We start from the raw sequence: 62,442 nt of genomic DNA, 5'->3' as shown, positions 1-62,442 counted from the left end.
CATATTAAAGACCGGCTTTCGTCGACTGTGCAATTACGAATACTGAAGGTCTTTGGTCACATCTCCAGGAATGAGAACTCAATGGAGAGATTGGTGGTTCAGGGGCAGGTGGAAGGCAAGAGGGCACGCGGCCGATCACCAACTCGCTGGACTGACTTGATTAAAAAAGCTACTGAGTCCACCATGGTCCAGTGTACTCGCAACTCCTCTACCGGCAGAAATGGAAGCACATTGCTAAGAGGGCTGTCCTCGAAAAAGTCTGCGACCCACCGAACATCTCTCCGTGTACCTACCTCGTCTGCGCAACCACGACCACTCTGACAAGAGTGTCCGACTAAGAAGAAGATCTACAAATACAAAGTTTTATATAGGTACCCTGTCAACTTGCCAAGTTACCATTCAAAATTTACGTAATGGCAAATATACAAAACAAAATAGGTAGGCAAGTATAGTTTCCAATCCGAATTTATGTTTCGCGCAAGGTGATTTTGATAACACTTAATGTAACGAATAACCAGGTTAAACATTGACCACGGTATTCGACAAAAGCTGGTTATGCGATGCACCAAAAAGCAAAATTGGTAAAAACTATGAGCTATCAAAACAACAAGGTCGCTTATGAACGCGCAAGAGCTAGGTAGGTACTTCCAGTGAAACTATGAGCTGCATATTTTATATGATCCAATGTTACAACGCTTAACTGTTTCCACTAGACCTGTGCTGTGCCTGGATACTAAAAGAAGCGATTTTATTCATTCATGGCAACCAAATTCCTCGCAACACATCTCGCACATCTTTGCCGAAGTTTTCCGGAGCGCTGCGCAGTGGTTGGGTTGGTTAGGTATTATGTACCTAGCTAAAATTATCATAGATAATCTATAGGATGCTATAGGTAGGAAAGTAGCCTGCACATTACAATATTATTTTCAACATCATCATGATCCTGTTAAATTCTACTGCTAGGGTGTAGAACTAGTAGCCTAGTTGCGGCAAAATCGTATTTTACTCACTTTTTTAATAGCAAAACCTGCCTCTTTGAGATGCTGAGGAGAAAAAGCGTATCTACTAGGTATGTGGATATAGTCACTCAAAAATTAGGTGTAAATATTTAGGGGCAATTATTTATGGGTATTTAAAAGATGGGAACTTCACACGCACCATTGAATTGCTTCGCAGGTTTGTGCAGGTTTCCTCACGATGTTTTCCTTCACCGCAAAGCTCGTGGTAAATTTCAAATGTGATTCCGCACATGAATTTCGAAAAACTCAGAGGTGCGAGCCGGGGTTTGAACCCACAACCCTCTGTTTGAGAGGCGATAGGTCAAACCACTAGGCCACCACGGCTCGCACTGGGCCCGCGTGGGAACTATGGCCCAAGCCCTCTTGTTCTGAGAGGAGGCCTGTGCCCAGCAGTGGGACGTATATAGGCTGGGATGATGATGATGATTTAAAAGATATGATTGTAAACGGTGCATTATCGATTACCGAGGATGAAGAGTAGGGTTAGCCCTGGTTACGTCTTCCGAATCTCCCAATATATTTACCTAGCATAGTTAATAAAAGTAGGAAAGCACAGTAGAATAAAAACGTGAATGAGCTAAGCAAATTGTCTTATTTACCTAAAACAAAAAATTGGCGCTAAACATGGCAGGCGCGAGCGTCACGCGAGCGTTACGGTTTCAGCGTTCGTTCGTTTCTGTGTTTGACATTGACAGTCGTGTGTCGAACGGCGCAAGGAGTAGTCTATCATAGTTCGTGCGCGCTGTCGCTGTCGTTCGTTAGCAGCGAAGTGAACGAAACGCTGCTAAAACCTCATCTTCATCTGTTCTGTCATAATCGTCCGCGTAATATAATAAACATTTGTATTTTAGATCAGTTTTACATTTGAACATTACTATAAGTCTAATGTGAATAACATATTTAAAATTTCATTTCAATTTTGACAGCAATCATGGGGTCGTGCAATTATCCCTGGGGTTGTCAAAATTAAAATTGTTTCGAGCTCCAAATATCTTCGACTTGAACTTGATCGGGTTTTGGTGCGGTTAATAGCGTTCAGTGCCAACAGTGTGGTGTGTAAGATTCTATTTTTTGTTGCGATCGTAAGCAGACTGAGTATACGAAATGTCTAAGGTGTCCCTACAGAATATACCATCTAATCCAAGAATCAGCCGCCTGCGAACGTATTCTAGGGTAAGCATTCGTTTTCAATAATTACTGTTTGCTATTTAAAGAATATCACATAAAGGTTTGGCTAAAAATAGGTGATTTTGAGGTTACTTCTTTGTTAGCTATGTTTGTTTTGATCTGTACTTATGTAGCCCTGTAGCCTTGGTTGGGCACGAATCATAATAAAACCGACCACGATTTAAAACAGCTGGCGCTTATAACCCAGTTGTACATGGGAATTGATTCTTGTCTGTGATATTGGAATGAAGCTACCTTTTGTTCAATGTTACACAAACCGTATATTATGTTTCAAATTATCCTGTAATGAATAATACTTAACAAAATGCACTCATCAGTTAAAAGTATTTAATTTTTAAACAGGATTAAAATATTCAATCAGGATTTGTGTAATTCAAGAAAGTTTTTAATACTTTCAGTTTTAACAATGGAGAACCATATCTTTGAAAACTGACATATTTGTAAATTGGCAAAGCCATTTTGACACTGATGACAGTGAATGTTAGTGCATTTACTCATGAAATAATATTAAATCTGAAGGAACAGTGCCTATGTAATTAGGATTTTGTTATGTATGCTGTCCCAACAGGCTTAAATATAGAAAAGGTCCCTTTAGGCCAAAGTGTATCTGAAAAGACCCCTATTAATAAGATGAAATTTGAAAAGAAAAAAGAGATCTCGGATTGAATTGTACTGAAGTAGTATCCAAGGGATCTACATACATGCAATCTCAGGAATGGTTTCCCTAATTACTTTTGTTTTTAGGGTTCTGTACCTCAAAAGGAAAAAACGGAATGGAAGAAACGGAAAAGCCCAGTTTGCAATTTAATAATTTATTTACTTAATTTGCATCTCACCTTATAACTACCTTTGTAATGGAGATTATTAATTAATACAGAATGATTAAAACTATTGGAATCCAGTGCAGTGACGATGCATTATAATAAACATGTAGGTATATGATCCATCCTATACTGTTGTTGCTACTTCAATACCGCGTAACTGGCTTTTTCCATAAGGTACAATTTTCATTGTCAGAACAGTACAATGTTATGCCAAGAAAAAAGACAATAGAAAAACTACTTAAGAGTGTTTATACCTGCTGAGCTGGCAACGTTGTTTTTTGTTAGTTTTCCTCAATTATTTCATAAAAATTGGTCAAGTGCAAGTACGAGCGACTCGCGCATGAAAGGTTCCGCACCTCGGTACAATGTCTTAAAACAAATGGTTCAGTAATATTTTTTGTAAATAAAACTAATACAAGCTTTTTTGCTCACGGTACTTTTTGCCCCTGGTTACCAAAGTAGGTAGTCGTCAAGACAAATCAAATGAGACTAAAACCGATGCGGTCGTGTCGTTTTATTACAGTTCCTATGGCCAATATCTAACTTTATCATCAGATCAGCACTACGTCATAATAATATTGCACTATCATCGGATTTATACATGCATGCAAAATTTCAGCTCAATCGGCTGAAGATATCCACTTCAAATTTAAGTTGAAATATTAATTCCACCCGAACAAACAACTACGAGTAGTTAGTTACATTATATTACAAGTTAATAAAAACATATCACCAAAATGTAAGCACTAGGTGCAAGTATTTTGAATAAACAACAATTTTAAATTCTCATCCTCTTTGGCTGTCGCCCTGTCGGAGGCTGAATAGCGCTTTAGACTCTTGCCATACGCCGCGGCAGAAGGAAAGAAAGAAGAAATTATTAAGAAAAAAAGAAAAAAAAAATGAAAGTGGCCGAATGGCGCGTACTTATTATGAATTAGTGAATTAATCTTAACCCGATTTTAAATTTTGACCTTGTAAATAAATAGTGTTACTTAGTATGAATTATAACGGACATTTTTTAATATAAAAAACATTACATACAGCGGCTGTGAGTGCTTAATTGAAGTTCGCTTTTGTGAAGTGTGTGTAGTGTGTGTTGGAGGTTTGTGGATCATAAATTGTTATTTAGTCTTAATGCTGCACAAAAAAATAAACCACGGTCTTAGAGACAATTATTATAATTATCGAAGGTTTTATAAAATAGCACTAATAAAATCGCAAATTAATAAGTAGTTAAACATTTAACAACATTGGGTCACGGGCGTTGCCCCTAGCAACTGACGGCCGTCATCTTGGCAGCGTAGCAACCAGAAACCGCGGAATGAAACACGTTTCTTGTATGACAACCCCCTTAAATGTGTAACTTTATTTTATTTTTAGTATTTGTTGTTGTAGCGGCCACTGTAATACATAATCTGTGAAAATTTCAAGTGCCTAGCTATTACGACTCAAGAGATAGAGCCCTGTGACAGACGGACAGACAGACTGACAGACAGACAATAGAATAGAAAAATATTCTTTATTGCGCACCACAAATCAGTACAATAATTATAAACAGACAAAGTGCAGGGTAGACAACACTTTTGAAATTACCTTTATTCGAAATATCCATAACTTAAAATATCTGTGATCTTATAATATGGCACCCATTAAGTATATATTAAGCTAGCTGTTTCCTATGACATTGTTTGTGAAAAATTTGGAAACTGAAGTTTTCTGGGATAATATTATTGTGCTAGCCGTTACCCGCGACTCCGTCAGCGTAGAATTTGTTTATCAATTTTCTGGAATAAAAACTATCCTATGTCCTTCTCCGAGACTCAAACTATCTGTAGGTATACTGAATTTCATCTAAATTGGTTCAATGGTTTAGATTTGATGAAGTAACAAACAAACAAATAAATAGACTTACAACTTTCGCATTTATAATATTAGGGTGTGCCCGCAGCTTCGGACATGTAAATCATTAGATCCAGCAGCTGAATTGAAATATCAGGATTTTTAAGTTCCCGTGGGAATTCCCGAAAATTAAATCGGTGTTTTCATTGATGTTACATTAAAAACAATCATGTAAAATTTTATGACTCTAAGCCAGCGGTTGTTGTTTCGAGATTTTATTCCTATCCCGTGGGAATATCGAAATAAAAAGTAGCCTATATTTTATTCCAGATGTCCAGCTACCTACATACCAAATTTCATCCAAATCCGTCCAGCCGTTTCAGCGTGAAGGAGTAACAAACATACTCACTCACTCAATCACACTCATAAACTTTCGACTTATAATATTAGTAGGAAGGGCTAGAGGGATGTCCTTTCGCTGACACATGTACTATCCTTTCCAAATTTCATCCAAACTATTTCGACTAGTAGTAGTTGGGCCAATCAACTATTTTACCGACACTTTTGGCGTCTCCTGCGTTACCAAAATTGTCTCTGGCGTTACCAAAAAATCGTAACTTCCAACAAGATATTTCACGGTTTAATAGCTTAAACTTACGTAGGATGATGCCATTCATGTACACCAACTATTAAATTACAGAAAAAACATGTTTACTTACAAAAATCTGCAATTGTTTGAAAAATGTCGCGGACAGATTAGTGTTGGTAAAAAAGTTGATTGGCCCAGTTGCGTGATTGACTGACTAACTTTCTCATTTATAATATTAGTAGGTAGAATGAATTGACAGCATGTTTTGAAATATCTACCTACTTTCTGGATATTTGGGGCACAGCTGTGCCCCTGCCAAAATCAAGCAAAGTAAAGGCACGGACATACCACCATACTTTTCTTGATACAATAATAAATAATAATTATAATAAAATTTATTGAATTAATTTCGGTACGAAATAACATAAAATGCAATATTTCACTTTAAATCCATGTAACACATGTGCCTGAACTAGGATAATTCCTGTATCTCAGGCTAAACGAGCTAACATTTACATGCTAAAATACCTAATCACCAAGGAAAAACAATGTATGGTGTATAAATATGTAGTATCTACGTAGGAGTTATACTAAATTGAAATAACAAATTTATAATATATTTACTTAAAAGATATTATCAGGTCAAACATAAATATTGCATGTCAGTGGATTTTTACAATATACTTGATTAATTACGTTCAGTTTTTCCTGATGCCATATTCCATATTATTCATACTAATTTAATTTCCTTATCTGCTATGTAACATCTTTAAATGTGGATTCTAAATTATGTTAAATTGTTTGCCTGGTGATTATTGGATATTGGGATAGCAAAAAAAACGTGTGTATTTTCCTGCAAAATGAGTCAAAATTAACACTTGAGTTGAGAGTTGAGTGACTAATCTGTTGTTACTGCCAAATCACATGTTGGGTTGATGCTACAGCTATTGTATGCTACTTTATTTAGTGTTCATGCATTATTGTGGTTGATAAAGTGGTTTAAACTCAGTACTTTAAATAAATTAGATATAAATACATAATTATGACGACATCGTGAGAATTGCGGGCAATTGGTGGATGGCGACTTTCGGGGAGCTGGCGCTGCTAAGAGCGCAATCAGCGGTAAGTAGCGGCAATTTTTGAAAAAATATTTGTTTTTCTTTTACAAATATACAATTTTACTCGCAAATGTGATGAAAAACATTGTATGTCGCACGGGCGGTACTAGAATTACGAACATCGACTCATTAAAGCCCTCAGTCTTCGACTTCGGGCTTCTAATAGACTCGTTCGTAATTCCTTATTTACCGCCTTTAAGACACAATGTACTATTCTGTCGTATTTTGTCGGATAAGTTCGTATTCATCTTGCTTTTTTAATAAGCTTCAGTAAACTTCAGTAGGCTACTTGAGAAAGCAGGATAAATAGAAAGTTTTCCGACAAAATACGATTGCGAAACATTCGCTAAGTCTGATTTTCGGTTTACCAACTTTTCCACTTGTAATATTTCAGACACCCTTTTGAGCCTCATATTGTTAAATTGGTCATAAGCATACCATGTCAATGTCGATTTAATAGACTGGGTGACACTGTAACCTAACACCATTGCCGAAATCATTTGTTTCACAAGCATTCAGTAGCCAGACAAAGGTATGTGCATTTTTGTCATTTAACTAATGACTCATTAAATATTGATCACCTAAATGCTGTTTATGCATTGGGGCAATAAATGCAGATATTATCGTTAGAGTTCTTCCTGAGACCAAGGTCCACATGCATTTTAAGATGTGTATTTTCAATTAGAATTATTGCAAATACGGTTAAATATTTGAATATCGAAAGTTAAAATACCTACGGGTAAAATGTCGATGTTCAAAATATCGAAAATTAAAATATCGACTGTATCGAAATATCGAAAATTAAAATAACGAAAGTTTATATTGTCGAATGGTTAGGTAACCTACGTCCAATATATCGAAATTATATTTATCTACAAAAGTGACATCGAAAGATATAAATATCGAGGACCAAAATATCGAAGTACAGAGTATCGAATATCCTATGTATGAACTATCACGTGACAGGGTCGACGGAGCTCCTATTCCGCTCAGTTGAGGCGCTTCGCGCCTTGATGCAATACTAACCTAACCTAACCTATTAAACATGAATTACCATACATATTTGGTTTGGTTAGAACTGTAACCACAACTACGCACAAATGCTAAACAATGCTAAAAATGACTAGTTTATGTAAAATAAATGCTATTATAATATTAAGAGAAAGGAGCAATAAATAAAGCAGATTTGTATGTAAGATATTTTAATTTTCGACATTCAAATATGTTGACATTTACAACTTAAGATATATTGGATATCGATATTTTTACTCATTCGATATTTTAATCAATCGACATTTCAATCTTTATTTTGACCATAGGTCAACTTTCGATGTTGTGATACAATCGACAATCGATATTTTGAACATCGACATTTTAACCGTAGGTATTTTAATTTTCGATATTCAAATATGTAACCTGCTGTAAATACACTCTTAATTGTTAGTTCCAGACTAAATTGCGAAGCGAGCTAATTTTTCAGTTGCTTCGGTTGGAAGCGGCCTGCATCCACCGTGAACCCAGGGCTTTAACCCGGTCATCCGTCCATCTCGTGGTGGACGTCCATCCTACGCTGCGCTTACCGATCCGCGGTCTCCATTCAAGAACTTTTCGGCCTCAACGGCCGGCTCGGACGGACAGGCGGCTCAGTTCATTGTTTTTTTTTTTTCATATCTGATATTACTTCGGATTACTAATGTATGGGCAAAACACTTTTACCAAAGTATCACATCCCAAAATATTTTACTGCGCAGTTCTATTCTAACCTAACCTACTTTTCTGATAGCAGTTCGTTTTTGCGGAGGACGCAGTTTTAACCTAACCTAATCTGCTTTTCTGGTAGCAGTTCGTTTCTGTGGGGGACGCAGTCTAACCTCGTCTACTTTTCTGATAGCAGTTCGTTTCTGTGGAAGACGCAATTCTAACTTAATCTTTCCTACTTTTCTGGTAGCAGTTGGTTTATGTGGTTGGTTTGTGTGAAATGTCATTTTGTACAAACATTTTTTTGGATACAATATTAGCCAAAAGAAAACGTTACTTAATAAATGTTTGTCGTAATAAAACTTGATAAAGTAAAATTATGCCAAATGATAATTTGACCAAATGAATAAAATGCGAAATGTAAATATGCTAAAGATTCGTTTGGGAAATGAAACTACTGCGATAAGTTTTTGGAAGTGAAATTTGGCGAAAAATATTTGGCCGAAACGGCAGTTACCTACACTATTACTTCACAGTCATCGTGGCGTAGGTACCTAATGGAGAGTCCCATAAGACATTCCTTGTAGTGGAACATTGGATGTTAGTTTATATTATTATCTAACTCTGCTGTCCAATCCACTGTTACTCATTTTTTCCCATATTAGTCTTTTCACAGTTACTCATTCTCATTTCAATTATCTTCATGTCCAGTTGACCTCACCACGTCGCATTGTCATGCGTAATGAATGCGTGCTCTATAGTTAGACACATTAATTTGTTTCGCGCAGATCCATGGACAGTTAATGTACAGTGTCGCAATTGGTCAGAGGAAGCGCGTAGGCGCTCCACTGGACACTATTAGGGTTTGAAAATTAATAGATGCAAGCGTGTGTTTCATGTGAAAATCATCATCATCATCTCAGCCGTAGGACGTCCACTGTTAGACATAGGCCTCCCCCATAAGTGTGAAAATATGAACCATCTTTTCCATTTCCTAGTAAGGTATTACTTAGCTATAGGCAGTGCCACCAGATGTTAAGTGAATGATTACACTGAACTACAAAATGACAGCAGGATTTTGAAATTTAGGTACTCATTCATTTCATTCATTCTGCTTTTGTGCAATAAGTTCTTTTTGTACCTTACCTAAGCAGTCATGAAGGGATCTCATCAGTATTGGCATTTATCTAATCCAAATCCATACTAATATATAGGTAAGCGAAAAGAGCTCTAGTTTCACGTCTAACCCGCCTGGTGACGTATTTAATTTTTTTCCCGAAAATTGCATAGTTCCCGTGGGATAGCAATAAATGAATACCTATTTGCAGACAGAGTCGCGGGGAAAGCTAGTAAGTATTAAATATAATCCAGGATGTTAAAGATTTAATTTCAAAAATTCTGAAACAACACTCCACGCAACAAACGATTCATCATCATATTCATCATTGGTTGAATCAATTATTTCTCTTTCAAGTAATTTCTTTACAGAGGTCTTTTACCTTACCTATTCCGCAACCACACGTGCAAAACAACTTCGTCTGTCCCGTTCGTCCTCTTCCACTTCCGCATAAATCATTTTACACAGACTTAACATATTATTATCAAAACCGCAAAATATATTATGACCATATGTGCCGCACAGACATAGCTTTTTGTATATGTCGTTACAAAACAGCGAGGTCAAAGGTTGTACTTTATTCACCATCAAGAAAAATATCATGACTTCTCATCAGGGAACCATAATATTAAAAATGTCATTGGCAGTGGCCGTTCAGCCTTACAATGACAAGGTTATTCAGGAACCTTAATCGAGGACAGACATGTTCAAGGTTCTTTTCGAAACTTCATTCAATGCCTGATACAGGAATCTGTTGGCTATTGATACTTTAATAACCACTACTGGTGTTACTGTGGTGTCCTGAATTATTGAACGATAATCGATGGGCCGTTCGCCCTATGCCATTGACTGGCCAAGCAAACGAAGGTTGTTAAATGACTTCCGTGCTCCGTATAGACCAGAAGTAGTAAACCACGCATTCTCAAGAAGTTCCATTATTAACTTCGCAGAGTTATAAATCAGTACGCGTATAATCACAAAAGAAACACTGCTTCATAGTTAAACAGATGATAAAGATAAATAGGATATCGTACCTACGTACCTGTTTGCCCGCCCGCACAGGTTTTGTGTTGTAATACTACTCTGAGTGTAAAGATTAGACTAAGTGTGAGAGTAAACTACTCTGAGGCACTTGTCCCACCGCCGACGATGAGCGAGAAGCGAGTAGAGCGAGTAACTAGAAACGAGTGGGCGAGCAGCGAGAAGCGAGTGTAGTTTCGCTCGGCTGTAAGCGAGTGTTCGCGTGCGACGGGCTATTACTCGCTCCACTCGACTCGCTCGTGCGGGGCGGCCGCCAAGCTGACATCGCTGAGCGAGTATCTATAGCTCAGCGAGTTTTATAGCTCTTGTCGCTGCGACAAAAGATGTAAGAGCGAGTTCTCGCCGACAGTGTGAATAGCCAGCGATCAACTATTAATATATGTGCCTCTTTTACTCTTACAGGATCTTATATCTTTTATTCGTTTCTTGAGCGGGAAAATAGTCGATAGCCAATCGTTTCCTCGCTGGCGGTGAGACAAGTGCCTTAGTGAGAAGTAAAGATCACCGTATTAATCAGCATTGGATCGTGTCAAAAAAGTTCAATGCACTGAAAGAAAAAAAACTTTTAACATTCTAGCTCAATCATAATTAATAGCTCAATCATTCATTTTAAGTGTATTATACTTTCTTTATCAGCTAAGTTTAGTACTTTAATTTCTGAATAGTGAAATTACCTTGCTCATCATATCGATGCAAAAAGAGACGTTTCACATACCTTTTTTGGTGTTGGCCGTACGCCATCGCTCTGTGTTTTAGACCAATATGAAATTTGATTGGCGCATGGCGTTCCATTTTAAAAATCTTATCATTAATTCGCATCGTGTCCAGTCCAAGGAAATTACCGAGCATTTTTCAAAGAGAAAACTTCACTGACACAAGAAAAATAGCATAAAACTACTAAGTCAAGACAAGGATGTTTGCTGATCACTACAGGCAGTACGGTAGTACTATTAGTTAGATATTCTGTGCTACATTGTGGCTACAGGTAAGTAATCTTAATATCTGGGAGCACGGCAGTGCGTCAAGTCGAGCGCAAGGCAACTGAACCATCTTTTCTCGATTATTTTTGACGTTTTTTCACGCCTCTGTCTCTGGGATATAGTAGAAGGCTAAAATTCTGCTCATTTTATATGCTTAAACTATGTCATATAGAATCCCACAACAAGCCAAATCTTAGTCGTATTTACTATTTTTACAAACACTGCTCCTAGGCGTGGCTGTTAATGAGATTTCACTACTTTTTATAATGAAAGAAAAAAAACTTATTCGAGACTTGGCAGTTTTTACAACATGTTTTGGTTTAGATATGATTATTCTTTAAGCTTTTCCCAGACACACAATAAAACTTGTCCCACATGCAACTTACTTTCTTTATTTTTATCTTATTTTTACCATACCTGTTGTTGGGTTGCTAGGTATTTAGATAGGTCACGTTTTGAACACGGGTAGGACACGTGGCTGGCTAGTACCTACACAATCTCGTATTTAATGCAGTATTGACGACTAGGATGAACAAAGGCATCAATATTATATTTCGCTTCCTTGTGCCGTGGGTGTATGTATACAAAATGTAAACTGCTAACTTGTTTTACCTACTAACAGATAAGAATAAGCAGTAAACTAAAGAAACATAGTACTAAAGTAATGTAAAATCATTAAAATTAAATGTATGTAAAATCCTGTCGCGTAAAGCAAACACTTTTAATTCAACATTATAAAAAAGTTCATGTTGAAGCGACCACCTCTTGCTATGTTATTAATTTACACAGCAACTGTTGAATAGAAATTGGTCTTTATTACTTTAAATGCCTTAATTTGAGGGGACTCCGATGTACACTTATGTTATGAAGTAAGGCTCGGTAGACTCTTCAATTTTACCTCTATACTATACGATAAAACCTATAGATACCTATGTGGCGTTATTTTATCATAAGTATTAAAATTATACTTAAATCCCCATGCATTATACAAGTACTAGGCTTAGCTGATACGACACAGACATGTTATTATCTGATAGAAAAACCCTATAAGGCTGACAAACACATTCCTTGCAACGCATGCTCGCACATCTCTGATGGAAACGCAGTCTAAATATTGTGTACAAGTACTTATATTGGTCCACAGCACAAGTTCTGCAGGGCTACTACGAAACTCGAAACTCGAAGTTCGTGTCGTGCGGTCCCTCTGACACTTATACTATTTAATACGAGAGCGAGAGGGATGGTACGATACGAACTTCGGGTTTCGAGCTTCGTAGTAGCCCTGCTGTTGTGACCGTGACGGACGACCTAGGTTCTAGGCCCGCCAAGATTCTACGTGTAACTGGTACAAAATTATATTGATTTTCAACAAGGGCCTTTGTGATATGATAATGATGTTTAATTTGTATATAATCACTCTAGTACTTAACTGTTTACACATTACTGTTTATTAAGGGTGGTAAAATAAAGTAAATGCTACGTGGTTTCCTCAAAAAGAGTTCCTAAACGTGTACAAATATTTGCTCGATCTGTAACCCACCGATTGAATGGTTAAAAGTACTTGTTTATTGTACATTGTTATAATTTTAGGTAAACGAGAATTTAAAAAAAACCACCACGATTGGTGTAACAACTTTTAAGATTGGTTTTTTGGAAACTTTTTGTATTTTTTTTATTTCAATTCCAAATTTTTACTTTTACGGTCATCCCGTAAAACCTAAATTGAAAATACAAACTGAAATATAGACGCACAGAAAAACTAAAAAAATAAGACCAGCACTGGGAATCGAACCCCGGTCCTCGGCATTCCGTGCCACGTGCAGCACACGTCGTGCTATACCGCTTGTCCAGCAGTGGTGTAGCGGTTATAGCACGTGGCACGGAATGCCGAGGGCCTGGGTTCGATTCGCAGTGCTGGTCTTATTTTTCTGGTTTTTCTGTGCATCTATTTTTCAGTTTGTATTTTCAATGTAACAACTTTTAACGAAATGATGATAAAGATGTTATAATGATCGCAGTAAACGAGCCATTTATTTATTTTTCAATGACAATACATTCGAATAATTAGTTCAGTGATAAGACAAGTACGATCTGTGTTGATTTTCGATTATGATAAGAAAATGTCGAATACGCTTGACAATAACTTTATCACTGGTGATTGACATTTCAATCCGAGTGCTTGTGCGGTGGCAGTACGTTTAGATTTAATTTCTTACATTTAATAATGGTGAGTTGATATTGATTAAAAACTTGCAATATATTTAATGTGCCAAGCATGTTGACAAAAGTTTATGTAGCAGAAAAGAGCAATTAATTGTGACTAAAATTAGGTGTAATAATTATTATTGTTGATGATAAACGTGATTTGATACTAGACACGTGAAATGTAGCACTTAGTAAACATAAGGAAAATTAACGCGACGAAACAGCGCTCAAGTCATACTTGGTACAAGACAACTCCTATAATAAACGCTACTAATCAAATGTTCTTAAACACTAGATGTTCTGAAGTTGGCTTAGCCAAAGTGAAACCGATTTTTCCGTTGAAACCGTATTTTTCACAAATACGTATAGGGCATGGACTTCTAAATTCACAAAACCACAAATAGACAGAGTTATGACATACTCGTATGTATGGCTTCGTGATCAAAGACAATTAAAGTTTCAAAAGTACTCTCCTGTCATAAGCCCTATCGAAAATCGTAAAAAATCATCAGCATAAATAGTCACGCCTTAATTTATTATAATAGCGACATAGTTACTCGTACAATATTCAAAACGACGTTAAAAGAAGAAAACAAATGATAGTCACAAATTAAATAAAAGCACTCCCACAGTGAATTCCTCCTTTTTCACATATTTCGTAGTTGCTTTTTTTTCTTTTAAGTGCCAAGTTCCAGAAACTATCAGTGTCCCTTAAATATAAAAGTCTAGCTATACATTTTCAGAGCGATATGTCTATCTTATTCGAATTTCGGTTTCGAACTAACCTAAATAAAGTGTTCAATATTACGTAAATTCGGATTCATCCATGTTGGGTTAGAAAATAAAAGTCGAATTGAGAAATGTACATATCCATTTTTCTTTCAGGGTATATCTTAAATTTTATAGCGCTTAATACCCTAAACTCTACCTTCTCAACTTTGAAATTATCCACATTTGTGACATTTTGATTGTTTATGTTTTATGCACCTAAGGCATTAAGTTCAAAGTATGCAACACAATGATCACCACGATTATGATGTAGGTAGCACGTTAAATATTACAAAAGTTTAAAAAAACTTACTTTATCTACACCCATATAGTAAATTTAGTAAATTCAATTATGCGTTCAAAAACCATAGGTAATGACCAGCAGTACGACATTGGATTCTATTATGAACACGGCTGTATCGTAATGGTCATTACGATACAGAAACCTGTATCGTAATGAGATTTCATACATCATTACAGCACGGGGGGGAGGGGGGCGTCGCGACCACGTGCAGCAGCAGGTCGTCGCGAGCGCAGCGGGCGCAGCTCGTGGGGCAGACATACCCTAGTTCTCGTCAATGCAGGTCATTCTCAATGGTTCTTGAACACATGATGGAGGATTTAATATAAGGATATAGATAAAATATTGTATGCAACTGTACGTAATTAGGCCTTAAAACACTCATGTTACCCTATTCTGAAACTCGGCGAGTTTCATAAACCCACACTCGTGTTTTAAGGATCCCTATTACGATACAGTTGCATAAAATACTATTATTCCATTTCTTTTAAGATGTGGCGCCCTGAAGTCCGATATCTCAGTGTAAGTTTTAGACAGGCGTAAAACGCCGTGTTTCGATTTGCAATAAAATCTGTGCACGAAACTTTTGGACGGGCGGGACAGCTATCGCGTCGCGACACAGTTACGAACTTTGACCGACCAGTTAATCTAGGGCTGTGTGGTCGCGCTGTGTGATTTGATGTCAGTGGTTGCTAAGTACGGGTCGTAAACGCAAACAAATCTTAAGAATTATTTTGGAGTTAGATTGTGTTTTGTTTTTATATTAAATAGTGAGATTTTATTATTATTATTGAAATGCGTGTACATCTATGCACTTGTGTTTTTAGTCTTTCTTTTTTAAGTGTGTTTGTGTATGAACGAAGTATATATCTAACAACGGACGTCCTACATTGCTGCTGCTGCTGCTGACGATTAGTAATATTACTAAGTAGGAAATACAACGATGTATTTCTATTCAATTTGGTGTAGCCGGCCTGAGCTCGGCATGTGGCGCTAATCAATTAACGGCGATCAGTCACGTGTAAGGCGACACAATGGAGCACGTTACTCTTTAGCTGCTGTCCATCATCAATTATTACCACATAGCTGTTTGTGGAGCCTCAAGTGTGACTTATATTGGTTAGCTAATAAATATTTGGCGTATTCTGTACAGGCATGCAGCAGCAGAATTGCATGAGCGATTTTGGAATCTACTGCCAAGAATAAGACTGTCGATCATCATTTACCCAAACACTAGTAAGCGTCATTTGATTTGATACAGATAAAAAAAGTGGAAGTTGCGCTTTCATTTTTGATCGCGAGAGAAATTAAACTACGTTTTAAGTTAAATAATCCAAGCTATTATATACTACTTCATCATCAGCAGCACTGGGCACTTTTTGAATAATAGAATGAATACATGCCGCAGTTAATGCATTTCATTAAATAGACTTTAAAAGTGTTTGAGGGGAGAACTTGGAGCACCTATTATTTGACGTTGTGGTTTGATGCTATGACGCTATATTTTAGAAATATATAGCTTGCGCCGTAAGATACATATTTACTTCTCGAACTTGTATTGATTCCTATCGTGAGATTGACCCAGCAACTTCCATTTTCTCCAATTGATTCAGTGGGATTTGATATGTTCAGGAACTTGCTTCTAATCGAATGTTACCTCGGCCGATCGGAGATCTATTTTCAAGATTTTTTTTGCCTTAATATGCCTGTATAATGGAACATTGTTCTAAATTCTGATATTTTTAAATATTTAACATATTGTATTGACAAAGCGTTAAAAGTTCATTAAACTTCGTTTCTTTGTTGTCCACATTCGTGTACTTAGGTACGTATTGATTTTGTAAAGGTATTATACCCGTGATTTAGGTTGACGTCCTCGACTCTGCAATCTTTTGTGCGGGAATTCATGCGGGAAATTAAAAGGATTAATTACCTAGAAGTGGCCTTAAATATGTCAATAGCTAAGTCATGAGGAAAATACAAAATTGATCAACAATGCGGAATCCTTCTACAGGTCTGATCGCTTAGAGAATACCTATAGCTAGTTCTGTTTACAGTACCGCAATCATACTGCATGTTCTGTAAACCACATACAAACTAGCCTATCAAGGTTATCCTTAGCTTCCTAATGGGCATTTAAAATTTTTGCCTTATATGGCATGTAGGAAGGCCATTATAAACAAGTAGATACACATCGACCTAAAAAACTGAAGTAAGAAGTAATAAGGACGTCATTCATATTATTACTGTCAGTGGCAGTAAATAAAAGAACCAACAATTTATCAGCCTTTGTGATTTCACTGTGCTGGCAATACCTAAACAATATTATTAGGATTGGATGGAGTTATTCATGATCTAACTTTAAATCCTTTGTTTTGCTAATAAATAACTAGTGTTTGTTGCGATGGATGTTTAGATCTATGCATCTGACAGGCAATAAGTAATGTAAATTTCATCTAGTAAAATATATGATTCCCGTTGCTAACAATTTTAACAATTAAATTATACATTCCACACCAACTTTTTTTTTTATTCGACTGGTTGGCAAACGAGCAAGTGGGTCTCTTGATGGTAAGAGATCACTACCGCCCATAAACATCAGGGGTATTGCAGATGTGTTGCCAACCTAGAGGCCTAAGTTGGGATACCTCAAGTGCCAGTAATTTCACCCGTTGTCTTACTTTCCACGCCGAAACATAACAGTGCAAGCACTGCTGCTTCACGGCAGGATTAGCGAGCAGGTGATGGGATACTTATTATTATATTCTAGGAACGTAACCACATGAATAGTGCGAGATAATTGTAGGAATTATTATACGAGTATTACATGCTATCGAGCAGGAAACGTTGCATGCTTGACAGATAATGTTAACGTCTGATTTATATTGTTAATTGACGTACCTACCTAACCTAGGTCTTTGCGCAGAGTGTCGATAAAACGTTAGAAACATCGCATCCATATTGCTGTCGCCCCGACTAGAAATTGCCCACTACAATGGAATTCGAGAGATTTTTTTTTACAAGGGTGAAGCAACACATGTATATGTCAGCTCCAAGCTGACACTGTTGTATCAGTGCCCTATTTTTTAAATAATATGTAGTTAGTTAAGGCTTGTTGCTTCACCGTTGTAAAATAAAATTGAAGATTCTTAGCACTTACATAGTTTTTGATTCCCTTTTCTTCTCAACTTTGTTCATTGACTTCTTTGTGTAGAATACTTAGTTGTAAAGAAAATTGTTTATTGCGCCTCTGTTTGTTAGTTATTTTTATTTTATATTACTAAGTTATTTTTAGCATATTTTAGGAACATATATCACATGGTCATGGTCAAATGAAGCCTTGCTGTGTCCATTGTTATTTGATACCACAAAAAAAAACTAACGAGTACGCACGTGAATGTTACGGTTCTGGCCATGACCATGATTGTAACTACGCGTATTATATAAAATTCATAGTAGGTAGTAGGTACCTATGTGAATGTAATTCACTGTAGCGGGGTTTTACCCGACTGCCCAAAGGAGGGTTATGTTTTTCGAGCGTATGTATGTATGTATGTATGTATGTATGTATGTATGTATGTATGTATGTATGTATGTATGTATGTATGTATGTATGTATGTATGTAAGTATGTGTGTGTGTGTATGTATGTATGTGGGTATGTATGCCCATTTCTTTGGTCCTCGTTGCAGCCTAAACGGCTAGACGGATTTTAACATATGAGGTATCATTGGATTCGTCATAACTGTCGGAGTGACATAGGCTATATAAAATTTCAATATGGCGTCTGCGAAAAAAAATATGGCGGGGGAATGAAAAAAAATTTTTTGTACTGTAACAATACGGGTATCAAATGAAAGCTAATAATTAGCCCATTCTAAATATATATGGGTTATAATACTTTTAATCTACTATTTTCACAGAAATATAAAAAAGTATAAAACAAAAAACATTAAATTTAAAAAAATCAAAAAACTGAAAAACTAACTTAGTGGTCTATAACTATGTCAAGAAGCTCATTTAAGGTTCAACAGTCGGGACCCATTCAAATCGTAACCAGCTCATAAAATCTTAGTAATGAGTCCCGACTGTTGAACCTTAAATGAGCTCCTTGACATAGTTCTAGACCACTAGACTTATTTTCTTCCTTTTAGTTTTTAAGGCAGTCGGGTTTTTTGATTTTTTAAATTTAATGTTTTTTATTTGTACTTACAAAAAAAATCATAAACAACATTTATTTCAAGGCCAGTCTAGCGGTATTTTTTTTGGAAATCAAAATTTTCATAACGTTTCAGGCATATGTAGTATTTAAGAATCTCTTTGTCACAAACAAGTTATACCTATCGTCATTTTATTGTTATCTGAGCTAGCACCCACTTGCATTATTTCGATTAATTCCAATGTAAATACACAAATGCGAGTAAACCGGTCAATGCGTGCCAAGTGTAATTTTCCGTAAACAAAAGCGTGTTCAGACTGCTTACTAGTTATATGCTCATAAATACGCAGTTCATGGGGTAACACTCATGTTTTGAAAAATAATGATGGAATTTTCTCGACATAGGTTCTTAAAATAGTTCAAACCTTGCATTGCTTTGCAGGAGAACCTTGTGCAAGCTCCATCCGAATCTCTACCACCAATTTGGGTTGAACGGGATAATTATGTTGATAATAGGTACGTCTATACTGTGTGTGAATTTTAGTTATCATATTAATAAAAAAATTATAACAAAAAATAGAACCGACTACAAAAAACCATGAAATGTTCTACCAGCAGGAAGTCGGTGCCTCAGCACGAGCCAGCAGGAGTGATTGAAGCCCAATATACTCGTATAGTTGTAGGTGAGGTGACAAATAAAGATACTTTGACTTTGACTTTGAGGTAGACGATTATAGGTCCACTTCTGCTGGCTCGTGCTGAGACACCGACTTCAGACTGGTAGAAAATTATTTTCATGGTTTTTGGTAGTCGGTTCTATTTTTTGTTATTAAATTTTTTTTGGAGTCGGTTTTACTTTTTTGTTAAAAAAATTCTTTGTTTCTCACTTTTTAGTGATTCGTAGCCAAAGCGCATCTCACAATCACAACCATTCCATTAAGCCCAAACACTCCTTACCACCACCACAAACCACCTTACGCCCAATCAGTTCGAAAGTATCATTAACTTCTTGTTAATAAAACATCTTTGGCCTTTGGGTGCACTGGTTCAAAAGCTTCACCTTTCGCTTTCTCTAGTTTCCGTGTAAAATTTAAACCAACAAAAAAAGTGTAAAAGCTAAAACAATATAGATAAAATATAATTCCATAAGCTTACCCAAAAAATAGTCCGCAGGGTCCGCAAAAACTCACTTCTTCACCAATAGTTCTTATTATATTAAAAACAAATTAATATTTATTCACACGAAGGCCGCCATCACCGTCAAAAATCTCAAGACCGAACTCTTATTTTTTCTTCTTTTTTCAAATGGACAGCGCGCGTTGCCAGTACGTCAATATCGCGACATGTCTACCTTTGAGGTCCGATGCGTTACTCAATCCCCAGGAGCAACACACATTTATAAAATATAAATGAAATGTTTTGTGTTATGTGTGTATGAACCTATGATGCCGCGTTCAACTATATTACTACTATTGATATTAAAAATGAAACACTTCTTCTTAGTCGCTTATCTAGGTTTATTAAATCATGATCGTTTATAGACGAGCGAGCATTACTAAGCTTTGTCGAGTTCCATTGGTCATCTACGGTCTTCTTCATCAGATCCAGGTTACCAAATGATACTTTCTGAATGTAAATTCTCATCTTAATGCTAAAAATGCCAAAATCGCCATAAGTGTGCCTATAAAATTTGAGGTTTGCCCTCGATTTCCCTAGGTTATTAGGTTATCAGATCTTGACTTGGTGACAATGGGACCACCTCAGAAGAATACTCTTTCGAATAAAAAAAGAATTTTGAACATATCTGACGCTACGCCACTGCTACATACTGATGCTTTTGTTATAATAATGTAAGTTTTGTTTGTTTTGGAAAGATAAACGGTAATTAGCTATGACTGACAAGTTATGGTATTTGCTGGTAATTGACACATTAACTATCATCACTCATCATCATCATCATCTCAGCCGTAGGACGTCCACTGTTGGACATAGGCCTCCCCCACAGACCTCCAGTTGCTTCGGTTGGCAGCGGCCTGCATCCACCGTACACCTGCGGCTTTAACCAGCACTACCGACTATCATCACTACCGATGACTATTCTAATTTTAGAATACATCGTATCGTTGCAAAATAACATTTTATTGCAAACATTTGACGAAGTTAACGACAGAACAATAAAAACAAGTCAAATATGTATTATTACGATTATGACGCAGTGCTCTTAAATTTATGATTCGTTAATTTTTATGGATGTATTAAAGTCATACTCGTTATTGTTATTGATCTGATGAGATCATTGGTACTTATAGAGTTTTTTCCTGCGCCCAAGGTTATCTTATCACGTGTAGACAAATTGATCGATGGTGTTTAAATTTTAATAAGAAAATATGTGTTCAGTTTAGTTTAGGTAGATACATTAATTGTTTGCGTATCTGACGGAAATCCCCACATATGATATTTTTAACGTCGTGATGTATCATCTACCTATTTCCTTACTTTGACAAAATTAGGCTTAAATTTTTTTTGCAAGCCTTGCGAAGAAATGTCTGAATGTAACGTGTTTTGTAAGCAGATTTTGCTCTTTAACAGTAAACTGTGGTAGTTATGCTGTATTTATTTAAGCTATTTTTACATCAATAATTGTTGTAAAAGGGAAATCGAAACGAACGTAAGTACCCTTACCGTTTGGTAAATAATCCGCCCTCGTGGTGTAGGTGGGAAGGAGCGTTTGAATTTCGTGATAACGATTATTAAAGCAGTTAGATATTGCGTCCAATGATTTTCATAAAATGTTTCTCTATTAAAAACCGAGTTCTGCGCGAGGGATGTTCAGTAATTTCTTCCGCTGAATCTTGATATTCTAGAAAGAATTTAAATTGGACCGTTTTTAAGCTATCTTCTTAACACTTAGAGCATAATATAAACCTGCCAAGTGCGTTTTGGTCGTTAACTTGTAAAGCCTACTAAACCACGATAGTTTTCCATTTTAATAGATTTCAAAAAACAAGGCTATCAATTCAACCTGTATGTAATTTTGTCAGAATTCCAGTTTTTGTTTGCGTTTTTTACAGGTCTATCCAACGAGACCTCACAAGTCGGGTTTTGACAAAAAATAGACAGTTTACATAGTAACAATTTCTAAGCTAAGTCACGGACGGACGTTCCTTGTAGGAACCCTAAAAAGTAATTGAACTGAACACATTAAAAACCTTCTCGTCTTAACCTAGTTCTCATTTGTTACAGACTGAGAGCGAAACGTCATGCGAGGAGGCGGCAAGACTGACAGCAGAAGGTGCCGAGGATGACGACGAGGCCTACGACTATGGAGCCCTACCTCCGCCCCCCGACGGCGGTTACGGCTGGGTGGTCGTCTTCGCCTCGTTCATGTGTAACCTCATAGTTGACGGAATTGCTTACACCTTTGGAATATTCCTACCAGAACTAGTAACCTACTTCGGCGAGGGAAAAGGAACGGTAGCATGGATTGGAAGTTTGTTGTCTGGAGTATATCTTGCAGCTGGTAAGTTATGTTCTCGTGATGTATCAGCTACCTACAGGTTTATTTGGCATTAAGAACTGTTTACTCTACGTTTCTGTTAACACTGTTGAAATTGTGATTTATTTTTGCCTAATGAGATGCGTGAGCGTGAAACTAAGTCTGGCATACCTACTCTAGTGTAGCTATTCTATTACTGTGCATTTTTCTTCCAGGTAGCTGCTTCTCTTCCGTTTTGATATTTAGCACGGTCTTGTAAAACGATGATTGTATGTTGCCGTAAATTTGATGTATTGTCCATTTTATTAATAACTACGTAGCTGTTGCTCTCGACCAGGCACAGACTTCTGCGAAGAATTCGTTCTTCGCGTGCCCACGGGAACAATATTTTTTTTTGGGATACGAAGTATCCTATTATTTTATTTGTTCTGGTCTTTAATATATAAACTCACTATCGCATTTCATAGAGGTAGTAAGGATAAGGATTATAAATACTATAGATGTAGTTCTGTTATTGGACGAAGCCTGTACCCTGTAGTGGAAAATATACAGACAGATGATAAATGTAGTTAGGTATATAATGAAAAGATGTCATTAAAAACACATCACCATTATGTCGTCTCCATAGGTAGGTACTCGTACTTAGTAGGTATTATTCTCTTGTTTTACCTAGTCGTAGCTTTTTCTTGATGACAATATTTCTGGTGGTTATTGTCGTTATCAGTATGGTTTTATTTAGTTTTAATCGGATACCTATAAAAAATTCAACAAAAAATATTAAAAACGCCCTATTCCAAACATTCTTTCTCAACCTCAATTTTTTTTTTAGATGCAAACTCCTTATTATATCATATATGAACTAGCAGTGTTCACAATTTAGAGTATTTTTGAGATAGTACAGACAGTAGGTATAGCAGCTAATCAACTTGCGACCCAATTTAGAGCTTATCCCGCTTTCAGGAAATCGGTTATTTCCCATTAATTCGGGGCACGCCGTCCGATGCATAAACTCAGTATCGCTGTGTCGACTGCATTGTACCTCGACGAGATTATCATGTTTACTTACTGTTCTGCTCAGTACGTGAACAGAAACAAGGATTAGATGTGTCTACATATTATTAATAAAGAGGCTCAATATGGGACATCATATCGGTATCATATAACGATCCTTGCATCGCAAAAACAAGCTTCAGTTTGTTTTTATTGAATGCCCCATTAAGTCATGTAGAAAATACAATTGCGACTTATGGCATGATAATAATCTTTTGTTTTCAAAATTCATCCGTAGGTGTGATAGACGGCTCCGATAAAGAAACAGATATGTTAGGATAGCACACCATCGCTTTACGATGAAAAGAAATGCGCTATCCACATAATCGTCTTTAGTATAAATAGGCGTATTTACGTGTTATCTCGCAGAAATCACAGTTTCTAGATAATAATCGCTTTCGATTTTCAACGAGCTAAAGTAGGTTGCAGGTTTGAAAATTACACAGATATAGTCAAGGCTAAATATATATCTTAACCTTACTACTAAAATGTTACTGTGCAATTTCAGTACTAGAATCTTAATCTAATCGTTCGCGATAAAAATACTATCTCGGTAAGTATGTAATTAGCCCGCATAGTAACTCCTTAACGAATAACTAATGTTTATCAGTAATATGTAGCTTAGCTAGATATTTTTGACGAAATAACCAATTGCATCATGATAAACGTAAGTATCGAGTCCTTAATGAATCCTGAAAGCAATGTAAAAAGAGCTGTTTTTCTCTACCTATTCCATAAAAAATGTGCCTGCAATTTTAATCATATTTTCTCGAGAATATTCTTGCTCCCCCTCGTATTACTAATAATATTTTAATTATAACAAAGTATGTTCCTAAGTAAGTAAGTACTAGTTTCCTATCTTCGGGGAAAGTAAATGTTAAAACAGTAGCATTGCCGCTATCTGATTCTTGCCCGAAGCCCGACACACTAACCCCTGCATAAATGTGTCCCTGTTATCTCCCAGTTTAACCCATATTTCGGTTATTTTGCTTTCCCAGTTTAGCACTGATAATAAATTTCATGAATTCAACAAATACAATTATATTAGAAAGCAGAATAATTGTAAGTTCCAAACCATGAATATGGTTACTTGAATCAATGCAATCATCCTTTTCATATAGGAGTAGTCGAACGATATAATGTTATTATAATGTACATTGAAGAGACACAGAAAATCAACATTTAGCACAAGGTTTGCTGCTTGGTATAATCTTAGGCTGCCTTGTAATCATTTTGCATGATCTAAACTGCAGTTAATTGTAATAGTTCGATACAAACCGGTTATTAATTCCCATGCTTGAATAACATCTAGATACCTACTCGTAACTTCTACAGGATAATTTACTTATCTTATTAACATTAGTTTCTGCAACGTTAAAATATCTCAATTCGATGCGAGAAAGAGACAATGCTAAATAAATAAAGCGCCGTGATCCGCCTAATAAAATCTCCTCACGTCTACTTGACATTGCTTCAAGGATAAAATTACGAAATAATAGTTCAGAACCACAAAAATGACAGATTCTAACAAACAAGAATGAAGTTTACCTTCTCATATCAATATTGCATAATATCGCCATGTAAGTTGACACTGAGGCCATTGCCAGTGCCAGAGGAATATGTGAACTGTTTACCATACTGACCCGATTTCGATTGATGCTGACGCGTGTTTGTTGTGTTAATTAGGGCAATGGACTATATATATGTCACTTTCATTCAAATCAGCTATCGCTGCCGATCTGTTGTTTAATTTACAGTCACCAGGACCAATATCTGACACGAGAAAGCGTGCATAAATATCTGATACGAATACGTCTCTATTTCTAGGGGCCGCTAGGTGGCTGATATTTATTAATTGCAGGTGACTGTACCTACCAATGTATTAAATTCTCTAAACTTTTCCACAAATTCTTCAGATGATTGAAGAAGAGTTTTTAGAGGCTTATTTAATTTGCAATTCTCGTTTGTAAGTTGTCGTCAAATTTGGCAAGTCGAAGTTTACCCATTTCTGACATTTGGTACGGATACAGAATAAGTAATAGTACAAGTTATGTACTAATAGTAGAGATAGGATGACAATGCAAGTAGGTAGTCATTAAAAATAATGTATTAAATAGTAGATTGTACAACAAGAGCATAAAACGAGCCATTTTACCCAAGACGTTCATATAGGCTCCCGAGCCGATACGGCGAGGGTGGATAGACACGTCGAAAGGAAAATGGGTTTAATGCTCTTAGAGTTTTACACTCTGTTTGTCACTTAGATTGCGAGAAAATGAAATAGCAACATTGGATACAATTATTCACTTTCTATGTACTGTTTATTTTTTATGAACACACAACACACACACATCACGCCTGTATTCCCAAAATGGGGTAGGCAGAGCACACGAAACGTTACCGCTTCGGAGCCACTTAGCAATCCCAGGTTTAAAGTTTGCCAAAAAAGGCTTTTTTTTGCATTATAATAATCCCATTTTTTTAATTTTATTGATTTATTTTGATTGATTTTTAGTTTTATTTAAATGTTTATATAAAATAAAAATTATTAAAAATATGAGTAAGTATGCAGAAACTTTTTTTGTTTGTGGTTGTTGACACCTAATTACCTTGGTCTTAGACGAAGATTTTATTGTATGCACTAGAGCATAAAAAGTCATTTTTTGTCGCCTAAATAAAGCATAAACACGAACTTTACGAGCATGAGAAGTGAAATATATATATTTTTTTCAGCTCTCCTGTTTGGAAAGTTTAATTTTCATGGATAGATGCCGGGTGGAAAATTGCGTTTTCATCTCTAGGGTGGAAAGTATTTTTTTTTTATTTTTACGATTAGCCACGGAGGCGAGTTACGTCAATGACACTTTTTTTCACGTTTCGGCCTGGCCATCTAGATACACGTCGTGACCAAGGAGCTTATATACCTACAACAATGGAGGTTAAACGCCGAACATCTCTTTGAAACAAGAAATTTGACTTTTATTATGTCACTAATATATTCCATCTCTTTCTTTAGTTAGGTTAAGAAAGAGATGGAAGTCATTCTTGAAATGTGAAAGAAAGAGATGGAATATAATATAAATAAGTAACAAAGGTCAAACTTCTTCGTTCGGTGTTCAACCTCCAGTTTTGGACATATATAGTTGGTCGTGTCTAGTGGCCAGTGCGAAAAGGTTGGAGATTGGATATTAGTAAATTTAATTTATTATTATTCTCTTCTTTTTTGTAGTATTTTACTTTCCTCGCAGTCGAAATGAAAAGTAGAGTGTCTAACTCGGGTGAAATTACCCATTTCCCCTCGAACTATTCGAAATATCTCAGGTGAAATGGGTCACTTTCCACCCTTGGTTATCAATCTACTATTTCAATCCACTTTTTACATATGGGTTTCGTGCAATTGGTGACATTAGCCTATGTACAGGTTAAAAACTAATTGCTGAAGAAAGGTTACCTATTTAGTAGCAGTACCTAACCTAAGCAACAAATTTTTGTCAAGATTGACATGACGAACGGTGTGTGACATATTGCTTGCGCTTCACTTGGCATATTCGCCGAAATATTTGCATGTAGATACGAAAGACATGCACTATTTCATTTCTGACACGAGCGGTGGAGATGTCAATAGGTAACGCAACGCGAATACACAACGTCAAGTGTATTTTTTTATTTAGTTACTTAATTTAATTCCATAATTTTACGCCAATACGCCAAAACAGACGTGTAGGCCTAAAGATGATTACTACCAGCTTATTCGTTATTGTTTTCAGGTCCCATAGTGTCAGCGCTATGCAACAAGTACGGGTGCCGAGCGGTGTGCATAGCCGGCTCACTGGTCGCTTCTTCGGCGTTCGTGCTCTCGACATTCAGCAAAAGCTCTACGGTTATGATGTTAACCTATGGATTGCTTGGAGGTGAGCTATCCTTTAAAGTTGTCTATTTTGCTATCTATAGTAATGACAGACAATACGTGTGCGGATAAATATAATTAACGTGTGTTTTGTTAGAACAATCTGTTTTGTATTTTGGCCTGTGTCGGTGGATTGCCATGTACGACTAGGTAAATATTTTAAATTTATGTCTGCTAGTGTTGTGATTGTGACTCACTGAAGAGCTCTTAATTGCCTGGTTTCTAAACATTAAACTGGCCATTCGAAGAGCAACTGGCCGGCATCCAGTATGAAAGCTGAACGTTAGGCTAATTTGACTTATCGCCCTTCGCAACAGCTTGTGTATAATCTCGCTGCCAACTCAACTCGGCAGGGTTTTACTGCGCGCTCTGCGGATTTTGTAAACAACTATAGAAACGTTTCGGCACGTTTATTGAGCGGTACAATTCAAAGCTTCGAGGGAAATATTTCACGTCCGTAAATAGGGATTTGTGGTATCGGATCTCCATTTGCGTGGAGATCAAAAGACGTTGTAGAAATACATAGCAACATGGGGAATATGAGGATGAATTCCAGAGTTCTGATGGTAGGTACCTCTGCCCTTTGTATGGCTGTTCCCTCGTTTGGATATCGAAATTATGGATTAACATATCCTCCTCGTGATTTGATTACTTCCATGATTAAAATATGACTATTGCTATAGAATAAACAATAAATATTACTATAGAATATGTTTTATTATTATATACCTAGGGCCTGTTTCACCACTTGTCGACTAACTTTAAGTGTCAGATAAAAGTAATGCCGTCTTTGTTTATTCGGACAAAACAAACAGAGACGGCATCACTGATATCCGTCACTTAACTTTAGTCGACAAGTGGTGAAACACGCCCTTAGAATACGTTGCTTAACAAAATCAAGATAGTTTAAAAACAAAAAAACATTTGAAGGCGGAATTACACCTTCCCATTCAGTACAAGACTTATAGTTTCTATATCTATAGTTAGATATTGCATGGATTTGATAAATATTTATCATGGCGCTAGTGTTCCTTCACGAAAACTTAACGAAAAAACTTAATAATGAACTAGGAACTGTATCACGTAAAAATATGATCCTCCTATAGATTCGAACAAAAGAACAACAACGACTCGAAGTAACTCGAGGCATTATAAACCCCTGTATCTTTTTTTGATTCCAGTTTTGCAAACACCGTGCAAAACAGGGTGGCCTAGGTATACTTACTGATATTATTTATCATAACTAATGAAAACACCCGTATGCTTTACGAGAGTTAACATGATCTATGTAAATATGCCAGTGTGGCCTTGGCACAAATATTGCATGCTGGCGTCGTTGCGTCGCTATGACGTGACGTCCTTCAGCTTCTTCCACTGTAGACGGTGAAGATACTTAAACCACCAATCTAGACTATTAAATCCTTCAGTCTGACGTCGCTTTTAGCGAAATATCAATGCTGTCTCTATCGCATTAACCGTGGGCGAGGCAGACTGGATAATACGTTCACAGACGCCGTCATTCAGTGAATGATTGCTCATTCGATATCCAGCAACACAAAGTAAAAGCTTCGAAGCCATTTCTCTTATAAGGTAATTAAAGGGCTAAATTAACCTCCTGGGAAATTCTGATGTATCGATAATCAACAACTATTACTTCGCAATTCCCCCATCGGTTAACTAGCTGCCATTTGTGTAACTTCAAGGTGATTTTAGTTTGCCACACACATTAACTGTACCTAGTACTAATGTACTGTACTATATATTTATTTATGGTTTATCTGGATGTTCTATATAATTTTATACAGCAATACAAGTATTCAAAATTGAACACCACTAATCAATACAATAAGTTTACACACAGACAAAATGCAGGATAGACAATAGGCGGTCTTATGACTACGTAAATACTTACACTTTTAAGCACGTAAATGGACTTTTCTTTTCAGCAGATCTTATTGATTTTATTTACTAGTCCATTCCATTCCCAATTTCTCTTAAAATAACTAAAATATGGCTTAAGTACATATTTTTAGGGGGTACGGTTTGGCTCAGTGTGATCGATTCACATTGCATCAATTTTCGCATTCTAGACACGCTAATAACGTATTTCCCGCATATGTAATGACCGTATAATTTCCATGTCCGTATTTCATTCACATTAGCTGAAGCACGTGTGCTAGAGCGACAGCGGAATTTTAAATTAAATGAGTTTCCGTTCCTTTTTTTTTCTCGAAAATTCCCTGAAGCGGTCGCAACAAATCGTATGTGAAATTGAACAGTTGCCAGCGCCTTTGTTAAAACGGTGGTCGCCGTGTCCTGGATGCTTTGAACCTTTATCACAGCCAATAACCGTGCATGTTGAAGGGCGTTCCTTTCTGGGAAGGCTTCGCTGCGCAGAATCGAAGTGCAATATTAATGCATGGGTTTTTCCGAGTTTTACGAACGTAGGAAGTTATGTAGTACTAATTTTTATCCTCCAAACAATATTTTAAGATATTCAAAGATATGTTACATTTTAATTCCAATGAATCCTAAATTGTCTATTGAATCAGGCGTTACTTTGCGTAGATCCATAATAAAAAGGTCGCGGGTGAGCAAAGAAATTCTTTTTCACTTCTCATGCTCGTAAAGTTCGTGTTTATGCTGGATCTAGGCGACATAAAATGACTTTTTATGCACTAGTGCATAAAATAAAATCTTCGTCTAAGACCAAGGTAATCAGGTGTCAACAGCCACAAACAAAGAAGTTTACTTATATATATTTTTTTCATAATTTTTAATTTGTATAAAATTAAAAATCAATCAAATCAATCAAAATAAACCAAAAACTAAAAAATTATAATTAAATCATGAAAAATAAAATGTACATAGTAAGTGAACAATTGTTTCCACTGTTGCTATTTCGTTTCCTCGCCATCGAAGTGAAAAGCAGAGTGTAAAACTCCATACCATAAGCCATACCGGCTCGGGTGGCTATATGAACGTCTTGGGTAAAATGGCTCGTTGTATGCTCTTATTGTACAATCTACTATTAGTTCGTTTCCTAAATTGCCGTCACGTACTGTCTATTTAGTTTATTAGTTCCTATTAGTTAGATGAGGGATTAATATTTTTTTTCTCGTGTAGCCGATTTCAAGGTCGCGTAGACGGGATGTTGGCTCCATTCCAGTAATCACAGACGATGTGGCGCCGACTGGGTCATGGTGCACTTGAATCGTGCACTACCTACTAAGATTGTAATAACACTATATAGGGCACAGGGACAGGAAAATTACTAGCAAATGCGTAATGGCACGCAAATATCTGATTTAGTCTTAAAAAGCATATAGATTCAATATGCAGTTGCCTATGCGATGTGACGGCTTACAATATTAAAAGCGATGACATAGATCTACACGCGCCAGTTCTCCCCGAAATTATTCGTCTTTGTTTAATATACACAACTCAAGTCATGTGCCATTACTTGGCCTAATTCAGCGCTGTGCAATCAAGACGTTATTGTAAGACGGCTACGTAAATATTCAGACTTTGTCACCAACTAATTCGCGGTTGAGTGTGATAAATACATGTCGCTCAGTATAACTTCCTATTTACTAATAAAATATTGATACAATCCCTTTGCAACTCGCCTTAGACCGGTTCGTGAGCGTCAAATCAGATATCGCGAACGTCAAACAGGACCCCTTGTATTTCAAAAAGTTGGAGTCATTAGCACTGTTTAGCGTCAGTTGTCGAAAGATCCCAGTTGGCAGCCAAACGTGAGATCATCGAATTTCAATGTCGACGTCGGTTCTATTCGTAGGTAAACGTTTCGCCACGCTTATGAGAGAGAAACGCTATTTTCGTTACGATGCTACCGTAGATCCAGATTCCTTATCAATGGGGTAAAATAATCGATGCTCGAATCGGTTTTATTGTGTCATTTGTCTGCATGTCTGATAACGGATCAGGCACTTATCAGCATGTAAACATGCATTTCAACATACACAGTTTATCTTGCACTTTAAAATTCTTTAAATGAACGAGTGAGTAGTTGCTTTTTAGAGCGAGCGTGCAATTAATCTCGCAGGAGTGCAATGTATCAGGATATTCTCGAACAAAGAGATTTCGTCAGGTTCAGAGTTGAGCGACATGACAATGATATGCAAGTTTCGTCTGAGACGGCGGCAGCATTTGAGAATCAGTACTTGCTAAATTTAGTCGAAATATTGTTTGTAAATTAGTCAAGTTTTTTCATGAGTTCACGAACTTTGGCGTTTGGAAAGTTAAAGGTACAGTGCTACAAACTCTTGGTGAGCTTCATGATCATGCTATTCCTGAATTTACATTGCTGAAAACAGAAACGTGATTCTATTTCAAACATGAACTAAATAACAGTGCCAATTTAAACAGTCACATACCTTTATGTTTAAGACATACATTATTGAATGAAAACGTCATCGAATTCGGTTCATATAGGCAGCGAGGAAATTGTCGAACATACCTATTATACGTATATACCTAAATACAGTACCCGTAAAACAAAAACCGTATAATTTCGAGGAAGAACGAGAATTGTCATTTGTTTTTTCAAGTAAAATTATTGTGAACAATAGATTAATTCAACTTGATCCTTATGACAAAGAACCACTCGAAACGTTCAATAGGTCTTAATATCGGTTCAATCAAAGAACAATGGCTTTGCCCTTGTAATGAAATGGGCTTCGTTACATCTCGTATTTATCACGACTCTCAGAAATCTATGTAATAAGTCATCGTAATTAGCAATGTTGATGTTTTTGTTTGATACTACTAATTGTTCAATTAGTAATATCGGAGCAGAGCGATAACTGGGCTATACTCGTAAGGGAATAATGAATTTAACTGGAAAAATGGGTTTATATGACGCATGGTGCATTGTGCCATCGAACTCGGTTCGCAACAAAACAACGCATCTGCTCCTTTGTCCGTTTTCAAATATCAATTTGTGGGCCGACAACACTGACTCACGCGCTATCATATTCCACTATTCCACATTGTTGTGTACATAGCGTAATTTTAATGTAATAACATAGCTATTTAGACTGGTGACCTGAAGTTACTTTGTTTACTTTGCTTCTACCTATCCCCTCATAAGTATAAAAATCAGAGGTATAAAATTGCACGTAGCATTCATATTGAGTAGTGGTTTAAGAAGATCATTCACCTCACACGTTCTTGTTTTCGAGTGGTAATTGTAATCACTTTGAATTACAGTTCAAGGAGCACCTTCTGAAACTAAATTATCGCGATTATTACTATAGTTAACACATCAAAGCGTGTCATTAGGGCTCCCGGTGGTGCCTGCGAATTGGCCAAAGTCCTCTTATTGGGCGCTGAGCCAAATTGGGTGAGATGCTCATCATCTTGCCACCGCATTTCTGTGATGTTGGGAATTTCTGATTGGGAATGTTTGATGTTTAAATTTGACCATACTTATCTTTGATATATGGGTATACTTTATGCCTATCCAATTTATTAAAAGTGTAAACAAACCGATTTCATCAAAATTATTGTATAAACGCACCCACTGGATCGAATCAATAACACATTTATCTATAATTCGTGTCTTTTAACTAGATGTCTAATCACTTTTTTCACCAAAATTCACTTGATTTCAATATTTATTTTTCATTTGAAAAATCTTCGTCACAATCTGACGTTATTTCTTGATTGAAACATTTGTATAATCTGTAGTAGTATAGAATTTTAAAAAATCGTTTAATGCGCGGATGAATAAGCGATTTTTATTTACTTTCCTTAAAATTAAAAAGTAGTTATTGCTTTTATAATTGAATAAACAGTCTTTAGAATTAAATCAAGTATAGTAAATAATAAAATAGACAAAAATACGTTGATCAACTCAATTAATAAATAGTCGATTTACTGAACAGATTAATTATTTTGCAATAGGTTCTAGGTTTTCACATCACTAAATGTCTATGGTCGGGTTAATGGCGTCTTTGTTTACGCTTGTCATAAATTGGATCGGAATACAATATACACGGTACACTTACACGTGGATATTCTGTCATGCTGGCTGTATTTAAAAAAAAATAGGTAAATAAATTATCAATCTGTTTCTTCTTTCTTCCCGTGCTCAAAACCCTCGTTTTCGGTTGCCTGGAACAGATCGCTTTGTAGCGATAAGGCCGCCTATTGCTTGCCGTGTAAATTTTGTTAATGTACAGTCGAACAAACTGATTCATGTACCAGGGTGGAATATTTGAACACCTAATCAATTTCACTTTGACAAAAGTATGGGATGTTAGTAATATAGTAGAACAAAGGTTCCACTCTGGTACATGATTCAGTTTTATCTACGGTAGTATTACTCTGAACTATTTATTACGTGGTGTGGTGTACCATAAAGACTTATTGCCTGTTTCACCACTTGTCGACTAACTTTAAGTGTCAGATAAAAGTAATGCCGCCTTTGTTGTTTATTCGGACAAAAAAAAACAGAGATGGCATCACTGATATCCGTCACTTAAAGTTAGTCGACAAGTGGTGAAACAGGCCCTTATTGTATTGTATCTCATCCGCATACCAGGTAGTTACTACTACAACACGTGCTATGCGAAATGTACCAGCTTAAAGTTTTTTTTTTTTTTATTCGACTGGATGGCCAACGAGCAAGTGGGTCTCCTGATGGTAAGAGATCACCACCGCCCATAAACATCTGCAATACCCCTGGTGTTGCCAACCTAGAGGCCTAAGATGGGATACCTCAAGTGCCAGTAATTTCACCGGCTGTCTTACTTTCCACGCCGAAACACAACAGTGCAAGCACTGCTGCTTCACGGCAGGATTAGCGAGCGAGATGGTGGTAGCAATCCGGGCGGACCTTGCACAAGGTCCTACCACCTGCCAAAATCTATGTTAATTATCCAATTTATGCACCATAGCATCTGTCACCAAAAAGGTTGCTGACCTGAATCTTATAATTTGTCCTGCAGGAATCGGATTCGGTATGATTTACCTTCCATCAGTAGTAGCGGTGGGCTACTACTTCGAGGCGCGGCGGTCGCTAGCCACAGGCATTGCAGTATGCGGCTCCGGAGTGGGCACATTCAGCTTCGCCCCTCTGGCGAAAATCTTACTCGAGCAGTTCGGCTCGTGGCAGAACGCTAACCTACTGTTGGCTGGACTCATCCTCAACTGTGCGGTGTTTGGCGCCCTTATGAGACCATTGGTGTACCCAAAGGTTAGTTTTATAGATGAAGTTAGATCCTTTTAATTTAATCAGCCAAATATAATCTCATCGAGGGTACATTTCAACTGTTCTTGAAATTAACTAGTGTCATCGATGGTCGAAATGATTAAATTTGTACAATGTACTGACAAAAAAGTAGGTATGCCTTGCGGAATGGCTCTACAAGTTTTGTAAGGCTGGCGGTGGATTCAAAAAGCATGCCTACGAGTACTCGTAAAAGAGATCGTTGCTTGTGAACATAGTATTGTGAGCATAGGCTCGACAGACTTCTCCGAGGTTAAAAAATGATTACGAAGAATTTCTATGTCAGAACTAAAGTCACTTGAGGAACTGACCAGTGATAGAAAGTGTGCTTAATTTAGTTCCTATAAAATTTTCAGACGTCAGGAGAAAAACCCCTGCTGCAACGTATGGCTGAAGAGAAAAGGATGCAGATGGAAAGAGGGTCGATCGGGGGTTCGTACTTCGTGGTACAGCTGCCCGATGGTACCATGGAAAAAAGACTGAAGGTAATGTCCACTACTTGATCACTAACTGGGAGCTTTGGTGATCATTCCGGTGAAGGTAAAAAGGGTAATACAACGTCTGAAATTACACAGGTTCATTCATTAAAGGTGCTGCACGTGCTGAGAAAACGCATTGGGCCTGACTGTGTATTCAAAATTGTTCAATGTTTACTTTTCTAATGTATCAAAACAAGGGTATATGTTATCCATAAGGTAAACTTGGGTATGTCTTGTTGTGTAAAAATAAACCATAAGAGAACACTTATTAAGATAAGTTATCATTCAGGTGTGCTACTTAGAATTTGTAACCAAAAATGTGTTCATTATTTTGCTAGTTCTTTTGCCGACGCTAGTGAAGAGGAGCATGTTGTCCCTATCTCGCCTAACAAGATGAATAGGGACAATCTGCTTGCCTTATCTAGTTTCTGCGGGTGTGAACTAGCATGGCCCATTACCGGTATCGTAAGCATGCCTGGGTATGTCTTTAAAAAGGGAACACCTCCTGCGACCGAATCATCACTCATCGGTCTCAGCCCACCTCACATGCACGTTAGTTTTGACTACCACTCATTCAACAGCTCTATAATGAAATAGTTCCAATTTTATGAGAGGTTTAAGAGGTTCTATGTCTTCAGGCGACGGACAAGTCAGGGCAATCTTTGCAGGCGCCGCTCAACATCGACCCGGGGGTGCATTCGTCGTTGAACCTGGAGGCTCTGGCGCGCGTGCCCACTGTGCCCAACATGCCCGGCGTGCCCGCCGCGCCCATGCTGCCCACTATCACGGAGGCTAGAGTCGCCAATGATAGCTCGGAAAAAAAGAAGGTAAGATTTCAAATAATTTGCTATCGATGCAACTGCCCAATTGAAGGCAAGAGTTACGCTCGTTTGAAATTTTAGTACTGCGGGTAAAGGTAATTCCAAAACTTTAATACACCAAGCAAAGTCCTAACTGTGACTGACTCATCCAACACTTAAATACATAAATTCGACATTTTGCGTACATGTTTTTTTTTGTGATTTAGGCAAGGAATTAAGGTCTCTCTGCTTGAGAGACCATAGATCAGACTATGGCCATAGAACAGACTACCGAATTTTTGTGTTTTAATTATAGCTCATAAATACTCGTCTCTTTTGTCAGAACGAAAACGGCGTGACGAACGGCGGCCACAACCAGATGTCGCGTAACGTGTCGTCGCCGGCCTTCAGTGCGCAAGCGCCGGGCCTTCCCAAGAACGGCTCCGTGCCATTCTTCGACCGGCAGCGCAAACAGAGCACCGGCGATAGGTCAGGCGATAGGTAGTACGCTCTTTTATGATTTAGGTGGAGGACAATGCGTCGGGAGGATTGGTGGTGGAGGGCTGTGATATTTAAAATGAAGGTTTTTTGACAGGCGAAATATCTTTGAGCATGAAACTACCGTGAGGCTCATTCATTCCACTGAGGCGAAATATCGCTACAGATGTAATGCATGGTGACTTTCCATCGTATTTTATTGGAAAGTTCGTATTAATCGCGCTATTTTAACTAGCTTCAATACCCATCCATCGTGTAACCCTTTTACATCACAAAATGGGTCAATTAATCCTTTTAGGGGCTGTTTCACCATCCATTGATTAGTGTTAGCTGACGGTTAAATGTTAAGACGGCATCACATTTAACCGTCAGTTAACACTAATCAATGGATGGTGAAACAGCCCCTTAGTGTTTTTATTTTGTCCCGTAAACCAGGAGACAGCAGTGATACGCTTTGGTAGAAAAATGATTGTAATTTATACTATTAGCACGCTTAGGAGATGAGCCATGAAGGAATTGCTTTAAAACTGTCACAACTGCTAACTTCTAGTGGCTTTGTACCCCATAAAATCATACTTTTCATAGGTAACTCAGGAGACATTACCATGGCAACAAGCTACACTTAACAGTTGATGTACACAAATAATAAAGCTCCGTATTAATGGATATGAAAATGTCACCCATTCAATACAATAATATAGACACTTCGGGCCCGTCGTATTCCGACTTTTCCCGATGGAAATACATTATACAGTATAACTGTTTATAGCGTAGCATCGTGAGGTGTTTGACGTTACAGTCTTGCGTGCGATTGGCTTATTTAGTTATTTAACCAATTACAAACGTGATACAAATGTCACAGTTCTCAAACGTACCACACGATACTAGCGCCAACTAGCTTGTCACAGAAACCAAGTAAAAGGAAAGGGGTAGTGCAGGGTGCGAAATAAGGTTTAAAACCCATGTCTTGGATACCCTTAGGTGGTATTTAGTAAATGTTATACCTTTGTGCTTAACCTTTCTTATGGTTATACTTCGTTTTTTTATCATTAGAAAAAGGGTAAACAATGTCGACGAGTATTTTTATTGGAAAACGTTTAAAAAAAACAGTCAATTTTACTTATGATATCAAAATAATATAAATGGTCATATATCCTTGCTAATTGTTACATATTTGCTGTGACTTATTTTTCAAGTGTCTTTCAATAAAAAGACACTTCAAGATCGCTTACCTTAATTCTAATGCTAAAAAAAAACGAAGTATAGGCACTCATCCATGCGAAATGTGACTTATCTTTTTCTTTAATTATTTTTGTTTGTAAAATGAAGGTTTCTGTCCCAGGCTAGTTGGAGCTATAATGACAGCTTCGACGTTTGTGTCACGTTTGGGATTAATTTTATGGTATATTTGAAGGCAGGTTTTTTTGTTACTTCCTGCATACTAAAGCTTAAGCGGTTATTGTACATTAATTGTTGAGCATGAAGCTTTTTAATGTGACGTTGTATTGTCGCTTTTACTGTCTTGCAGGATGCTTATTAGTTTGTCGTAAGAGGAATGTAAGAAAAGTTTATATATAAAGCAAAATTATTGTATTGGCTTTGGTTGAGTGTTAGACAGGTGAAAGATTTAAGTTAATTGTAATATTTACTTTGTTTTATTTATTTTACAGATTTAAACCGTCCTTAGCTGCAATTAAAGCCACCTCTAAAACTTCCATGAATAGTCAATACAGAAACGATGTAAGTATCCTAACTAATGACACCAGCACGTAAAAGTTATCACAGACAGAAAAATAATGGTTACATGTATCTTTGATTTCAACGTGACCACCATCAATTACTGAATCCGAAAAGTTGGTACTTGGTTACAGATTTAAAATCATTGTATATTGATAAACAAGATGACAGTTGTTGCCCATAGTGTACCAGCTCAAAAGCTACTCTACTCTCATAAAGAATAATAACGTCCCAGCACAGGAGAAGGCTATTTACACCCCTCGTACAAGTTACATTGCATTGCGACGCCATAATGCACACGAGTATGAAATGTCCAATCAAGTGCTGCGATGTAATGCAATGCACGATTCTCCTTGCAGGCCTAATGTATTACACTTCATTGTTTCTAGGGTGACGCCGAGAGCGTAATGTACAACTCTAAGCTGTCAGTCGCCGGCCCACGTGAACCCTCTCGCATGGTCCGCCCCATGTCACGGAAGGACATCTTCTACTCGGGATCGGTACTCAACCTGCCTCAATACCAGAGTCAGAAGAGTCTACAGGCCTATAGAAACTCTGTGCTCAGTCTGCCTCAGAGCAGGCAGGCTGGTGATATGGAGAGGCAAGAACGTAAGTAAACTGCTGGGTAAAGACTGCGTGAGCTGCCTTGCGAGGCATATAAGACATATCTCGCATGGCTCGTCCCACGCCAAAAAGGAAATCTTATTTGGGCTCACTGCTCTACCTGCGATAGGTAGAAGAACGAGGGTCACCGATATAGCCAAGTGAATTAGCTCGTTGAAGTGGGAATGGGCATAGCATGGAGAACAGATGGCCGTTGGCGCCGAAAAAGTTTCGAATGGAGACCGCGGTTCACAAGCGCAGCGCAGGACGTCCACCAATAAGATAGATGGACGACCCTGTTAAAGCTGCGGGGTCATCGTGGATGCGGGCCGCTTCCGACCGAAGCAACTAGAGGTCTATGTCCAACAGTGGACGTCCTACAGCTGATATGATGATGCTCAACCTAATCAATCATTGCATCCGTTTTTCGTCTAAAATTCTACGATAAGCACCTTAATGTACTTTATAATCTTAATTCCGGGATTAATTGATTTAGATAAAACCGGAAAAGTGAGCATTAGTAGGTCTCCAGTAAAATAGAAACACAATTTAAATATTTTTTTGTTATTATAGCTTCGATGCTTTAGCCTAAGTCAGTAATTACAAAATCTAAACGTGCTTACGTTTAATATTTCAGAATATGACCTCTGCCCGTGTCTCTCTTTGCCCGCATCCTTCAAATCGGCGCTTTCGTCCATGTTGGACGTTAGCCTGCTTCGAGACCCCGCCTTCATGCTGATTGGAGTGTCCAACGTGTTCGGCATGGCCGGCCTCTACGTGCCTTTCGTGTACATCGTGGATGCGGCCACGCTCAACGTGAGTCCTAATGGCTAGCAGCGAGACTCAGGGGCTGTTTCGCCATCCATTAATTAATTTTATTTGACGGATAAATGTGATGCCATCTCCGTCTATTCGAACAAAACAAACAGAGGCGGCATCACATTTATCTGTCAGTTAAAACTAATCAAACAACAGGTGAAACAGCCCCTCAGAGTCGCTTTTTAGTTGATATTCCCCGACTCAATTTGAGTGTAATGTTTTAAATTTTCGCCATTTTCATTGCAAATTAATGCCGCAACAGGGACTTAATGATTTATTGCCTCAATGTTTTAACTATATTGTATAGTCTATTCGTAACCACGGCTGCTGTAATGTAGTCGAAACATCAACTTGAATCTTCTGTAGCCAAGTCCCTTATATAACGAACTAGCAGCGAGATTCAGACTCGCTCTAATTTATGTTTTTCTAAACATTACAGGGCGTAGAGGGTTCGCAGGCGTCTTTCCTTCTGTCCATCATCGGCATAACGAATACTATCGGCCGTATCGCGTGCGGCTGGGTCGCTGACTTCCCATGGATGGACTCGCTCTTGCTTAATAACGTGTGCCTCGTCATTGCTACGGTAAGCAAACTGTTGATTGGGTTAGGTTAGGTTAGTTATTCAACTTTTTTGTACAGCTTGTTGCCATGGTAACGTCTCCTGAGTTACTTATGATTGAGTTATTATGATTTTATGGGGTAATATGACGGAATTCAAGAAATGTACTTTCATCTCTCCTGTTCGGAAAGTTTAATTTTCATGGGTAGATAGCCGGGTGGAACATTGCGTTTTCATCTCTAGGGTGGAAAGTATTTTTTTTTATTTTTCGATTAACCACGGAGTCGGAGATAATTGTCACTTTTTTTTCGCGTTTCGGCATGGCCATCTAGATGCACGTCGTGACCAAGGAGCTTATATACCTACAACACTGGAGGTTGAACGCCGAACATCCGCTTGAAACAAGAAATTTGATCTTTATTACGTCACGAACATATTCCATCTCTTTCTTTAGTTAGGTTAAGAAAGAGATGGAAGTCATTCGTGAAATGTGAAAGAAAGAGATGGAATATATAAATATGTAATAAAGGTCAAACTTCTTCGTTCGGCGTTCAACCTCCAGTTTTGTATATAAGCTCCTTGGTCGTGATTTTACTTTCCTCACAGTCGAAATGAAAAGTAGGGTGTCTAACTCGGGTGGAATTACCCATTTCCCCTCGAACTATTGGCGCTCTCGGGTGAGATGGGTCACTTTCCACCCTTGGTTCTCAATCTACTATTAAACCCCCTTGAGTTGATAAAAATGAAGGCTCTTCCATATAAAAACAATCAATAGCGGGAGCGCCAAAGTTAGCATACTCTTCGTTAGACATACCGTAATATCTGACCGAATCGTTTGTCATATTTTTTCCCGCTGATAGCTTACATTTTTCTGATTTTTTTAAATGGTCATCCTATAGAATACTATAGGTTAGGTTAGGTTTGTTTTATAACAATGAACAGTTATTGAGTTCAGATAAAAAAGAGTTATGACAAACGATTATTCTGACATGACATTTCGGACTTTCAATAAGTATGCGAGCGGATAATATGGACCCATCAAAAGCATACCTGAGTATTAAAAATAAACTTCCTTTCCAGATATCGGTTGCAGCAACTCCGTTCTGCGCTTCGTACGGCTCTTACGTGGCGGTTGCTATATTCTTCGGAATCGCTATTTGTAAGTTAAAATCATAATCGTTACACTGTAATATATCGTTAAATTGTAGATTTATTTATTTGACTCGTACATGTATTTCCACGTTTGTCGATTGTGTTTCGCAGTTCATTAATTCCAACTCTCTTTCCAGCCGGCTACATCTCGCTAACTTCCATCATCCTGGTGGATCTCCTGGGGCTGGACAAGCTGACGAACGCGTTCGGTCTCCTAATCTTGTTCAGAGGCGCGGCCGCCATCGTCGGCTCTCCCCTGGCCGGGGCGGTCTTCGACGCAACCAAGAACTATGACGCTTCGTTCTACATGGCCGCGGCGTTCTTCCTAGCGGCGACGCTTACCTCTTTCGCTGCGCCTTTATTTAGAAGGTAATCCTGTCCTACTTGTACAATAAAAAAATATAAATATATATGTTTATTGTTAAAAGTCGTGGTTTACGGTACAAAGGTTGGAATCTCCTAGTAAATATAAAATACCTGTGTCAGGAGACTCCACTCTTCCGTAACAAATAAATTGTTAAATATGTTCTACAATTTGAAGTAGATTTATTAAGATAAATATAAAACAAAAAGCGGAAAATACTAAGGGGCTGTTTCACCAACCATTGATTAGTGTTAACTGGCGGTTTGGTGTGATGCCATCTCTATTTCTTTTGTTCGAATAGACGGAGACGGCATCACAGTTAACCGTCGGTTAACGCTAATCAGGGGATGGTGAAACAGCCCCTTATATTAAAAACTAAATTACAATCTGTATTAAAACTAAGCTATATCTAAAAAGGCCCCTGCGGCATTGTGCCGAAGATGCTGGCAGCATTTCCTCGTTGAATCGCTAGGCTAATTCTTTGAGCGAGTTAGCTGCCACCTCTTCGGTCACCGGTGGCATGGATTAATGCGAGTTTGTGAGAATGTGCGTGCGTGGTATGGCATTTGATATGTTGGTAGCTGGGTATCCGTACTACATATTATCCGTGCCTAGTTTCAAGTCCGTCATGCGGAGACGATCCCGGCTGGACCACGAGAATTTCCAGATTATACATAAGTATGCCAAATTTCGACTAATTTTGCCCACCATCCTTTGGTCCAAAATGGTTTTCAAATTTTAAAACCGTGACTTATAATTATAATCTTACAGATGAACGTTGCAAGTAAAAAAAAAAGCTTGTAACTAAGTACACTGTTTTATACAAATGTAACCTTATCCAATTCTTGTCTAGAAAACCGGACGAGATCCCGCAGCCTTTGGACGTGCTGACCCCCATAGACGAAGATTTGGAGGAAGCAGACGAGGATCCAGACGACACCCCGATAACGATGGGGGCTCACTTGGCGGCCACGCCGGCTATCACTCGCACCGCCGCTTCACCCGATGAACCGCGCTCACCGCCTGGCGAGCTGTCGCAGAGAGAAAGCGTCTTGTAACAGGCCAACAAACTTAAGGTTAACATTTGTAAACCAATTTGCAGTGTAGTGTCCTGCATTATCTGCCATAGTGGAGCGTGCAAAATATCTGACATGTCCTATTGACCATAGAAATGGAGTCGTATCAGATATTTATGCATGCTTCGATGTCAGATATTGGTGCTGGTGAATGTCACAAACGGTTTGTTATAGTCAGTCGGATAATATGGGTGATTGCCATAAGTTATAGCAATTACGCTGTTTCTTGGGTAAAAACAAATATTCTATGTAGTCTTTCAGTTAGATTATCAGAAAACATTATAAACGTATTTTTTATAGATACACATACTAGCCATAACCCTAGGCTTCGCCCGCATTAGAAATAGTAACCCTTCGTATGTTGGAACTAAAAAAGTACTGAATTCTAGTCTCATCTGTTTTAATAAGCACAAATTGTATTGTACTGTATAAAGGGATCTCTTCCAGTTAACCTTTGAACGATTGAGAGGATATTAGAAACAAGAGTAAACACAAATTTCACAAATTCTGCTGATTTAAAAAAAATACATATCAAACACAACAATAGATAGCCTTCAATTTGGCACATATCTGTGTCAGGACATACGAGGGGTTAATGCCGTCTTAACTGAACTGTTGTATATTAATTGCAATTGCCCGTGCAATTTTTGAACTATACAACGACACCGTTACTTACACGATTCTTGTTATCATGGCAACGCAATAAATAAATATCTAGAGTTTGGCTTGAAAAAAGGTTACGGTAACAATTTGAAAGGATAAAGTTTTCTCGCACAACGCCTTCTATTGATTGCAGATGAAATTAACAACGTCATCTTGAGAGCCGCGGTACGTCATCGTTCTTGATCTACTGCCCTCTATTATTGTTAAAACTTAAAATATTATCCCATGGGAACGCATTACCGGGATATCGAGTATCTTATGTCTTAATGCAGGTATTTGTCTATCTGTATGCCAAGTTTCATGTAAATCCGTTTAGCTGTTATTGCGTGATTGAGTAACAGACATCCAAACATCTTCACAAACTTTCACATCCATACTAATATTATAAATGTGAAATTGTGTGTGATTGTATGTTTGACCATCTTTCACGTCGAAACGGAGCGATGGATCGACGTGATTTTTGGCATAGGTAGAGACAGTTTATGGGCCATGCACAGGGAATAGCGCGCGATAGCCGATTTCCGCGCGGACGAAGTCGCGGGCAAAAGCTAGTTTATAATATTAGTAGGATGAACGAATAAATACGTGTCCATTTTTTTTCTAATAATCTAAATGACGGGCTAATTGGATATTTGAGGTAAATACCCCATTGATATGCAAAAGGCGTCTAATTTCTTAATCGATAAAACGGTAATCAATCGCGAAAGGTGTTAGATGCTTTTTGTATTTTAGACTGACTAATTGAAGCCAATAATGTCAGGCAAAATGTGTTAAATGTGTTTCATAGCGCATTAAAAAAATATATTACATTTCAAAGGTCAAGTGAGATTAGAAAAAAAAAGCTAAGTAACATTGAAACTGCGATGTAAACTTATTACGCTCCTTGCAGTTGAGTTATAAGGGTCCGTAAAAAGGCTGTAATAAAACTTGTACAAATTATTTGAATAGGGTTCATATAACTTGCTGCAAAGAACCTTTTTTTGCAGTTTTGACAATTTACTTTTCATTGTACACAGAGGTGCCTATGTGTGATGCTTGGCGTGTTTAATATCGTCACTACTTTAAAAATCTCGTATTTAAAATCAATGTCAACAAAATTGAACCTTGACATAATGTTCATAAAGTTCACTCAAAAAAATTATCTATTTTGAGATACGATTTTTTTTAAAGTAGTGGCGATATGTACTATAGCATGATGCATTAAGTTTTAAGATAATTGTGTTAATAACCGCTGGGAAGGAGTGACTCATCTTCAAATATTTTTGTATAGTTATTTTAATTGTAATCAGTCTTATGTTCTGTATTATAGGGTTCGATTTGCTGGTGCACTATTAAACAGAAGCCACAGTTGTTTAAACAAACAGACTAAGTAAATAAACCACACGGGGATCAAATTAAATCGTTGATTCATTTTATCAAATATAATTATGTAATAACTCTTTGCTATGTATCTTCGGAATTATTATAAAAATACGATCTCATTACCTGAAGATACTACCAAAGACTTGCTAGAGAAATATTTTTACTCATTTATAAAACTAAAATGAAACTTTACTTACTTTCTGACCTAAAAAAATATGTCACTTTAACAACATTGATATTTAAAAGATAATTTAAATATAAATGAGAGATGCTAGCGAATGTAAGTAAAGTTGATATTCAAGGCTTATCCTTAAAATAAGAATGTAATGAAATTGGAATTGACTGCGAGCAATAATTTTATACGTTTTCGTTGCACAATGACTAGGACACTAATATTCGACGTGCCATATTTGCGTAGTGGTGTTAGAGCCTATGTCACCGATGGATCAATCACTAGTAGAGTAATACGCCGAATGTGTGAATGATTTCATATAAATATTTGGCCTCCCATAAAGACTCAAATAAAAGGGTTTTGTGTCAACTATATTGACCATACTCTCTGCCTCTTACGTATGTATATTCTGCCGTCGCGCATGCAAATAAGAACAAAATGCAAACACGACGACTGTTTTTGTGGGGGAGCGTTGGGTGTAACTATTTATGCCCAATGACTACCCTCTATATGTATCTGTATTATATTCAGAAAAGGAGAGGGTTAGTAGAGGTTGAGCAGCTTTGAGAACCGATTAATAAATAACTGAAGCAGAAGATTACGGTGGTGTAAAATTGTGGCAGCCTAATCTTAAAGTCCAACTGTTATTAGCAATAATACTTGTACTTATAGGCTGTAAGTACTTAGAATCAAAACGTATGTAAAATAAAAAACAAAATCGTAGATAATCATTTTTCCCTCTTCAACAACCATATCACACTTATTTTGTCCGATCATCTTTCGAAGTGACAATAAATTGATAGTTTGTCTAAAAGCCTAATTCTGTGGAAATTATATTTGGGTATTCGTAGAATGCATTGTCTAGATTCAGTATTTTTTTAATCCATTTTACTTGTTGTATATAGTCCCATTGTTAACGAAACTTATTGTACATACACGAATAGTTAGAACTTTGAAAAAATCATGGCACTGACTAATATACAAACACTAAACTTCCTCGCTCACTTCTATTTTTCTATCCTTTAAATGGTAGCTTGCGACTTCTCTCTCCTTAGAACGTAATGCCATTATAATGGGGTGGAAATATCAACCTAACAGTAACAATGACAAATGGACTGCTGTATAATAGGATTAAAAGCTCTAGAAATCATTTTAATGATGCGTTGACAAGTAAATAGTTCGGTATATTTGTAATGCGTGTTTACTGTAAGATACATTTTTAAACTTGCTATAGCAATGTGTTGACAATTTTCGAGCTTGGCTTTTTTCCTTATATTTCTTGTAAAACGTTTAAAAAATACTGTTAAGTAAATAAAAGTCTCGTTAGCGTCGGGTGAACGATATTTACTTGGAGACTTTTGTCTCGACTGTGTAATTAGCTAGGTAGTAAATAATTTGAAAGCCGCCGCGTAACCCACATCATCCTATTGATATCCTCATTTTGAAGTAGAATTTTAGATCATGCATCATTCCATGTGCCATTGCTACGAACAAGTTTGTAGGTAGGCGCGGCCGCCTAAGATTTATTAGGACGGCTGTAGAAGGTAAAGTAACGCAGTCAATTTCCCGAAGAAAAATCGTTAAGACACGTTTTTGGTCGCCCGAGCTACTTGCCACTCGCATAGCGGACGCAGAGTACCTATTATATATTAATATATTTTTGTCTATAGATATTTTTCTGTCAACAAACTGCATAATTTAGATATAAGTAATGTATGTATAGGAACGTGCGTGCGTAAGGGTCTTTAGACGTAGGAAATGGTATTATGTGATAAATATAATACGAATACCGATAAATATTTCTTTTGTAACACTTATAATGATTTATTAATAATGATATGCCTATTATTGAAACATGTAATATTAAAATTAGGTTTTGTTTGTAAGATTTAATTAACTGGTATACTGTTACAAATTGTATAAAAACTTGAGGATTATCCGTAAAGTTAGTAATGTTACTGTTGTTATAGCTTTATGTAAAAACCAAAAGTGTTATTATGTTTTTAAGATTGAGAAAATAATGAATAAAGAACATACCAAGGCTAGGGAAAATGTAATTTTTACTAACATGTAATCAAGAATGCATGAAATGTTCAAAGAACCTTGATTTGTTATGGATTTAACACCTAAAGTTGTTTAAGTATTTTAACAACAAAGTTTAATTGGGAATGCGTTATGTATTTTAATTCAGTATTGGCTCGTAAGTATTCTATTATTATTTTATTATGAATGTGAAAAGCTGTTTACGCATTGATTGTATTAATTAAAAATTACCCAACAACCAAAGTAAAAACATGTTGATATCATTTTATTTTTTTAGGCAACGCTATCCTATACGAGTGAAGCTTGCTTCTAGGGTTACCGATAATGTTTTAGTGTAAGATGTAAATTTTATTTTATTTCGTTCATATGCAGTGATGCTTGTTGGAGAGTAACTAGTTACCTTCGACTTGTTTGGTAAAAATATCGCAGATATCGCTTCGCTGCTTCTTTACTCAGTAATAATATAAATATCCCAGACAATGTAACAAAATAGAAAGAACTGCGCGTTTCTGTTACGTTACAGTAAGCAGAAGATTACACATACGAAGAATTCAAATAGATCTACACTCACAGATTAGATAGATTATTTAAACTTTCATCTGTTGCGTCGGTACCCACTTGCCAAAGTATCAAAGCTATCGTGTGTAAACAGCTCAAAACTTTGCCAAAAATCGGGCGTAGAGCGACGTCAGCGCAGCGCGATCCTGGCCAGGCCTTATTGTCTAACATACCTACTTAAAATCACGATCGTTTTCACAACTTTTCTGTCATATGGCATAAGACGAGGATAGAAAGAGATGGGGAATGCGATCGCGAATGTCGGCGCGTTAGACAATATGGCCTCTGTTCTATACTAATAAACGCGCGTCGCCACATACGTGTGTGACATTGTGATATCTCGTATTTGCTGACAGAACACGCCTGCATAACGCCCAACGCCGCGCGACGTCCGTAGGAGTAGTCTTGTCCACAATGAGCAAACTGCATCGCATCAAGCGACCGCTTCAAATGATATGTTGACTATGTCCACCGAAACTTTTGTATATAACAGACTCATTAAACGAAAATGATGACTGAGATTGTTAGTGTTATTTCTTGTATGTTCCCATACAAGGACTGTCGCGTTAGCACAGTTCTTTTCATCGTATACGACTCGTTACTTAGCTATTTTAACTAGCAAAAATGTCCGTCTCTAAAGGCGTAAATAGGCGACGCCACAATAGCAAGCGGGTTTCTGGAAAACCTTACTTAACAGAAAATCCTACAGGAAAATCCGTTGCCGTTTTACGCAGTAGGTACACTGAAACCACAATCTGTAACGCTAATTATATTTAATCGTTTCCGCGTTACATCCGCTGTGTTGTGCAATTTCGTTTCCTTATGGCTTTATAATAACATATGAATATGAATGGTAAACATTATCATTATCAGCAAAATGTCACCCTAAAGGTTATCAGGAAAGACTTTCAGCTAAACTAAGCAACTAATACGCTACCGTAGCAGAAATCAGAAATATTTATTTCTAAAACACAAAAAAAACATGAAAATGCAGTTACAAGAAATTTCCTTTTAATGGGTAAATTTCATGTAAATTTAGAAGGGAGTTGTTGAAATAACTGAATTTATGCTTATTTTAAAGGATTAAAATTTATACAGCAGGCGGTTAGTCTGTTTCATCATCATCATCATCAGCCGGAAGACGTCCACTGCTGGACAAAGGCCTCCCCCTTAGATAAAACTACAATCACCGTACAACGTGAAGAAGAAGAATATATTTAAGAATATATTTATTTTTTATTTAACTGACATTGGTCCAAGCCTTAAGGCCCGACCGCCATTGAGGGGAATAATAATAACATCTGGTAGCATGGTGTACGGTTGTGTTGCTCTGAAGATGAGCTCTGTGGTTGAGTTCGAAACGCGTCAGTATATTGTGATGGTGGTGATAGATGGGTTTGTGTGATTTGTTTGTGTTCTTACAGTGTGGAGGTGGAGGTATGTAAGTAGATACCATGTCAAAAACGTGGATAAATGAATGACGTCCTGACGTCCTTTACAGGGGTGTTTTGACAGGTGTAATATTGCTAGACGGCCGTACCGTAAAGTCGACGCTCCACGCTGAGGTCTGAGGGGCTACTACGAAACTCGCAAATCGAAGTTCGTATCGCACCGTCCCTTTCACTCGCGTATTAAATGACATAAGTGATTTGCACTTCGCGTTACAGCTACTTCTCCATAGATGGCACTATAGAATTCTTTTTTAGCGCCATCTGTGGTTCATTAGTTCTAATTTTTTTCAATTACTATATTCCTCGTTTTGTATCGACTTCAGTACAAGTCATCTGCGATGGGGCATATCAGACTATCAGTAACCATTTTAACACTTTCAGCTGATCATTCGTGTATTAAAGAATTAAAGAATTCGTGTATTTAGAATCTAATTACAACGACTGAGGACGACAACTGAGGGCCAGTTTTCGAGATCACAAGTATTTTTCTAAAGTGGTCTTAATAGATGGACAGATGAACGGACAACAAAGTGATTTGAAGGGTTCCTTTTTTGCCGACTGGGGTACGCAATTGTAAAAAATCTACGCTCCATGGTTCACGTAGGATTCTTTTTGTACCGGGAAAATATAATAAACTTCCCACTGGACGGAGATGAAGTCGCAGGTAACAGCTATTTCCTGCGAGCTGTTTCCATTAAAAAGCATAAAAGCTAATTAATTCTAACTCTGTGTAAAGGCCTTATCACACTTGCGAGTAGCGCGCGTACCTATCTTGTATGAAGACAATCTCACACCGAGTTTGCCGCGACTGATATTTGTATAGAAAACACGCTCGTAACTCGCAAGTGTGATAAGGCCCTAAGGCTGCGAACTGAACGCCAGCGGGCCACGCGGCGGGGAGCGTTTTTTCAGTTCATTGTGTGTTAACCATTGTACAGCGACCGTCTCGGAATGATGAGAGAACACGCTCGCCACGCCGCTGCCCGCCCCGCTGCCCGCTGCCATCCAATCCGCAGCCTAAAAAAGTTACCCGTAGGTAGATTCTCATCCACGTACTGGCCATCATGTTAGTCGCGGAGCTGTATAGATGCTCATAAACATCAAATTTAAACAGGTCACGATATATTAAATCCTCCACTATGCATTCAAAAATCGGATTCTATTATGAACACGGCAGTAACGTGATGGTCATTACGATACCGAAATCCCACCGATAACCGATACCGTAATGAACACCGATACCGTAATGATTACCGAAATCGTAATGAACATTACCGCACCGGAGCGGTGGCTGGGCTTCTGCTTCACCAGGCGCGGAGGTCGTGGGGCAGGCATAGTTCTGGTTGCAATGCAGGTCATGCTCAATGGTTCTTGAACGAGGATTTAATAACTATAATGGTTGTAGATAAAGTAATGTGTGCAACTAAGCTGTACGTAATTAGGCCTTAAAACAGTCGTGTGATCTTTCACACTCGTGTTTTAAGGACCCTTATTACGTAACAGTTGCATAAACTACTATTTGGGCACCCATGCAGACAGTGCTTACTACCCTCTGAATAAAGATGATTGGCACGTTTTGATTAGGGTATTTCTAAACTATACGTAGGTAAGTATACAAAGCCTTATACCCTGATACCAAACGCCCCAGTAATAACGGAGAAATGTCTGATTTACTAATTAACACTGCGGAATAGCCTGTACCTAAGTATTTGTAAAATATATTTTTTTTATATTCATCTAATCAAATAATCAACATTCTTAGAACATTCCTGAGAAGAAACTCTAATCGGGATTTCGGTCATTGTCCAGAAAGTAGAGACTATATCTACTACTCGTATATCTACAGTGGCCCGATTTGTAATGTTTATCGTACGAGTGATCAATCTTGTGATTTCTTGTAACAGTCATAGTATTGACCTCCGCAAATTAGCGGGCGTCTCGTGAAACAGGTTACTTTATTACGTCAGTAGTTCAACACTTTCAATTGTTTCATGACCTTAAGGCAGGCGTGCGTATTCAGTTTAATTATTATTACTATTTGCTTACAGAACAATGCCTTGCGAAGGTTTCATTCAGTGTGTAATTACGGAACGGTGACTCGGACAAAAGTTGGCCAGGCATATCACGATGTGCCTGGGAAACAATACGGCAGATCGATTAGAGAAACGCATTGGTCGATATTCCTAGCTCTATTCCGGGCACATCGTGACATGCCGAAAAAAAGAAAAATTTAGATGCGACGAGCGAAGCGAGGAGTGGTTAGTATGTATGTACATGAATTGTGACCACAACGCATGAGCCGAGCGAGCGAAGCGAGCGTGCCGCGGCAGCGGCCGACGAAGTGCCAGAACCGATATGGCGGCGTTTCATGATATGCCTAGGAATTTCATGATCTGCCTTAACTAGCCAAGTCATAAAATGGCGGCGATTCATGATCTGCCTAAACGTCACTGGGCAAATCGTTAAACGGTGAGTTTTTAACGATATGGTGGACGTCCCTTAGCCAATTCAAGAAATGGCGCCATTTCACGATATGCCCAGGAATTTCGTGATCTGGCGGATTTTACGATCGGCCGCCGACAATGGCCGACATATATACATCTGAGTTTGCACTGGGAACTGGGAAGTGGCGCCCCGCGCCATCTGGCGCTGAGAGCGACCACTGCTATCGCTCAACCCTTAACTTGCAACATTCGTAAATATGGACCTACTTATATAAGTTTGTCTGTTGTGGTTTCGAAATTAGCAAAGCATTTTTCTAGATAAATATGTATTTTGGATGATAATGCAAAAGTACAGTTAATAAAAGTACAGACAGCATAAAAACTTGTATCTAACGAAAATTTATGAAAAAAAATATTATCAGGCGTTCAGGCTTAAATACATACTTATATCCTTTGAAGGTGCGAACTCTTTGGTCGAAAAAAGATCATATATCGCTAAATAATTTTTTCACAGACAAACATGGCAATATAAAGCACACATTATTTAGCGCCAACTGTAACTGCGCCTGGACTGACTAGAACCTTTTCACAGTAAAATATTACTGATAAATAACGTCACGGCGATGACACATTTGCGACACGATTCTACAGATGTTTCACAATTTTAATTGTTTAACTGTCCTTAAAACACCTGACATAAAATCATCAACACTGATTGTCATCCTTTTCAACAAACAATCCGCTCTTGAATCACTTTGTACAGTTTCGTACCACCTTAGTTACAAACTAGTTACAAATTATTAAGACAAAGAAAACGTACGCGAGTAGATACTGTTATTCTGTCTGCCGTGCTTATAATTTAAAACAAATAAACTGAAAAGAACCACTAAAATACTTTTTTATTCATTCTAGTTCCTCTAGCTTAAGATTTCTCCGTAAAAGAAAGTTCATTTCTTGCCAAATTGAATGGCGGATTGTTAATTGTGTTGCAAAACAATGCCGCGGCTTTGCGAGTTAGTTTTAACTGTAACTTTCAGGGAAGTCAATTAGGTATGTACAGTCAGCAACAAAAATATACATACGTTTGAAGTGCCAAAAATATGTATAGGTACAGTTTTTGCACTTTGGCTGCAATGTATTCATATCTTTGTTGCTGACTGTTGTGACTTGAACATGGACTGCCAGTAAGTAGGTACTGAGAAACATGATAAATTCATACTAACAATTTTTCGTATCAAAAGTGTGAAAATCATAAAATAAGTGCAGAGGAAGGTTTCAACAGCATTTTCTAGATATCTCTTAGTTTGATGTCTTTACTAAATCTTCATTTTAATATTTGAGATTGCTTTTTCGCTTTTCTTGTTTTAAGTTTTTTAAATATTCAAAATGTTTGGTGAACAATTTTTTTCCACCCATTTAGTACCTACCTACCATGTCAAAACTTCAAGTGTCTACTTTAATTTTATTTTAATGCCTAGCCTACAGGTCACATAAAAGAAAAAAAGATAAAGACTACCTACATATTTGGCCAATCAGTTTCCTTTTAATTACGATTGACGTAGTTTCGCTGAATTATCCATTTAGTTCCGTATTCAGTGCGGATACCTACCCAGTTTTTTTTTCATTAACCACAAAGCTTAAGCAGGTAGGTATGTGACTCATTGCTCGAATTTCAATAATGAAGCAACTAGATAGTTTAGCGACTAAGTTTGTAGACAATGTAGGTAATTTCCTATTATGTACTGCAAATTGTATGTATGTAAATTTTATGTTTTTGTATAAAACATAAATGGCAAAGTTTGAGATAAGTACTTACAATTCCTTATTTCCGTACTCGATTTTACAACCTAACAATATCACATTACGTAGAATAAGTATCATTTCTACCAAATTTTTAACCATCGAAACTGATTGTACTAGTTTTTAATACTTACTAATTTTCTTGTCATGATGATGCCCAAGGTCGGTAAATGAGTTTGATACTGCATGGCGTGCTGCTCGTGGTGGCGTGCTGGTCGGGCACATGCTGCGGGGCGGGGGGGGGGGGGAGCTGGCGCTGCCAAGAGTGCAGACTGCAGTCAGCGGTATCGGCAATTTTTGAATAAAATATTAGTTTTTTTTTTTACAAATAAACAATTTTACTCGCAAATGTGATGAAAAACATTGTATGACGGGCGATACTAGAATTACGAACATCGACTCATTAAAGCCCTCAGTCTTCGACTTCGGGCTTCTAATAGAATCTCGTTCGTAATTCCTCACTTACCACCCTTAAGACACAATGTTGCCATATTCGATTGTCTTACATTGTAGCAGTTTCTGATATTTAATAAGAAAGTACATATCGTAACAAATTAAATGACGGCACCATTTTTTGCAACTGTCACATTACGGGGTCCTATGTATAAGGGCCAACGTGATTTTTTTTTCAATTTTGATTTTTGTGCGTTATATATATATTCAGATAGTGGATTAAAAAACCACTGTTATTTTATTAATTTTCGAGTTTTCACTGACGTAAAATGGCCGAACTAGATGCAATTTTAACGTAAAAGGGCTAAACGTACGTTTGATACTTTTACGCGGTAAATCCCGGGGCGGTTTTTTTTTAATCTGTGGGCATAACTGCCATTTAGGTCCTTGTACGTCAAGCGGAACGCCGCTACCCCGATACTACATCGTAATGTGAGTGTATTACTTTTTTAAAATTTCTCCAAGTATCTTTGGTAACGTATTTTTTACCAAAGATTTTAAAGTTGAGCGCGTATATGAGCCTAAGTACCACATAGATCTTTTTACTGTCTTTTTGAACACAAGTTTATTTCCCGGAAATTCACGTATATGGGCGTATGTACAATAACTTGCAATGAAAAAATATTTTATTAAAATTTATTCATTGCGGTTTAAGGATAGAGTTTTACTTAAGCTAGTAGTCGCCAAAGTTTTAGAAGTTCGGATATACATCTCTGATTTGCGACAGTTTTTTAGTTTAACTTCCCGATTCAATCTGCAACATCCTGCTACGCTACGCCGTAGCATTTGTAGCGCTCCGTTAGTCATGAAGTTACAACTACAACTCCTAAAATCATAGTAGGTACTGTAATAGCAACAAGGTGCCAATAGGGCTAAATCTAGGAGAAATATGTATTTGAATTGAGCCATGGATGCATATACTCGTACTAAGATTATTTTTTTATTTATTTTAAGAAATCGAATTAGCAATAAATAATAACAGTTTCTAAGGACGTAATTGGTACCCTTTAGCTGCTAGCCTTTAGGCAATAAAAACCAAGAATATATCTTCGTGAGCTCACGCGTACTTTATAAAGAACCAATTAAGGGGCTACCCGAGGTTTTCATCGATTTTTGACAAGTTTTGAATCGTATCTCCTACTTTTGCACTACAGATAGAATTATAAGTCAAACGGCTATCGGTTCTCCAATCTTTTATCTCCATTTCTGACTACCGGATTAAGAAAAAAAAAAAACTTTATTTTGTATGATTTTTTTAAACATTGTCTGGTAAAACACTTATTTCGTATCTCCATTGACGTGAAATATCTAACATGTACGAAATCTAGATATTTGGGTTCGTCTTTGATGTGTCTAAAAACTGGTTGAAGGTTTTCATTTGAAACTAATTAACACAAAAGTTATGGCCAGAAAACCAGTTTTTTGGCCTTTAATTGATCAACTTTGATGCCAAATATCTCGAAAACAATGAACTTTGAAGTAAATATGGGATACTATTATTGCTTAAAGCCGTTTTTGTTAATATAATAAGCTACAAAAATCATCAGAAAACTAAGGAATTCAGATCGAAGGAAGGAAGGGATCCCCATAACACTTTGGTATTAATAACGGCCGAATGTACTTTATAAAGTTCAAATTGTTCATTGAATAAAGGATTTTAAGAATTTGGAAATAATATCCTTTTTAACAAAGATGGTGAACCACGTCAAGGTCTTAAGGTACTACGTCTGTTAAAAAAAGTTAGGAGTTATAAGGATATATACCAAAGGTAGGCTGCGCGCGCTAAGGTTCGTGAGCATTCCTGCTAATCATCGTCATTCTTTTACATATTACCGGGATTGGCCCCTTTTTCAACATGATGTAGTGGCCCCCCATGCCCGTATCACGAGACGTCCTTTGGTTTTTAATGATTCGTCATATTACATTACACATATTTACTCAGTAAAATTAATATCAGTGCATAACATAGGAAAGGTAAATATAAATATGTTTCGCCAAATTTCACTTACCAACCAACCTTTCGCCGAAGTTTCATTTGGTAAACTAATCGTTGGCATAACTTTACTTCGCATTTTTCTTATTTCGTAACATTCCTAACATTTTTATAAATTTTACTTCATCACACTTTTAATTGTCAAATAATTATGTAGCAAATTATTGGCTTAGGCAAATAACAAATTGTCAAATAACATTTGGCCATTTTTAATTTGCAATGTTTTACTTCAATTTGATTTGTGCGAGCGAGCGAAGCGAGCGAGCAAGACGGTTCGGAGCAGAAGCGACTTGGATAGTTTAGTTTCAAAAGATGATCAGATGGTCCTTCGATGTTAGGTTTTTTTTCATAGCAGCCAGGATAACTGCCACTTGGAAAGTAGGTTGGATTCCATTCAATATGTTTCTAAATTAAGATATGCCAATCAACACATTTGACGAAAACATAAATACCCCTTAATAAAATTCCAGCTAATAATTTGCATAATAATAATTGAACACATCATTAGTTGGGAAATGATGTCAGTGCGAAACGTCGAGTAATGTTGAAATAACATTCATTCATTCATTCATTTCGCCTAAATAAAAATAAGGGGTAAATAGTTTGGGAGCAAATAATTTGCTTAATAATTTTGCCCAAACATTAGGAAATTGTCTAACAATAAGTTAATAAATAAAGAAAAGGAAAATGAGGGACATAATTAGATTGAGCCCTATTAGTTAAATAAAAATTAAGCATTTTCATCGAAACCTACACGCGTTAGGTGTTCTGTTACGATAATAAAAAGGTGTCGTATGGTATGACATCGTATTGGCATATAACTAATATCACGGTCAACCAGAAAACAATCATGTACGTATCATGTCAACAAATGTAGGCTAACCACGCTTTCGTCCGAAGTCCACGATATTACAATGTAAGTTAACCAAACATGTTCTTGTTTTAAACTCTTACGTCAAATATCTATCATTTCTCTCCTGTGAGTCTTAAACACGTTTTGTTAAAAAGACTTCGTGATCTATTTTTGCGAGTCAGCAAAGACGAACACGGGCTGAACTCGTGCGCATTGCACAAGGTCGTTGACCGCTGGCGCAACCGCAGCTAAAGTTGCATCAGCCGACCTTTCTATACGGAACAATAGCTGGCTTCAGCACGGTCCTGACGTTTCCTGAAATTTTTTTATTGTTCTATTCTAAAGTCAAGTTCATAAGCTTGTGAGCAAAAATTTGATCAAAAATATCTGAACACGCTTCTACGCTGTTAATAATAGAGTCCTGTTCAGATATTTTTGATAAAATTTTTGCTCACAAGTTTATGAACTCGACTTTATATACTAAAAACAATGTAATAGTTATTTATAGATTTATCGTTACTTACCGGGAATGCCCGAAGGTTTACGTTTTTATGGTATTTTAAATGAAGTATTTATTTAATTAGTTTCTCAATTCCTCATAACGAAAAATGCTATTGAAATATATTACACAATAAACAAGTAACTGGCCTTTACAAAAATTTAAAAATAATAATGTCCTAAATTTACTGTCTACCTCGTGGACACCCTACCACACATGAATTGTCGAAGGAAAGACATCAAGTGTATCACTTACGCTCTCGTGAATCAACTTTGTTTACTGCGCGAGCGCATTGTAAACAAACACGACCGTATCAGTCGGTTAAAAATAATGTTGACACAGCACCTCATCTTACTGAATTACTTAATGCATTCTATACGCGAGGACAGGATTTTTTATACCTATAACTTTGTTTGGAGAATTGATACTTACAGTAAAAGCTAATGCCATTCGACTCACACCTAGCAAGAACAGGAAACAGGCTATAGGTTTGAAAAATCCTTTCTTAGTGCACCTCTATTATTTATTAAGTCTGCCAAATTTGTAGTCCATTTCCAGCAACTGCATTGTATGTCAGTCAGTCAGTCAACCATCAGTAGATTAGATTAATTAGGTAGGTACTCCTAAATATATGGATAGGTTGTTTCTTACATACATTTAAATAAATTATGTCTCCGTCTGCGAAAATTTCGTTTATAGTTATCCTACGGGAACATTACAAAGGGATACAAACGGGATAGTAACTATTTTATTACCTTTCCGAGAGCTCAAACTATCTTAGTACCCAATTTCATATAAATCGGTTCAGCGGTTTAAGCTTGAAGACGCAACATACTCGTACTTTTGCATTTTTAATATTGAGGATTTGTAAGACTCATATTTTATAGGTATAGGTATACTCTAATCTGGCAAGGCGTCACTATCGTTAAATTTCAGTTATTTTCCTTTCGAAGTACTATTATTTAGTTGTTAATTTATCATCAAATATAATTTACCTTGTATTTTTTCCGTAATTGACTTTGTGCCTTGCCTACCATATATATTTTTCTTATTTTTTACCTTATTCTGTAATATTACCGCGAACTTGCATCAACCAGAGTGCGCAAAAACTATTACATCCCACTATTATTATTTTGTCTTCGTCTGTAATTTAATTAATTATTGACCCTACACAAGATTAACTGCTGATAGAATAAAGCATGCGAAATAAAATCCAAACATGACCTAGTAATCAGATAATGCCCATTGTACTCATAGTCTAGCTAGGATATCGACTTTATATTTCAAACAGTACGAGTACCTACCTGACGTTTGGCTCGAAATCTGATGAGTTAAAATTAGCAGACATAGCCGACACTGACCAAATCGTTGCAGATGCATTCCAGAGAAACACGATCCCAAAACAGTGTGTACTACGAATTGAACGATGTGAGGTATTCGGTAAAATTTCACTTAGATTCTCATACACTGAAGAGATCAAGGTCATGTTCTATATTTCGTTGCGTTCAGACGCAGTAATGGAATGTTGAATGACAATTGGTGCGGTGACGCCGTGAGCGACATAGTCACGCACGTGAATGATGTAACATCATGCAGACTTACACGAGACGAATTGTTATTAAAGAAACATTTGTGTACCTATTCATCAACCAGAGATCTGATAAAAAATGATACGCTGCAATGAGTCCCTGAGCTGTAGGGAACGGAAAAGGAAGTGCACGAGGCGTAATTACGTAAATAAGGTGTGAAACACTTTACATTCAAATTGCAAATAATATTTTTTAGCCATATAGAAGCTCAAAAAAGGGTCAGGTTTTAGCTACAACTACTTGTTTTCCTACGTTCTAGACTTGGCTGTTCATAAGATTTTACTACCTAGTTTTTCATCATCATCATCATCATCGTTAGTCGTCCGTCCACCATGCCTCAGGACGCCCTACACTATCGTTTTCCCGTCCGTGGTCTCCATTCGAGTACTTGTCTGCTCCATTGCTCATCAGTCCTGCGACAGACGTGGCCAGCCCAACGCCACTTCAGCGAACTACTTAATTCTTTGAGCAACGTTGGTGACTCGTTCTTTGTCGGATAATGAGGTTTCGAATTTTATTCTTCAAAAAAACCCCTAGCATGGCTCCCTACCTACTTTATTTATTAGGTACCTAGGTATAGAATGTTTTTGTTGAGATGAGATTTCACTTACCTACTTCAGCTACTTCCTTCCAGAAGCCGGATTGATTTAAAATTTGGTGCAGAGATATTATATGTAGCTTGGATCAATACACTCAGCGCAGTCAACAAAAACACCTGCTGTAAGCAAAACAAGCTTGTATACCACATGAATGAATGAAACATTGCATGAAAAGTTATACCTACTCGTAAATTCACTCCTAAAATAACTGATTGATTCAGACGTTACTTTGCGGAGGTCGAATCTCAACGAACTACAACCTCTTACCTCGCAGCTCATTGTGGTAACGATGGAGCAAGGTAAAAAGTTTATAGTTCACTATAGTAATTACCCGCGGCTACGCACACGTAAATCATTAGATCCAGCAGATGAATTTAAATTTTGGATTTTAAAAAATTCCCGTGAGAATTCCCGAAAATGAAATAGTAGGTAGTTTTCATTGACGTTTCATTTAAAACAATCATGTCAAGTTTCATGACTCTAAGCCCAGCGGTTGTTGTTTCAAGATTTATCCCTATCCCGTGGGAACATCGGAATTAAAAGTAGCCTATGTTTTATTCCAGATGTGCAACTATATCTAATACCATATTTCATCCAAATCTGTCCAGCCGTTTCAGCGTGAAGGAGTAACAAACATACTCACTCACTCACTCACTCATAAACTTTCGCATTTATAATATAAGTAGGATTAGATACTATTCCTATTCTATTGTGAATAGAGATTGCTTTTACTTGGTTTTCCGCTTATTTTTTTCAAAGTCCCGAGCTGTTTCCCAGACCATCGTTATCATTGCAAAAAGCCAATTAGTAATCGATACCCGGAGTCATCAGAGCGTGCACTTTTTCAGCGGAATTCAGTAAAGAAGATAATCGTCGTTATTTTTCATAGCAGTGAGCAAATCGGCCAAGGTCCCTGGCAGAGGTTGCTAACACGTGCTGAGTGTCCAACTGAACACGACTCGTGTTAGTGTTTTGTTTAAGTCGATAAATTAATTATCATTTGGGCTTTTTCAAATAATGCTATCCCAGAATCCTATCGTAAGAGAGAGCCTTATGACCTACTCGTAAATGTACAAGTAAACTATTTCAGCAGATGGTTGATTGTTATTATATTGAATTACGCTGTGGTTTAGTACAGCGGTTCTTAACTTTTTTGGCTGGCAACCCAGTGTAAATATATTTGTAGGCCGCGACCCTGAAATACCGCTAAAATTTACGTCGAAGTAAAATAATAAAAATAACAACAAATATTTTTTGCGAGGCTTTAATCAGAGAATACCCGCGACCCTTCCCAACACCGCCCGCGACCCGTAGTTAAGAAACGCTGGTTTAGTATGTAATTTACCAACGAAGGACCATTAAATGTTTATAGCAACATTAAATTAATTATTCTTATATCATCATCATCTCATCATCATCAGCCCGAAGACGTCCACTGCTGGACAAAGGCCTCCCCTTAGAACGCCACAATGAACGACAACTTGCCACTTGCATCCACCGGTCCTATACAAAACCCGGTCTTATATAAAACTACTAATAGACAAAATAAAATAAATAGTATCTTTTAAAAATCTAAAGCAAATATGTCAACTATTTTTTCTTAACCAAAAAAAATTCAAGTCGCTCTTTCAACTACGTAACTACAATATGAGATTTTTAATGTCGAATCGTTGTTTAGAATTCTAACCATCGCATCGTAACAGTACCTATAATCCTCTCACTATGTCATCAAAACAGAAATATTAATGAGTATGTACTAATTGAATTAGAAATTAAACTGAATACAAAGTAGATCACTGGTCCATCTGTCAATTAAAATATAGTTTAAGCGTAGTTTGTTTCGATTAAAAACTCGTGCAACCACTTTTAAAGTTTTTGACTGGTGGCCGAAAGGGGAAATCAAAAGTAAAAGTTGTCTGATAATGTTGTCTTATGGTTTGACAAGAAAAAATCTAATCTCTGCTCTCCGAGTAAGAGTTTGTATATATTATTTCAAACTTCTCTGAAAAAAGAACTTTTTACCTACTTATAACACATAACTTTCATGCGCTTTTACCCGACTGCCCGAAGGAGGGTTATGTTTTTCGAGCGTATGTATGTATGTATGTATGTGGGTATGTATGTCCATTTCTTTGGTCCTCGCTGCAGCCTAAACGGCTGGACAGATTGTAACATATGAGGTATCATTGGATTCGTCATAACTGTCGGAGTGACATAGGGTATATAATATTTTAATATGGCGTCTGCGAAAAAAAATATGGCGAAGGAATAAAAAATATATTTTGTATTGTAACAATATGGGTATCAAATGAAAGCTAATAATTAGCCCATTCTAAATATATACGGGTTATAATACTTTTAATCTACTATTTTCACAGAAATATCAAAAAAGTATAAAATAAAAAACATTAAATTTAAAAAATCAAAAAAACCCGACTGCCTTAAAAACTAAAAGGAAGAAAATAAGTCTAGTGTCTAGAACTCTGTCAGAAGCTCGGTTCAACAGTCGGGACCCATTCAAATCGTAACCAGCTCAAAAAATCTTGGTAATGGGTCCCGACTGTTGAACCTATGAGCTTCTTGACAGAGTTCTAGACCACTAGACTTATTTTCTTCCTTTTAGTTTTTAAGGCAGTCGGGTTTTTTGATTTTTTAATTTGTATAAGTAGTACCTAGCTAAAATATTCTTTAATATCTTCAACCTTATAATTCAGGCAAATAAAGAGAATAGAGGGATTCACGCAAAATGTGTAGATTTTAATGGATGAAATTGATCTAGGTTAAGTACTGTCTAGTCGTTCCCTTATGACTTATGACTGAGGATTGTCGTCATACGGGTGGTCTTATCTTGGAAGCATTATTTGTTATCATCGGCTTCTGTCCATGGCGGCCCTGAGTACAGAGCTAAACTTAATTGGGATAAGTTTGAAGTAGGCTTAGTGAATTAAGATGACAGCATGACAATGGAGGAGAAACGTCCATGGTTACGTACGATTAATGGGATTTTAAATAAATAAAATAAATATCATGGGACACTTGACACCAATTGACCGCATCCCAAACAAGCAAAGCTTGTACTATGGGTACTAGGCAACAGATAAACATACTTATATAGATAAATACATACTTAAATACATTCAAATTCAAATTCAAAAATCTTGATTTCCACCAAAAAAAAGTGAAACCGAATATAATAAAAATATTAAAAATACATATTAAACATCCAAGGTCCGACAACAAATATCTGCCGCGGCCGGGAATCGAACTCCGGACCTCAAGCTTCGTAATCAGTATGTTTATCCGTAATCTTTTTGGAAAAT

The 62,442-nt window shown here is 37.1% G+C and overlaps 1 protein-coding gene across 6 annotated transcripts; it reads left to right on the top strand.

The window, feature by feature from the left end:
* The first annotated feature begins 1,715 nt into the window (after positions 1–1,715).
* On the top strand, positions 1,716–47,962 carry LOC141436490 (monocarboxylate transporter 9). Of its 6 annotated transcripts, XM_074099494.1 has the most exons (15): positions 1,716–1,843; positions 1,946–2,192; positions 22,089–22,365; positions 27,159–27,302; positions 34,276–34,523; positions 34,913–35,041; positions 35,674–35,862; positions 36,179–36,336; positions 38,004–38,073; positions 38,460–38,679; positions 39,311–39,489; positions 39,932–40,075; positions 41,132–41,210; positions 41,341–41,572; positions 42,421–47,962. In XM_074099494.1, exons 2-15 carry the CDS (start codon positions 2,124–2,126, stop codon positions 42,623–42,625), a joined length of 2,343 nt encoding a protein of 780 aa, XP_073955595.1. In that variant the 5' UTR covers positions 1,716–1,843; positions 1,946–2,123; the 3' UTR covers positions 42,626–47,962. The 6 variants fall into 6 exon arrangements, with proteins under 6 accessions (XP_073955595.1, XP_073955597.1, XP_073955596.1 ...); XM_074099496.1 differs by having other exon boundaries at positions 1,716–2,192; positions 35,704–35,862; XM_074099495.1 differs by having other exon boundaries at positions 1,716–2,192; positions 36,179–36,324.
* The last annotated feature ends 14,480 nt before the right edge of the window (positions 47,963–62,442 follow it).

The sequence above is a fragment of the Choristoneura fumiferana genome, chromosome 16 (genome assembly GCF_025370935.1).
Source record: "Choristoneura fumiferana chromosome 16, NRCan_CFum_1, whole genome shotgun sequence".
NCBI classification, from domain to species: domain Eukaryota; kingdom Metazoa; phylum Arthropoda; class Insecta; order Lepidoptera; family Tortricidae; genus Choristoneura; species Choristoneura fumiferana.
Note: the sequence above shows the minus strand (reverse complement) of the source record. Positions and strands in the feature narration are given on the sequence as shown.

Bases quoted from the DNA above. Each gene is read 5' to 3' on its own strand.
- LOC141436490 (XM_074099494.1), top strand. From the start codon at position 2,124: ATGTCTAAGGTGTCCCTACAGAATATACCATCTAATCCAAGAATCAGC. The intron at 35,863-36,178 runs GTAAGATTTCAA...CTCTTTTGTCAG, and splicing joins ATAGCTCGGAAAAAAAGAAG to AACGAAAACGGCGTGACGAA. The intron at 38,680-39,310 runs GTAAGTAAACTG...TTAATATTTCAG, and splicing joins TGATATGGAGAGGCAAGAAC to AATATGACCTCTGCCCGTGT.